Source organism: Pararge aegeria, chromosome 11 (assembly GCF_905163445.1).
Source record: "Pararge aegeria chromosome 11, ilParAegt1.1, whole genome shotgun sequence".
NCBI lineage: Eukaryota > Metazoa > Arthropoda > Insecta > Lepidoptera > Nymphalidae > Pararge > Pararge aegeria.
This window is the reverse complement of record NC_053190.1, coordinates 15,445,826-15,517,914: the sequence shown is the minus strand read 5'-3', so window position 1 is coordinate 15,517,914 and position 72,089 is coordinate 15,445,826. Positions and strand designations below refer to the sequence as shown.

The window sequence follows — 72,089 nt, the reverse complement described above, 5'->3', positions numbered from 1 at the left end:
ACTCGCCCAAAAAAAGCAACTTGATTTTTGGCATAGAGTTAGTCCTGGAACAAAATTGGTCGTTTATAGGAAAATTCGTATTTCCACCAATTATCGTCCTTTCTTCAAGTCGAAAAAAGCAACAAAACGAAATATTTACAGCGGATAACAAGGAGGGGCGAAGCTGGTTTTTAATATAACAAACGATCTCTTTGATTGATGGAATTTGAAATAGATTCTTTATATTTCTTTCTTTTAAATTATGTATTAAAATTTACTTATATATATTATGTTTGATATATATTAGGTATTATAAAAATTAAGTTTAATTTGCTATACTCCGCGAACAGCAGGAGAATCTGTATAATGTAATATATAATTTCTTCAATACTCCACACCAAACTGATCATCGGCAATGTACCCTCTACGCACGTTTCGCTCCGAAACCGGAGCATCCTCAGGAGATGTTGACTTTACAATGAATAATTGTAAGTCTATTGTAAAGTATGTATAGCAAATTAAGCTTAATTTTCATAATATATTATGGATTGCCGCAAAGTAACGCCTGCTTCTATCCAACATAATATATTACGTATATTTAAATTATCTATGTATTTGTATCTTTACATTTTTGTATTTATGTATATCTATCAACACTCTTGGAACTATTCCGTTCTCTTGCTGTAAGTCCTATCTACAAAGGTTGCCTGTAAGAGATTGCTTTCAGCAATAACAATCCTTTGCATGTCTACATTGTGTACTGTATACTGCTTACTGTTTCTTTTCCTGTATGTTATACGCGCAATAAAGTTTGTCTTCTTCTTCTTCAAACGCGAGAGTGCGTCTGTTTGTTTGTTTGATCGTTTGGTAAGTTTGATTCAACCAACCAACCTTAATGAAATTTGGCACGGAAATAGCTTATATCCAGGGCACGGAAATTTGATTATTGTCCTTTTGAGAACGTGATAATAAATTTTGTTCTGTGATATTTATAGACCGAGTCAAATGCTGAAGAAGTCGGGCAACAACTTGTTTTAACTAAATAAATGTATGGAATAAGTTTTCTTCGTCAACACTGTTAAAGAGATAGTGATAGACTTCTCCGGTGACGGCCAAAAGTGCCAATCTAGCTGATCGGAGTGGCAGTGTGAGCCAAAATTAACTTAAGCAGCATTCTGAACTGCTCGATACGAATTAAACTAGCCAATTTACAGATACAATGACAGCGCGCTGAGCTCTTTTTGCGAACGCAAATTCCACACTTGCTACTGAAAAAGTCCAACGCAAATTTGCTTGGAATTTCTTTTAAAGTTTAAAATTTATTCTAAACTCGTCATTATTTGTATCAGGTTTGATGGGCGTGGATACCTTAGAACGATGGCGTAGGAGGGCCTGTCTCTTACACTACTTCTTACTAATAATAAGTTTGACAATCCAGATGCACTTAGCAAATGCTCGTTAACTGTGCGAGTGCCTGGCAAAATGGTACGAACTTGCATTGGTTTTTTTTTACTTGATTCGTTACGATATATGCTCGAGATGCACACTCTCGTTCCTTAGTAATTTGATTGCTAAGCACCGAAAATTTATATATTTAATATAAGTTTAGCTAAGTTCATAAATTATATTCAGATAAATTAACCAATAAGATAAATAATAATTTAAGACTTCGCATACGTTTTGGCTAGCTGTTAGTTTACTAAGGATATAAATAAATAAATAAATAAAATAGCGGAAAATATTCACGTTAAAGTTTTAAAAGCCGACGTTGTACGTCAAGGTTTACAAAGAAGTAAGAGCGAGAGAGCGAAAAAAAGGCACAACAAAACAACCGAATTTTCTTAAATAAAAACTATGTAAGCTTTCAGTTGCTTGTCATTGTACCCTAACGTCTTGCGGAGGTCTCTAAATATATTTTATGTTTTCATTCCATTATGTTGCGGAGAGCTTTAGTCTTGGTTTACGCCTACAGAGGTCGCTGTAATGCCTTTACCCACTTAACCACTTACACTTGTTTCAGACATGAGTGTTTTTTTGTCAGCTGAAGCTTTGGGTCATTGTTTTCGAAGAAATTACAGGCAAAGAGAATAAAAATACAATTTCTGGACACAACTTGGGTCGATGAAACTTACTACATGTCAAAAGCCATGCACTTTATATTGCTGGAAACAATAAGATGCACAAAAAAGTGACGGTATGTTTTTTTCTTATAACATCACTTTTGGTTTAAAGACCTCGCTAGCTTAGTTGTGAGCACTATTGTACAGTTGGAAGGTCCAGGTTTCAGACCGGTTTCGGCTGTGGCTATAGTTACCATTCATCTGACACGCAAAGACGTGTCACCAAACGAGTTAGTTATGAGCTAACAGGAAAACTATATCAGGCGCTCAAATTATAGCGCACTCTCATTGTCACAAAATGCTCGTAAGGTACTTAATACATTCAAAGAATCCCTACTAATATTATAAACGTCACTGTAAGTTTGTTTGTTACGCTTTCACGCAAAAACTACTTAACCGATCCTCATGAAACATATTCTTGGAAGTGTTAGAAGTAATATAGGCTAATTTTTATTCCGACATTAAGCTGTTCCTTTGGGAGAGGGGATGAAAGTGTTTGACGATTTTACAATATAACTCCGACAAATTATAACCTAAACTGTGTAGATCTGATGATAGATAGATAGAGGACAGAACTCCTCAGCGAACAGCAGCAAACCCCTCATTTAAGGCGATACTGAATATTTTTTTAAAACTACAACTAAATTGAATGCCACATCAAAAACAAAATCAAACGTAGACGAAGTCGCGGGCAACAGCTAGTATAGTCTAAAAAAGAAATCTGAAATTATGTCTCGAAAATATTATACGCGAAACCCTTAAAATGCGAATTTCTTTGAGTAACGTCTGTGGTTCCTTATAAAAAAAAGGGGTTGTGAAACTGCTGATGTTTTTTTTTAATACTTTTTTCTATACACTTTTATTCGCAGCGGTTTGTTGGGTTTTAATCAGAAAACTTTTGGAAGTTGTCCAGCGACATTGGGTTGTAGGATTTTTAATCTGAATTCCCGCATGTTTTCATGCCATTCATCGACCCATGATTACAGTTCCTCCTTTCCGTCCCTCATTCGGATTTTTGTTCATTGAAACCTTTTTTTTTTTTGCGACAGACCGGATTTGGTTTTTAATTGACTGCACAAAAGCAGCAGGTCCTCGATTTACGTTTTTTTAAGTCTATCATTGATAAATCGGAATATATTTCAATGTTTTGTTCATCGTCAACTTCCTCAGCCTTTTAATTTAGGCACACGCCCACATTAGAGAATAGACTGTGGGTGGATCTTGTTTGCGGGCTTAACAAGATGCCCGAGGGAGTTGACAAAGCCAACTTCTAAACTTCGGACTTTTACTAAAAACTACTTTAACAGAAAAACTCAAGACTTAGAATTATTGGGCCAACTCGAGCATCGAATCCAGGACCTTGGATCCGATAGACAAATGAAGTAGTACAGTTTAGCTGAGATCATTTAAACCGGTGGGAGTAGTTTCTTGGTAAGAAATACCACTGAATGCTTAAACACGTCATGCAGTTATACATTAAGTTGAATATATAGAATGCAAATAAAAAGGAATTATTATGTTGACGATGAAATAAAAACACTAATAATATTCCACGATGTATTTATTTAGCCTCGTGAACATAATCTGAGCTGTGGAAACTTTATTGGTTTATGTAATAAAAAAATGAGGCATTACTCTTATGTGTGAACTGTACTGAACTGTTGGTTTTCCTTGAAATTTATTAATTAATTAAACAAATAAATAATATTAATCCTATTCTCTAAAACAGCAATTCTTTGTTTAAATGTATGAAATTTGTTACGAAAATATTTATTTATTTTTTTAAAACATACATAATAAATGAAATGTGTACCTGACACATGATATGTCTTGAGAGCAATGAGATGAGATTCTTGAACTCGAGACTATATATTTATGTATAGGCCATCTTCGGAAAATGCCACCTTACCAACAAAGACGAGTTGCCAAGCATTTCGCGTTCCGGTACGATGACTCGAGTTTAAAATTGGAACTCCGCAACCTAAATAAGCTTATTATTAGCAATCAGCGAAATAATAGCAAACAAAGAACTCTGCGTGCAAAGACGGTCTTATTGCTAAAGCAAGCTTTGGTGCTTACGAAAACGTTTGGTGAAAGGCTATGCTTATACGATAGAAATGAACAATAATACATAATACAATATACAAACAGACATGTTATATTTAAACAAATGGCTTTGTAAATAATTTTAAAAATATATCTTTAAACGTTTTTTTTGTTTTTTTATTAAACTCAAGTTAAAGCAATCTAACCTGTTGGAGGGTTATGATGCAGTCTTTGACCCAAACCACAAAGCTTCAATCGCTTAGCGGCACGTCTCAAATGTTAGGGTGTTAGCTAGCCGCGACCGAAGCCTCACACCAGACCAGACAAGAGAAAATGCGCAAATAAATTCCTAAATCTAATTCCGGGAACCGAACCCGGGACCTCCAAATTAAAACACAGCGCTCGCCACTGCGCCAATGAGTCAACAAAACATGAAAGAAAGAACTGATCAACAGACAACAAGTTATAGAATGGTTACTTTTTTACATGTATGACGTACTTACTATAGGTAAGCTACACGCTACTACGGTATTATAATATTAAACCATCGTCGTCCACGCCGGGAACTACGCTAGGATTCATTCCATACGGGTGTTTGATTATAAACTTTGATCGTTCAAATTTCAAAGGTATTTCCATATTGACGGTGCACGGCGACGTCGTGTCAAACCGTACACGTTAATAGGTCTACGTAATTGAAAATTGACCCGTCCCGGAGGCACGATTTAATAATAGATAAGGGTAAACAGAAACCCGCTGATGTGACTAGGGGGCTGTATATTATGGGTCTCCAATAGATGAAACGTTGAGATGGTGTCGATCAATCTGCATACTTAACAGAGCATATTAGATAGGTTTTTTTATTTTTACAAAACTAATAGTCCCGATGAACTTCGTATCGCCCAAGGAATGCCATCTATTGAGATTATTCAAAAGTGTTAAAATTTTACATATAAAATTACATTTGGGGTTTCCTAGTTTTCTTTTTTCTTAAACCATCATACTCGTAGTATTAAAGGAAGCAAAACTAGCAATAAGAATAAAAAATCTGTCTTATTCACTAAGAGCTGGAAACAAGCAAACGCATACAAAACAAACAAAGGCAATGCAATGCATTAACGACAATGCAGGAGCAGAAGCTTAAAACCAAACGATAAGACTGAATAGTCAGGTTTCAGTCCAAAATTTAAAAGTAGGCAGGCATAAATAATTTTAGAATTGCTAGTTGAAATGAAATGAAATTAAGTGAAGTGAAGTGAAGTGAAGTGAAGTGTAGTGAAGTGAAGTGAAGTGAAGTGAAGAAGGAGGAGGAGGAGAATGAATAGGAGTAGAAGGAGAAGGAGAAATATAATGAGAAGGTGAATGATAAGGAGAAGAAGAAGGAGAAGGAGAGATATGTATAGAGTATATAGGTATTCATAGAGTTCATATCGACTGGTAGTTTTACAGCAAAATATTTTTCCTGGGCACGCGCTCCTAGAATATAAACAGAATTACGACGTCACTCATAAAAGGATAATGAGGACATTGTTAACTTAAATGCGACGAGTGTGATTGTAACTTACGAAGATAAACAATAATGTGCGTTCTAACACCACACCAATATACTCGTAATATTATGGTGGATTAAATCCTAGTCGCAAGATTTGTTTGTTTTACCCTTTGTATAGTTTAACTGAGATGCGAATATCTGAGAAAATTGTGCTCATTTTACGTGTGCTGTGAATCAAATATAAATTTAATTATTTCTTGAAAACTGTTCATTAACTAAGTAAGAATTATCATCAACGTAAAACTCAATTAATATTAAATTATCAAATAATTAATTATTTACCCACTTCACAAAATGAATGTCGTTTGAAACAGTGATTAGAATTGTATGTCTGTAGTAAATAATAGCTGACCTAGTCTGTAGGCAAGAATGACCTTAAAGATTTTTTTTTATTTTTTTATTTTTTATTTGACTACAATCAATATACGCAATAATTAACAAAAACAGCATCGATGGAACCGAGAACCGTGGCTTAGGTGGCAAAGCATTCAGATCACGACTTTCGGACAACAGGCATCTCTGTTAAAATACCGCTGGTTCTGCAATTTTAATAAGCATTTAAAAAAATATTGTTTCTGTGATATTGCTTCCAAAATATCAATCCATACTAACATTATAAAGAGAAAAGTTTGAATTGTTTGTGAATGTATGAGCTTGTGAGTGCCGTAGGCTATATATTAACCGGAAAACTGAAAAAAATTGATCGTGGTATTCAGATTTGCAAAATAAGTTCGAGATAAAACGGTCGAACAAAAACGTTTCTTACGATCGATGCCTTAACGATGAGACGAGATATATATGATTGAGTTCTAAAGAAAAGTTGTAGAGCTTGATATAGCCTACATGAAAGTCTGCTATATTGACTATTTTGTAAGGTTGAAACATTCGCAGACGAAGTCGCGAGGGTCGGCAAGTATTTTATAAAGTGCTATTAAACATGTATAGTGCCTATAGCACTTTTTACTAACGTTATAAGAGTGAAAAGTAACTAAACCGTTTAGATTTCCAGTAACATTTTATTCTTGAAGTTAGATGTTCTTTTATAAGTAACATTTATCAAGTCGAGACGTGTACTAAGTTTACTGAAACTAGTTTAGTCAGAAACGGAATAAATATAAAATTTTCATAATATTTTACGTCTACCCGATTCTGTATGCCTAGCACCGTGAACCTTAACCCTAGTCAACTCGACAAGTTCTCTCATAAATAAAGTTGTCGAGAGCCCTCGTCTATACCCAGATACGACAAGACATCACCCGTACATACGATGTATCGCGAAACATGCAAATATTGCAATTACCACATCCATTGCGTGTAAGCTAGGCGTAAATTTAATCTTGCGCTTGTATAGACGGAAATGTAATGCAAATATATTTTAGGAATAATCATCTCGAACGGTATTTCGCTATGTAATGAAAGCAACATCTTCGACAAGTACATTTTGACAAACGGGACGTTCACTCGCGATTTGTTTCATTGTTATTCTTCAGGAAATTTATAGGGGATGCAGCAAACCATGACAACAGTGACTTTACGTAAATTGAGTTTAGCGCTTGTTATCTTTTATTCAACTTGTACCGGGGAGTTTTATGATAATACCCACGTTGTGCTGGCAACATTGCTGGCGGTTGTAAATGTTAAAGAGTGAATTTAAAATTGATACAATTTTTAACGAAAACGCATCCAATAATCTACTCTACATTAATTTATTTATTTATTTATTTATTTCATTAGATATACCAACGATACACTGTATGTATCATTAATCGTTTTACATTATAGTTTATTGTCCGAGTACAATTATCACTTACAGGTAGCCAACATTTACAACAAGTTAGTCCGGTTAAGAATAATTAAATTAAGCCAAAAGCAAATATAGTTAGAATAAAAGAATTAATATTAAACAAATGAATATAAATAAAAAAAAAAAATTGAAACAATTAAAAAAAAATTAAAAATTATTACTCTGAGTTATACTCTAATATATTGGAATACATTGTCTGAAGATAGCTCCTTATTAAACGAAAATAGAGTGAGAAAATCACAATGTGCTTGTTATTTTTTATTTAACTCTTACCAATGAGTTTTACTGTAACATAGTTATACTGTTACAAAGTTAACGAATATTGCTTTTACCATATTTGCGTGTTAAACAATCGAGCTGTATCATAAACCTTATTTATTGCAAATATAATTTATTTTATAAAATATTTGTTTTTTACAAATTTGTAGTACGAGTAGGTGCAGCAAATAATTTGAAGTACTTGAATGTTCGTACGTAGATACTCAAATTGAATTTAGCGCTTGTTATCTATTATTCAACATGTACTAGGGAATTTTATTTTAATACCACCGTTATGCTGGCAACATTAACTAGAGCTACGGTTGGTTTAAAATATTCAAGAGTAAATTTAAAATAGATATGATTTTTAACGACAATGCATTTAATATTCTACTCTACAATGGAAAACATTGTCTTATTAAAGGAATACTATGAAGCAACGATATTGAGTTAAGGATTTTTATCTTTTATTTTAACTTGTTCGAGGGGCTTTAATGAATACACCCACGTTGTACCTAATAACGTAATGGTTTGTGGTTTAAATAATTATAAATTGTAACTATTGCATCTAATAAGTGACTATATCGCCTGAAGATAAATTTTTTGTACGAGACATCATAGAAGTAAACGCTCGTAACTAGGGTAATAAGTATATTTAAAAGTCTAAGTTGTAGATTTTTGTGTGTAAATATCTTTGTATGTCACTGCATCCTAAAATCACAGAATTAAGAATATTCGGAAACCATGTACACGATTAATATAGAAGCATCAGAAACCACTCCACATTAGAATGGTTTCTCGAATAACGTTTCGCAGATGACAGTAATTATTATTTATTAAAAAAAACATAACATATTTTATAGGTTATTCGCACCCGTCAGCCTTGTCGACTTATTGACATATTACAGGGTATTTTGCAATTTTTCTAATCACATCACGTAGTTCGAAGAAGTAAGCAAATGAAATGCCATACACAGGCTGATCCTTATATATGAAATCACGTTATAAATATGTGGTTTAAATATGAGTTTTTCTTTCAGACCGTTGTAAGCGTTTACCATAAAATGGGAAAATAAGAAAAAAACAAGCAACATTCCGCAGGTGTAAACGTGCACTGGGCCTTTTTACTGGACATATTGCACTGCATACAAAAATAGCTGAATGATAATTCGGTATTTTCTTTATTCATTGCCTAATATATATACCAAAAAAACTAAAACACTAAAGATTCATTTCATATTATTTTGATTGAACGTAATTCATTACAAGTACTGGTAGGATTTGGCAGAGTTTTAACCATTTTTTCTCTTCAAAGTAAAACACTTGCAATTACTTAAAATTTTCATGACTTTGAAAATTTCCCTGTCGCAGTGGGCTTGGTTTATTTGAGAAATAAAAAATTCCCGTCAGGGGAATTAATCGTTTCTCAATTTTCTCTGGTAAGATGTAGTCGGAGGCTTCGGCCGTGGCTAGTTACCTCCAACCGCCAACAACGTGCCGCCAATTTGGCGTTCTGGTACAAACCGATGAACGCGTAGAAACCGATGAGGAGTATGGGTTTGACATAACTGCCTAAACTTCTGTTATCACTTACCACCAGGGAGATTGCAGACAAGGGCTTGTAGTGGAATAAAATAACAAAAAAAGTACGAGCAAAATCACAAAACACCAAGAGAATGACTTACCTAGCGCAACTGTGAGCGCTGTGAATTTAACTAGGAGTTACCGGTTTCGATTCCCGGAATTTATAATTTCTGAATTTTCTCTGGTCTGGTCTGGTGGCAGGCTTGGGCCGTGGCTGGTTACCATCCTACAGACAAAGACGTCCCGCTAAGCGATTTAGTGTTCCGATGCGTTGTCGCGAAGAAACCGATTCGAGGTATGACTACCATACTCTATAACAGGTAAGCCCGCTACCATCTTAGACTGCATCATAACTTACCACCAGGTAAGATTGCAGTGAAGGGCTGATAGTGGAATAAAAAAAAAAAAAAGAACTGTCAAACCGTGTATTTTATAAATAAAGACAATCTTCCGCATAAAACTCTAAGTAATGATGATTGGAAAAATATTAGAAGGTGGATGGCACGGTTTTATTGCCAGTCCGCGTAGTGCTTAGACGGTGGCTAATCGAGGGAGGTAATTCTGCCGGATGGCTGATTGGTTATCGATCCCAGGCACTGGCACCTGGCGGAATGGCACCCGAGGTATTTCTCAACGATCTTTATTGACTGTCTCGCTGTAATAAGAGTGTCGAGAAGAAAGTGTAACGCTCTTTGGGAAACAACAACGACAACGGAAAGTCAAATCAATAATCAATTTATTATGTTGTTTTTTTATATTCGCGTAGGTATAAAAAGCGACCAGAGTGTCTCAAACCTAGGGTTAACTTTTTAATTGACATCCTATAGAAGAAAACGGTACAAAAATGCATAAAGATGATTTTGAAGTAACCGGAATTGACTTTTCCACTACAACATTATGTAGATCTCACAGGCATGCGGGTTTCCTCACGATGCTTTCCTTCACCGTTGGAGCAAAGTAATATTTAATTATTTAAAAGGCACATAACTTAGTACAGTAAGAGGTGCGTACCGGGATTCCAACTCGGGCACCCGAATGTAAAGTCGAGCTTTTAACCAATGCGCTATCACCGCTTCGTTAATAAAGTTTAATTATTATTGGGTTAATTTGCAACGTGACATCACGCGAGTATCAAACCAGCTTTTGAAACGACTTGCAACGTTAGTTAAATATGACTAATAATTTAGCATCAGAGTTCGTGGAGAAGGAGTACTGATTTAAGTGCTCCTCTCTGTTTACATCCTTAAGCTCCAATCAGAAACGAGAAGATGCGTAGCGCTGCGTAGCAATGCTTACCGCCTTAAGACTTAAATCCCTACAAAATACAAACGGCCCACTTGATGAAGTGGAAAACCTTCGCCTGAAAACAAGACTTCGCAGGGCATGCAGGACAAGTTCTGCAACGTGCCACCCTGTGTCCATCAACCTGAGCCGTCGGTGTTTAGCCTCGTGTACCCGTAATAACAAAATCAACCCGCCGTTAAGCAGCTACATAGCATTGCAACAATGCTGCTTAGCGGCAGTTAGCATGAAGGTTCCCCGGACGAGCTCTGCCACAAATAGCTCTACTAAAAACCTCTCATACAACTAAATGATGTCCGGCTCCTAGAGTGGATAGTGATTTGAATATACTGATCTTTTCTAAAAAGATCACGACACATGTTTGATGTATATAACAAAAAATATTTATCGTCGTAGTATTATTTATATATTCTTCAGGGATTCCCATCATTTTCCTATATTACTTGTATGTATATTAGTTTAAAGTTTTCGCTACATAAAATAAACTACCAGGCTATCAGAAACACAAAGTGGCCATTAGCAAATGACTCGTAAAGCGTATCCACATAGTACAATGTGTTAACGCATGCGCGAACGTCTTTAGGCCAATCAGGCGTAAGGGCTGCACACAACTTTACGCATGGCCGCTGCGTCGTTCAGGCGAAACTGGGAGGCCGTTGCTATTTTTGTACTGAAGGGATACTGAAATAGGATTACCTAATTGGCACACTGTTCATCGATAATCAATAATATAAGCTATATTATTGTTTATCGATGCATGAATTTAATCAGTCGCAGATAAGAAGGCATGGGTCGTATTTACAACACATTACATTTTTTGTTAAAATAGCTGGATCTTAATTATTGTTCAATTTCAACGTGTAAATGTAACTTTACCTTTAAGTTATGTTTGTAAGTAAATTGTGAATTATTTATACCAAAATTGTTAACAATAATAAGATTTGTGTATAATTTTGTACTATTTTGTATTAATTCCCCGTGAAACTATATATATTTTTTGTAACTTGTGGTCGCCCATAGGTCGAAATTAAGCCATAAGTTTAATTATTATTATTGTTCTATTATCAAAGACTATACTTCTTTAAACTGAGTTTTCGCAAAGGCTACTGTCAATACCTGTTTTTTTTTATAAATAAATTACAATCAAAAATATATTTAAGCAAGAGTATATGCTTGCATGAATAGTTATTTGTCATAAACATGGTTACGATACTAATATATAATCAATGCATGATAGTGTATGTAATGTTTTTTATATTAATTGAATGTATGTTCTATACATAGTTAAAAAAAATATTACCATTCTCTATATAATCTATAATATCTATCTATCTATTTATCTATACTTATAATAAAACTGTAACTGGAAGATTTCTGTACATTTAATATATTCTGAAATTTTTGACTGGGGGATACTTTATAATCGATACTGAGTCCAAAACAGTCTGTATGTCTGTCTGTCTGTCTGTCTGTCTGTCTGTCCGGGCATCACTTGAAAACTACTGAACGGATTTAAATAAAATTTGGTATAGAGGTAGCTGATATCCCGGGTCAACATATAGGATACTTTTTATCCCGATCGCTATTTTTTCCCCATCTGCGTTTCAAAATCCGCGCAACGGAGTTTCATATTGACGTGGTTTTTTGGATAGGCATAATTGCCGTGTTTTTTTTAAGTCGACTTATTCGCGGACGAAGTCGCGCGGGTTGTTTGTTACTCAATCACGCAAAAACGGCTGAACGGATTTGGATGAAATTTGGCATGCATGTCAAAGGCTACATGGAAAAGAACATAGGTTACCTTTTATCCCGATTTCTTAAGTAGTTCCCGAGGGAGAACTTAAAATTCTCTACAAGCTAAGCCGACGGTAGACAGCTTTGAAAATTGGTATGCATGTCACCTATGATATGGAAAAGGACCTACTGGATGTCACTTATGATACTTTAAATACCGATCTCTCGAATAGTTCCCGTGGCAGGATTAAAAATTGTTAACGAACGAAACTTTATAAACAAGTCTGAAGTTCACACAGACGAAGACGCGGGCAGAAGCTAGGAACCTGTAAGTGTGGGAAGTTTCGTGTAATTTTCGTTAAATAGGGTACAAAGTTTTTGCTTCAAGTATTAAAATAAAGATTAATAAAAACCATATAATGATATTTAGATATTTTTTCCACTAGAATAATTTAATATTGAAACCTGTGTCTATGAAGTTTCTATATCACTACATAATTTCAGCTTTTTTATTTTATTTATTTATTTATTTCAAACAAACAAACACATAAAAAGTAATCCAAAGAATACAGAGTATACTAGGATTCCCTGTGTCGTGGAAATCACTTCCTTCCAGGTTGAATACAATAAAGGTAACTTAATAATAAAATAAAAATAAAAAATCAAAAACATACAAAAAAAGCAATTGGAGCAATAATGACAAAAAAAATGTTCTTTAATGTGTGCAATGTGTGTGCGTGTGTATGATTGTGTTGATGTGTGTGTATGACTGTGTTTGTGTGCGCATGCGTGTGCATGCGTGTGTCTCTCTGTGTGTTTATTGTATGTTATATTTATTCTAATATTGTGAGCATTTTTTCTGTTTCTCCGTAGTTTGATTCAATTAACCATTTATCAAGTGTCTTTTTACATTTATATCGTGACATTTTTACAATTTTTAGTATTCTGTTAACCTTCGTATAGAGGAATGGTCCAGCAAACAGGTAAAATCTACGTCCAAACTTCGTTCTCAAAAAAGGAAACTTCCACCGTTGAAGGCGTGAGCGCGTTATAACTGTTAAGGCTGCGGACTTATGAAATCGAAGTATAACGGATTTTATATATAACTGTCTAACACGCAAGAACCCACACTCTGAATAAAGGCTGTCAGTAGGATACCGAAAAGGTTTTTTGTACGCAGTTTTAAAGACGGCTCTTTGAGTACGTTCAAGTTTGAGTAAGTAGGTTTTACCAGCTGCACCCCACGCTGGTAGGCAGTAGTTCAGTAGTGATTGGCAGAGTGATTCATAGACAAGCTTTATTATTTCTGCATTAGCCACATTTTTAAGTCTTCCGAATATAAACATAAATTTTCGCAGCCTACCACTTAGTGCTTCAATTTGTTTGTCCCATCGCAACCCTTCATCTATTACAACACCGAGGTATTTTAAAATACTTACCTGTTCGAGCATGGGACATTTGCAGCTCTCACTTTTGTAGTCAGTACATGTATGGAATTTAATTTTTAATGTATCTATGGGATCAGTTCTACTCGATATTTTAAAACAGATAATTTACAGCCTGAAAAAGCTTTTCAATACAATTACGTTTACAAACAAAACATATCATGTTAAAACAAATATAAGGGTTTTTAAATACGATATATTCGAACTCTAACTCTAACTATAAGTATTCGCTTAGTTTTGAATAAATCTACACTAAAACTTAAAGACGTGAACAATCGCGCGGCATATGTTATCACAAGTATAAACTGTACTCTGAAAACTTTGAAATACACTGTATTGTAAACACCAAACAAAACCGATGTCGAAACCCGATAGAACGTTGTACATGTGACAATTCTATTACGGTAAATCCGTCGCGATATCCACGGGATCGAACACGTGCCCCGTAGACTGCAGCACATAATACATTTGTTACTCTCTCAAATCATATCCCCGACAATATCATTTCGTGAGTCGACGTACCATGAAATACGTCTTGAGTGACTCTGCACAAGATGCCGCCACTAAGGGTGCGAGGCGTATGCTACACTGCAAGCTATAATATTGTTATACTGAGCATTGTAATTTAACCTCTCAGTTTATTTTTTTTATAATTATAATTGACGGACCAAGTAGAATACTTATAATACTGAGTATAGGTTTTTACGAATGGTATGGAGCCATTTTAGTGTGGAGAGATTACACTAAGAGGCAGTGTAATTTTTTTTTTGTTTTTGTTTATAATTTTCAGACCAAGCGGATTTTCACATTTTGGTTTTTCACCTACCAAGTAAATGAAATGCCATCACCTATAAACAGAGTAATACTTCATGCCGACCTGTGTTCATCAATTTGAGGCGTAGCCTCATGTACCTTTAATTACATTGTTATTACATCGTGCGTGTATGTCGAAACAGTAAAGATTCAGCCCGTCCTGTTGTTGAAATATTTACATCTTCATCATTACCATGTCAACCAATAGACACCCAAGTCTAACGTAGGGAGTTCAAAATACCGCTGTCTTATGCAGCTTGGGTTCAGCGGCTCCTTGCGACTCGTTTGGTAACGTGACTTTTACATCACGAAAACTTTAAAGAAAATTTTCTTTTCCCTAACAAATGTATTCCCTATTTGGGAGGGTACAAACTCAACACTTGCGTGAATTCAGTAAGTGCTAAACCTCAAAGTCGCCTTTAATTAGACTGGAACTAAATATTGTACTTCTTATATTCTGATAGTTATAAAGTGTTTTAAAATTACATAAATTACATATTCTGATCGTTATCAGGGTTGCCTTCATGTTTATTTATTTTTAGGATCCCTCCACCATGTTTTTAATAGTTGTTTGTAGTTGTAGTTTTTAATTAACACAAACAAGCTTTCAACCAAAACTCATACGTCTTCGTTCTATTGCCGCAAAATAAAATTTGTTTTACATTTAGTTAAAGTAGCGTAGCGTTATCGCTGATGTGTGCGAAGTCAATCCTGTGGCCCAGCCACCAGGCGAATGGTTGGAAACCGTGGGGTTTTAGCCGGTACGACTCCAATATAACCTCCGTGCCATCTCGTGGTGCGGTGTTTTCGATAAGGAGTTCCTCACGAAAAAGAAAAGTGCAGCTTGTACTACTTTACCGCCCTAAGCCAACTCGTCCCCGTACGAGCTAAACTTTCCCGTTGTAATATTTTATCCCCACCCCATCTAAATCACGGGACTTCTTTTACAGTGATTTGATGATATTGCACTTTAACGAATACAGGAATTGGATGAAGGGGGAGAAAATAAAAACAAGATGGATGGCGACGTCTATGCGACCGTAGCGTCCGAATGAGACCTCTATAGACCTCGCTTTGTGTATGATATTGCACCCCACGTAATACGAGTACGTTTCATTTCATCAACTTATATAATAAAAATAGCCCAGTGGGTAGGACTAGCCCATTATTCCCAAGCCCTTTCTTAAGCCGTTAAGCCTTGTCTACAATCTCACCTGGTGGTAAGTGATGATGCAGTCTAAGATGGTAGCGGGCTAACTTGTTAGGGAGTATTTTAGTCATACCCCTAATCGGCTTATGCGCGACATCGCACCGGAACACTAAATCGCTTAGCGGCTCGTCTTTGTCGGTAGGTAACTAGCCACGGCCAAAGCCTCCCACGAGACCAGGCCAGAGAAAATTCTGAAATTATAAATTCCCAAATCGCACCTGCCGGGAATGGAACCGGGGACCTCCTACTTAAATTCATAGCGCTCACCGTTGCGCCACTGTGGTCGTCAAAATGTCAATATCCATGCAAAAATTCAGACGAATTCGTTCTTCAAAAATTGAACGAATTTGACTGAATTTTGGAATAAATATAGATTATACTGTAGTTAACCAGAAAATGCAGGATTCATGAAAAACCACAAAACTGCGTACGAAGCGGCGAGCAACAGTTGGTCGCCTATATAAACAAAGCAACAAACACTTCGCAGGGCATACATGGAACAGGTTCTCCAACTTGCTACCCTAGGTCGTAGGCATCTGAGGTGAAGGGTGCCCTTAATTACACCTGCCATAAGACAGCCACAGACAGACATCGCCATTCAGACAGGAACAAAGCATTGAAACAATTTTATAAATTTAAAATGCATATAAATTTTTTCGGAACCGACAGGAATTGAACCTGCGACTCTCGAGCAATAATTTATTAATTTACGGCTCTACTACAGTCGCTGCCGAAAATTAGTATATGCCTTTCACATCAGTCTTATAGCGACTGTAGCGAAAAAAAAAGAAATTATCAAGAAAGCATCATGCCATTAGTAGATACTACAATTAGCTCTGCCACGAATAGCTACTTAAACTATTCCCAAAGAGGTACCTATTAAATTACTTGTAGGTATACTGTCTTTGCAAGGCTATAACACGTGTGTAATATTTCTAAGTGAAATGGGTGTACCTAAGAACTTAATGTATGTACGTCACACACCCGACATGAATCGCTTTATATCACGAAGACGCTTTCAAGCTGATTAAAATATGATACTTAGGTATAGAGGGTGATTTTAGAAAATACCAACTTATTGTGTCTTGATAGGAACAAACCTTTTTTTTTTTTTTGGGATAAGTCAAAATGAGAGAATATAGAAATTGGTGGACCACTCCGCTTGTGTTGGAGCTCAGTTTCGCTCAGGCTGATCAGCCATGCGAATACTGATATTTCTGGCCAACGCTGATTTTTAATGGCCCCCTCGATTCCCACAATTGGAAATTTTTTGTGTGATGAACATGATTGTTTTTCAGTGTCTGGGTGTTTATCTGTATAAGTAATACGTATGTTCCTAGCATACCCTGCGAAGTGTTGCTCTGTTTATAGGCGATCAGCTGTAGCCCGCGACTTTGTACGTGATTCCCTAGGGTAGCTGGAAAAGATCTGTTATAGAGATAAGCTTTCCTTTGTACACTTCATGTATCTTATGTTCACAATCAGAATTTATGGTACATAAATAATAAAAAAATAAATAAATCGATCCCACGGCTTAGGACTCAGAAAGCAGGGTCGCTGCCCACTGCGCCAGTCGGGCGTCAAGCTTTGTACGGGATACGCTCGCATACGAACTTCTCGGTATGCCTACCTTAATTATTATGAAGCTGTACATTATAGTTCGTACTTACCTGTCAGTTACGCCTGTTAAAACCTTATACTCCTGCATCTCCATGTCTCCCATGTACTGCGAAAAATCTGGAACAATGGTAAAAACTAAATCACCAATCAGTTATCATTTATATTATTATAAAAAAAGGATATTATCTGCACTTTCAAAAACATTTCTGCTTTTGTATTTTATCTGGTTATTTAACATGAATTTTCAACAAGATTTTAAATTTTCTAATATGTTTTTTAATCATTTTTACTCTCATTATTATTAACACTTTATTGTATTGTATTAAAAGTACATTATTTTCAATTTATCTTATGTGTCAATCGCAATCAATTGATTGTAATCTTTGCACGCCAGCTAAAGGCAGTACACTGTGGCTTCGTAATTGATATTTAAATGGCATCTATATAAACATGTGTATTATGTAAATACAGATCTATTCTATTCTATTCAATCAGTCATAAAAAGCAAGAAAGAGAAAAAAAAAAAACAAAATTTTTGTAATATCATTCTCAGTCTTAATATTTATCACATTTATTTTTCTAGCACATGCATATTGTGGAACCAGCTCCCATCTGCTATGAAGTCGAGAATGAGCTAGACACCGATACTATACTTTAAGAACAATTTAGTTTTTTCAAAGTGATCGAATCATATAACTATTTATATCTTTAAGTTTTGCCTAGTGCAGATTCTAAGGTAGCGTAGTCGCTTCGATAGGATCTGCATCAATTCCATCGATTCGGTCATAGGCACATGATGCCTTACGCCTCAAATTGATGGACACCGGGCAGCATTTTGCAGGATCTGCACCTTGCATGCCCTGTGAAGTGTTGGTTTGTTTATAGGCGATAGTTTTGTAAAATCGGATGATATTTTTTTTTACTTCTGCTTATTGCTGTGCTGCGTACTACGTATTGCTGTACTGGTGTGATTGCTAGTCAACATAAATAGTTTGACTAGTATTTAACTGATTTTCTAATTTTACAATACTACCAAAATGCTACGTAAAAGTCTCATCACAGACCAACTAAGATTGCATAAGCGTCTGTAATCGATTTATTTCCTATTTTAAATCCCCCGCACAGCTTTTGCACTCTTCAAAAGGTAAAAGAATTCGTGTGCAATGATTTACGCTTCCTTTCTATTTCCCCTGTCACGTCGACTTTAAATGACAGATCTCGGGAGGACAGCAAAGATTTTAGGGTTCCAGGGGTAATTCCGTTTTTATTTTGTACGTATTTTGTAAGGGAATTTCCACTTTACATTTACGATTAAGTGCGCGCCGTGATGTGCATTTTGCGTAGATTGTTTTTTGTCTACGGCTGATTGATATGTAGATTTTACCCGATTACAAAAAGGGTGCCCTTTTTACCCAACCTTTAGGGTTAAAAATTTTCATACAAACTGGGTGAAACACAAGTAATTTCCAATTTACCTCGGTAAATATGACATTTCTTTACTAACTATGAAAAAATTGTATTTTTTTTGTATTGCAGCGACGTAGGCAATGTTTTATGCTTGGTTAAGCAGAAGACGAAATACACAGTACCTACAGGTAGTCTTCAATAGTTTTTAATGTAATGATATAAAATTTTTGCAATGCGTAATTAATACTCCAAGCACTAGCTGGCATTTTATTTAGCTGAGATGAACTATTTAACTATGTGACTTTGGTAACGATGCAATAATAAGGCCTTAATAGACCTTATCTTATAGTGGAAATAAAGGTTGATCGTTGATTTTTCGAAAAATTTAGTCATTGCAATGAGCAAACAATATAAATATCTGCTGTGAGTTTCTGAAGGAGATCACGACGCGCAGCGCCATGACTTGGAACTAGGTTGGTAAAAAGGCAAGTGGAAAACTATTTTCTAACGCCTTAAGAAATCATTATAAATTACATCTTCAAACAGAAAAAACTGTATCAGAATCGATTTATTTGTCTAGGAGCAACGTAGCTACACAGATACACAGACTATAGTTTTAAGATATAGACTATATATAGTTTTAATTGCCTCCTGCGTTGCGTTGGGGATGAAAATAACCAAAATGGTGCACTCTCACACGTCGCTTTTAGTTTTTGATGTAAAGTTCAAGGCAGTGTGTTAAACTCGACATAATATTTCCAAGACAAAAAAGACACGTTTATTATTATCTTTCCGTCAATCGGTGTTGAATTTAAGGAAAATACATTTTCTCACTTTACTTTATACTTTTGAATAATTCGGAAGAGTAAAATTAGCTAATAAAATGTCATAAAAATAATCTGATTAGAGCTTTGATAAATTTGATTAGGCCATTGAGCTCCAGCAATAAAAATTCTAATAAGGAATTCGAAAACGGTAAAATGTCTGCCATCTTTTTTTCATAACCGAAAATATTGCGACGATAAAAATTTATACGTCACGAAAATCTTGTTCGTTTTCTAATGGCTAGTTTAGACATCATGTCTTACGTCCAAACGTCGTGTCGAATAAATACGATGCGATGGCGTAGGTACTAATGATATCATGGCAAAATTGTTCATAATAATATTATGAAAATATAAAGACAATAAAAGAAAAAAATATTTTTTGATACGTATCGTAAGTTTTAAAAAAGGTATGTATAGGATTGTTGAATTAAAATAAAGTAAATCAAATGAATCAATCTGAAGAATTAAGGAAATATAAATAAACGAGAGCAAGTTAAATAGAAGAAGTTATTTGCTGCATAAAGATCCATTATATATGTAACCAATGGCGCAAAAGACCAGACGTACCTATGATGCATAAAAGCGATCAAACCTAGTTTTATTAATTGACAGTTGACTTGAAAGTGTAAAGAAGCCTTACTGAAATGAAAAAATAACGCAATCGCCTCGAGCATAATTGAAAAAGATGGCGTCATCTGTCTTTGGTGTTTCATAATTCTCAGGTAAACAGTATTTATCTCTTTCATTTATATTTAGGAGGGAGACTAGGGAGGGAGGAGGCGTTAATGAATGGGACAGATTTTGCATAATTAAAAAGGGGTGCTTCAGATTATTTATTTCGATGACTAATGGTAGCGCACCACTGAGTCTCAGTCTTGTCATTGTATTTATTTTAATTTGAAATTTGGAAAGACGGCTAGATTCAAGAAGAGTTATGAACCGGGAAATGGAAAATTGCCTTTTTATTAGGGTTTCGTAGTAAAACATAGTTAACTTACTTACTCTTTTAGTAAGCTAACTAACCTTCTAGTCCGTGCGTCTGGTAAGTAACAGGCATTTTATTCTTCCGCAGCCTATTAAAGTTCCACTGCTGGGTACATGACGTCTCTCATTGGCGAGATGGTTGTATGTATAGTCAGGACCCACAGTGCTGATCCAATGTGGTTTGGTGGACTTTAGTCACTATTGACAATAGTTAGTGTTAATAACCGAGAATGAAGGCTTAACAAGTTATCCGAGGCACGGGGGTTAGCACGGCAAAGTTTTTAACTCCGGGCTCAAGTACTGAAAATTCCAGTTGTGGGAAAAACTAAATAATTGTCGGCACGGTATAAGAACCCAGGACTCCGTGATCCGTGGTTAAACACGCTTACCAAAATCATAACCATTATTGGCAAATTCAATTTCTACCAACCGGCTGAGTAAGCTGGGTTCAGGAGCGGATTTCGCAATGTGTATCATATTCTCACAGTGAGAACAATAATCGAAAAGACGTCAGAATATCAGATACCCTTACGGGTTCCATTGCATTCAATGACTATAAGAAAGCTTTTTACAGTGTGGAATCTTGGGCGGTTATTCAGTCGTTGCCCCAATTGATACACAAATGTAATCAAAAACATCTACGACAATGCAGCAATGAAAGTAGTACTAACGGAAACTACTGATGGAATTTCTATAAACCAGGTGTTAGGCAAGGGGACTTAATCTACCCTCAGCTATGTGCTCTCGTTATAGAAGACATATTTATAAAACGTTCATGGGAACAGCGTGGTCTTGATATAGCGGGAGCAAGATTGAATAACCTGAAGTTCGCGGACGGCATATTTTTTCTTACAAACAACCATAAAGAAATTTCAAATTATGATTTAGGAACTAAACGACGTTTCCTCACAAGTTATTTTGGAAATAAATTTAGATAAAACCAAAAAAATTACTAACTTGGACGGAAACAAAATTAATATAACCTTTAAGAACACCACCATAGGTCAAGGGTAATTATATGCCAATCTGAGGCAGGAGATCGGTATGGGAAAAGAGAACCAAAGACGGCTACAAATGCGATAGAAGGGCAACGTTAAGAAGGTAGCTTGTTGGAATTTAATCCACTTAGCTCACTGCGCGAGAAGTGCAAGATTTTGAAGAAGGCGTTCACCAATATCGTTGAAAAAGGCCGGAGAAGAAGAAGTACTCGTGCCTTGAACTGTAATACGGAACCATTTGCACTCTTAACTTGTCTTACGTACGTACATTTGCATACACGTCTAACGTTATAGTCGTTTTGAATAGAAATACAATCTACTGTAACTCTATGAACTATTCAAAATAATTCAAGTATACTACTCCAATGATAAAGAATACTAATATTAATTTTTTACATTTAGAAATTAAAAAAGGAAATCAATTTAAGTACCTGTTCGAATATCTTTTTCTGGTGAATAAAACGACCATAATTGACGTGATTGATTATATATGGGCAGGGGGGTTAACTGGGAGGGTATGGGTATGTAGGGTAGGGTACCTAGAAGTTAAAGTAAATTTTATTAAAAGATGAACGACCAACTGTGCATCTTGGCATGTATAACTCCTTTAAGGCAAGAGAAAGTAATTATTATTCTTGGCAAGCACACACCTAGAAAACGTCATAGCTGACTATCACGCATAATTAACAATAAATGGCATGGTTATAAAAAAAATTGAAGCAATATGTAATCTCCCCTGGTGACGTTGTAGTGGTGGTGTGAAGTCTTAAGATGCAAGCGGGTCAACCTTTATGGTTTGTTAGTCATAATATAGCTTTCATGGTGGTACCGGAATGCTAATACGGCTTTGTTGGCAAGGTTGTAACTAGCCACGGCGGAAGCTTCCCACCAGAGCATACCAGAAAATAATTCAAAAATTATAAATTTCTGAATTGTCCCCTCTGAGAATTGAACACGGCTCTCTCCTCTTATAAGAGGTCCAGAGGAGAGAGGCGCCAGAAAGGTCGGCAAATCTCTAAACAACAATAAACAATTCATATTTATCTGGAAAATGAACCATTACGTTTATAAGATTGAAATAAAATAATTAGGTTTTAGAGATACATACCATAGGGGAATATACGAGTATATAATGTGCAACTTTGATGATCTTATGTTCTTAAAATGGAGAGTCAAAATTTCGAACAAATTAACCGAGATATCATATGAAATTGTGGTTCTTTAGTAGATTCTCAAAAAGGTTTCTTCAACAGGATAATTTATATAATATGATGTTACCCGCGTACTTCGCCCGCGTTTATTTCGGTTATTACGAATCCCGTGGGAACCGTATGTTTTTTTGGGATCGTCCTTTCAACTAGCTCTATGCCAAAATCAAGTTATTTAGTTGCATGGCTAGGACGTAAAGGAACGCAAACAAACAAACTTTCGCATTTATATTATTAAATAAGGACGTCTAAATAGTCATGAAATTACTTTAGCCGCATTTAAGAACTATTAATTCAAATTATTATTAGATAAAATTTGTAAATAAGTCACTACCTATTTAAAATAAATATTAGATACTCTTTTACATGATGACATTATGCTTGAGACATAGGTTTGACAAATTTTATTCTCGACACATATTTTAATAACAGCGGAAAGGGTTTCAGTTGTTATTTACAATGAAACTCTGTTCATTAAATTTTAAATATTTGTTAATTTATTATAATAATCCTGTGTGATTTAAATAATTGCACGCCAAATGACAGAATATGTTGAAGATCTGTTTTATTAAGACCTATTTTCCGTCCCTGCCGGACGGCCGTAGTGGCCGTAATGACCAGTAGTTATGCTTTACCTGGATACTATGACCACTAGTTGTCGTAGTAGGCTGCTAGTGCGCTAGGTCCCTGAGGAGGGCATGCCAATTTTGAAATAGTTTATTCGATTTCCAAATGATAGTTCACGCGATTACCAATTCAACCCGTTCACTGCTAGTTAGATGTCAATATTCATTTAGCGAGCGGGCACAGTGGCGCGTGATTTGCCGCTCACTGCCCGCCGAAGGGGCCCGTGATTCGAATAGCAAATCACACCGAATAACGCCAAGGGGTATATCAGACCGCTCGGGAAAACATTTTGCGATTAACAAATTTAATTCGCGTGAGGGTTAGAATTTGTAAGGTCGCTGTTGTAGTGTCTTACGATAGAAGCATTTGAATATTGGTGAATGCAGCCTATGCCGATTGCATCAGTTTTCAATTGCTGGATCAGTACGTGGTTGCTCTTGGTAATTGGTATCCCTTGTTCCCAACCAACGTTTAATGTAATTTTCCGTACTATTTACCTACTATTATAAAAGCCGAAGTTGCTAAGTGAAGGTATTTTTATAATATTTACTCAAATAGTAATAAAATAATATAAATTCTGCGAAAAATGACTATCACAAGCATTAATAACTTTCAAATAAATTTATATTCAGTCAAGTCCCGTGGGTGCTTACCATCATACTGACAAAATCCAGCCAAGCTATTTAGCGTTCCAGTACGATGCTGCATAGAAACGTTTCTGAGATGTCTCATACATATTACCAGTGGCGTGCATAGAGGGTATGCACACGGTATTTAGATGATATAAATCGAAGAAAATCTCCAGTCCGAGTTATAAAAAACTTAAGGATTAGCGTTGTAGGAGTTATTAAAAGCCTACCCTTAAGTATTTGTAACTCTTACTGGAGATTTTCTTCATTTTATATCATCTGCATACCCTGGGCATACCCTCTATGCACGCCACTGCATATTACGTACTCCTAGCAAGCTAGCCCCCTACTATCTCAGACTACAAGTGGGAGTAAAGTCACGGGATAAGTTGTACTGATAGAGAAACTGAAAGTATTATCTACGAGTATACTCAATTCTCAACCAAAGACCTGTTTTATCGTGCAAAACCTAAATCTCTAGGTTCGATTGGCGACGCACGGTACAGACGTAATGGCTACTTTGCCATCAATGTACAATTTATTAAAAGGCGGATTTCATTATGAATTTTTAGGGCGTGTGAAAGCACGAGTGGATATTTTAGGGGGCAAACTTTTCGGGGGAAATTCGAAAAGTTTAGCGAGTTTCCCCAGTTTTCCTTTTCTTAGCACCTTAGCACGTGCGAGGGACGGGAAAAGTTAAATCGACAAAAATAAACATAATCGTAAAATGTGACCTAAACCTTTTCGCAAGCTTGTACGAAAACTCGGTTTGGACTTTGCTCTCAATGTAAATATCGAAGCGTAAAACTTTATTGTGAAATGTTAGGTTAGCTAAGAATTTATTTAGGTATCACATGTGACTTTTTGTACTTAATTTCTGCTTTGAAAACATAACGTACATTCACATCATTACCTTAAACTATTAATGTGTCGTGTGATGGCAGCAGAATTCAGCTGATACCACATTTCCTCTTCCCACGGTTGTCGTACGAGACGACTAAGGGATATAACGGAGAACGGGCTGCAGTCCTCTGTGCTTCTGCTACTATTTACTTACTATATTATAAAAAGTTAAGCTTAATTTGCTTCGCGCGAAAAGCAGGATAATCTATATGGTGCTGTTTATAACTTCTTCAATCCTTATAATCCACACCAAACAGATCCTCGACAGTGAACACGTTTCGCTCCAAAACCGGAGCATCCTCAAGAGATGTTGCCTTTACAATTAATAATTGTTAAGTTCATTGTTATGTTCATATGTCTGTTTCGTTTGGAGTTTAAGGATAAGAAACTTCTTCAAGTAATAAATAGCAGCTTTCAGATTCTCCTACTTTTCGCTGAGTATAGCAAATTAAGCTTTATTTTCATAACATATCATGGAATTCCGCAAAGTAACTCCTGCTTCTATCCAATATATTTACTTACGATTTAAGATCACCAACACGGCTCATTAGCGTGGTGCTTAAAGCTTCACTAAATGCCATTTCCAACAGGAGAGAATTTAGTCCTGTTGACTGTTGTAGGCAATTGATTTATTGAGTAATGTCTTCTGGGTATAGGCCTCCGCTTTTATAATAACTTAAGAAGGTTTAACACAATAACTATTAAACACATAATAACTGGCAAACTAGACATAAAGTTATATTTTTACAAATATAGATCTACTAGCTTCTGCCTGCCTCGTCTGCGTGGACTTCAGAATTGGGCCTTAATTTTCTCTCGTTAACTATTTTGAAGCCTACCGAGAACTATTTGAGAGATCGGTATAGAAAGTACATGTCCTTTTTCATAACAAAGTTGACATGCATACAAAATTTCAAGGTGGTTAGCACAAGCTACGCTTACTTTGGGGCTAGATAGCGATGTGTCTATCGTTGTAGTATATTTATTTACTATTTATTTATTTTATTTAATCAATGAAGACTATACAGAAATTTGTTATAAGTTTATTTTTATTACACGCAATGTACCTATGACGAAAAACCTTGTCCTGTATAATACAAACATCAAAAAATATTCCATCAAGGGATTTTAGGATTACGATGACAAAAAAAAAGAGATTTTTCCCCGGCAAATCTTGCCTGTACCGACCCACCTTTCAAATCAAAATAGTCGCATTTTTCCCCGCGTCGATAAATATGAACCCATGCTTTAAGAAGCTTAAGAGCTGCTAGATGTTTATAATATAGCTTTTCGAAATAGAAACATATATAAAACACATGAATATCATACGGATAAATGAATGTCTTTGTAAAAAAGACAGACACCTACTATGTTTACGAAGATATTACTGTAACTCTACTTTACTAGAATTTATTTAATAACCTTTTTATTTTATAGTAATCATTGTTGGATCAAGTACTGGTTCACTTGATGTTAAGTCGAAAAGCAACGCGTATAAACAGATAAACACTGCACAGGGCATGCAAGGAACACATCGTGCAAAGTGTTGCCCTGAGGCGTAGATGTGAAGCTTAATGTGTAAGCAGCATTGCATCAATGCTGCTTACACATTAAGCTTATTAATATTTCTGCCGGTAAGCAGCATTGCATCAATGCTGCTTACCGGCAGAAATAAAAATAGTGGTAGTACTTCCCCGGACAAGGACTATCGTCAGGTATCGTCAGGTGGGAGGATTTGGCCTTGGCTATATACCACCCTACCGGCAAAGACGTGCCGCTAAGCGATTTAGTGTTAAATTTAAATTGATTAGGGGTATGACTACCATACTCCCTAACAGCACCATCTTAGACTGAATAATCACTTACTTACCAGGTGAGGTTGCAGTCAAGGGCTGTAGTGGAATAAAAAAAAAGGCTCCGACACAAAAAGCCTTACTACTACTTCACTGCTCTTTGCATGCCCTACAGAGTGTTGGCCTTTTTTTATAGGTGACTAGCGTACCCAGCCCGCTTCGCCGGGCTAGATTCTGCTTTATTTTATTTAAACAATAAACTTACATCATTTTTTTTTAGTCTCATAATATATTAAATCATTTATTTCTCCGTATTCATTCTCTTCTATTCTCTTCTCGAGCGGGGGAAGATAATTATCTACACCCATGTACACCCAACAATAGAATATCATCTTAGTAAATAAAAGCTGTATTTGACAGTTTCACAGTTCAAAAATAGGACTGCTCCGATCGTCACCAAACTGTACAAAATTACTTGCCAAGTCAATCCGGAGATTCCCTGAAATTTTCATTGAAATCGGTCCAGCCGTTTCGGAGCCTATAAGGAACTACCACACACTTTCTCTTATATATATATATATATATATATAAAGATAGATTGTTTTCCACTTATTATATTTAAAAAGAAAATAATCCCGGACCAATTTCGGCCACGGTGGCTAAACGACTGAGAGTGTTTTCCAACAACGCTGTAGATTTTATATGGCATAAGTGGATTGCTAACACAACTGCACTCTCTCTTCTCTTACTCTCATACTACGATGGGAGGGCAGTTTCGATACGACCGAAAAGAATTGATTGTCTCTTGTCTGGTCTGGTCGGAGGCTATGGCCGTTACCGACAAAGACGTGCAGCTAAGCGATTTAGTGTTTCGGTGCGATGTCGTGTAGAAACCTATTAGGGGGTCCAACCATAACAGGTTAGCCCGCTACCATCTTAGACTGCATTATCACTTACCGACTCGTGAGATTCAAGGGCTAACCTGTAGTGGAATACAAATATAACAAAAGGAGATAAGGCACCGAACCATCAGCTTAACGTGATCTCCGAGGCACGGGTGTGAACAGCCCCTAATTAGCAATCTCTGGGCTGGTACTAAGAATTTCTTGATAGACCCGAAACTATTCGTTGGCCCGACCCGGGGATCGAAACCAGGGCGTCGTGATCAGCAGACGAACATGCTCACCACTAGATCATCGAGGCAGTTTGATTAAGACGAAAAACCGAATATCCTTGTAGAGCGAATACCATTAATCCAAGAAGCAAGACGACTTTATTCGTTTACCCAATCAAAATACATCTAGGGATAGTCATATTTTATTATTTTATTTATTAAGTTATATAATATATATAACTTAATAAATAAAATACATATTTTATAAGTTTAATAAAAAAAAATATTATCCGTTTCGCCGGTTGGACTCTTTAGGGTCAGATAATCCCGATTCATGCTACCTACTTATTTATATCCCTTTAATATATCTGGAAATACAAACGCTTCATACAATGATATACTATAGTAACCAACGATGTATAGTAATTTGTTTCTTATAAATGATTTATTTATTATATCATTTATTATTATTAATTAGACCGACGAGAAGTCAATTATTGATTGATTGGTATGTTTTCTTTTTTTTTTGTATTCCTTTTTTTATTAGTGTAAAAGACTTACCTTTATTAGTGTAATTTACTTGACCTACAAATCAATAATAATAAAAACAGTGACTTCTCACAAAAGTTGCGCATGGTCAAGGTTAAGCCTCCAGGATAGCATTGATTGTGGACAGTTGCCACCGTTGAGGTTACAATATCAAAATATATTTAAAAAAACAACCTCATAAACCACTTGAAATCCTTTTATTCCTTTTAATCATCATCATCATATAAGCCCATTAGTGGCCCACTACACACGGGTCTCCTCCCACAATGAGAAGAGTTTAATGCCGTAGGTCTACCACGCTGGCCCAATGAGAACTGGAGGACTCCTTTGGTGGACTGGTGGACCTTTGAGAACATTACGGAGAATTTTCAGCTAAAATAAATAAATATACTAAGACAATACACACATCGCCACCTAGCCCCAAAGTAAGCGTAGCTTGTGTTATGGCTGCTAAGATGACTGATAAAGTGAAAAGTGATGAAGTGAAAAAGCAAGTGATATTTAATTGCTTAAAACTAAATACTTATAAAAGTTATGTGGTAGCTATGCTTGCATGGGCTCTTCAAATCTTTTAACACTATTCATTATATCGACCCATTTATCGGCCCACTACAGGGCACGGGTGTCCACATACCTTTGAATACATTATGGACAATTCTCAGGCATTCAGGTGTCCTCACGATGTTTTCCTTCACCGTCGACGCAAGTGATATTTTTGATTACTTTAAAACGCAACTTCGAAAAGTTAAGAGGTGGGATTCATACTCGGCAAACCGAAAGTGAAGTTGAGCACCTACCCACTGCGATATCAACGCTTCTGCTTCGCTCTTAAGTTAAATTAAATAGCCAGATAAAGCCAGATAAAGCTTTTTTTAAACCGACCCCAAATATAGGTCAAATAACAAGGTGCATGAATTGCATCCCAAATTGTCTGCAAAATGTTTTTAATTCAGTCTGAAGTGCGGTTTAATAAGACTCCATAGAGAATATCTAGGGTTTCTATATCAGCGAATCAAAGTAATATTATATAATGTACACATACCGAAGGACATGGTGAATTCTAGTAAAAAGGTTGACCAATCCTTTATCGGCGAATTCCAATATCGAACGTATAGAAACCGCTCCTTTAGGGAGTGAGCCTATTCATGCCTTGGTACAGGTGCACAGACAATGTTTAAATAAATTTTATTAAATTTACAAGAAACTATTTGCCGCACTGAAAATGGTGGATCTAGAAAACAATCAGGCAATTTCAAAAAATTATTACAATTTTTTTCAACGATATTTTTTTGTTAAAACATAACAATTTTTAAATAATGAAACCCAAGTCAAATAAATTAAAGAACAAGTAACTATTCTTCTTCTTAGTCGTTACAGTCTAGACAGACTGGTCGTGCTCGTCATCTGGATGTTGTGGCTCGCTTGACAATCCTTCGCCACTCTTCTCTTACGGTAGCCTTTCTTGCGTATTCATGTAGAGGAGCGTCGATTGTGGCCTTTAGTTGGTCCGTCCATCTCATCGGTTATCTACCGCGTACTCTGGTACCTTCTATTTTCCCTTGAACCACAAGACGCTCAATGGACACGTCGTTACGCCTGGACACGTGACCGAAGAAACTAAGAATTTGCGCTTGAACTGCAGAAGATAGACGCTGTTTGATGCTGTTTGATGATATCTAGGTAAGGTAATAAACACTATTATTCAAGTAAACAAATCGTTTATACAAAATAATGTGCAAGTAAATTATCAAAGACGGATTGATTAACTCCCCTTAGGCGTTCTTAGCTAGGGTACGCTGTCAATATGTTTCGCGATTGGGGTTGAGCACTATTGTTTGCGTTTTAGTACCTCGTATCCCTTCGGACATATAGGTACCTACGTTGCTTTGATGTTGCATGTTTGCTTTTTAGATTTATCTGATGCAATCTGTTATAACACAGTAACAGATTTTGTACTTGATGGCATTTGTGTTGCTACTAATACTCACTGCTAAGGAGTTAGATTACTATGTTTTACTAGCGTACCCAGCGAGCGGGCTAGATTTTTCTTTATTTTATTTAAACAATAAACTTACATCATTAAATTTTTATTTTAAGTCTCATAATATATTAAATCATTCATTTCTCTCCGTATTCATTCTCTTATATTCTCTTCTCGAGCGGGTGAAGATCATTACCTATACCCATGTACACCCAACAATAGAATATCATCATAGTAAATAAAAGCTGTATTTGACAGTTTGACAGTTCAAAAATAGAAGTGCTCCGTCACCAAACTTTACAGGATTACTCGCCAGGTCAACCCAGAGATTCCCTGAAAGTTTAATTGAAATCGGTCCAGCCGTTTCGGAGCACATACGGAACATACCCACACACTTTCTCTTTTACGAGTATATATAAGATAGATAGATATCATCACCGTCCCCAATATCATTATCAACCCATACCCGGCACTACAGGATGCGGGTCCACCACGCTGGCCGAGTGCGGATTGTTAGACTTCACACGCCTTTAATAAAGCTATGGAGAACTCTAAGACACAGGTCTCTTGACGATCTTTTTCTTCACGCCTAAAGCAAGTGATATTTTACTCGTAATCGCTTAAATTAATAAAAGCAAATAACTCCGAAAAGTTTTCTTTACACGTAGTATAACTAATACTACGTGTAAGGAAAACCGAAATAATACTTCACAGGCATCAGAGGTACGTTATGTACTGTCTGTGAGGCTTATGTGTGAAACCAAAAACCTAATCGTTTTTTAATAAGCCACTGCTACAGTTTTTACTGAAAGAACTCAGACACAGCCCTAACAGCAAATGCAAAATTAAAATCACGTGACTCCTGTCACTTTATAAGGTACGCGTCGCGTAGCGAAGGTACTATGCGCGTGTCGGTCATTTATCTTCAATAGGGTTGTCATAAGTAAACACTTAGAATGTTTTTAATTATTTTTTATGGAATAATAAATATGCTTCTTTTGATTTAATATTTTACAGGGTGATTTCTTATGAAATATACTTATGCATCATTCTACATTGCCGTGTGGTGACGGCAGATCAGATTACAGTTTTCACCACCCCTCTTCTTCCCGGGGGTTTCGTACGAGGCGACTAAGGGAATATAACGGAGAGCGGGCAGCAGCGTCCTCTATGCTACTACTACCAACTACTGCGATCACCTAACCGCCTGCCCAGCGCGGTGATTATAGGAAAATCCCCCCTTTGGGAGAGGCTTTTGGCCCAGCAGTGGACTGTAATAGGCTTTCGATGATGATGATGATGATCGTTCAACATTATTTCGTAGTTTGTTTACGCGTTGTTTATAGCACACTGCTACGCTATCACCGCTTCAATATTTTCTCGAGTACTTGTTTTTTTTGTGTCCTGTTTTAATAAAACTTCAACTAACACAAAACTTTAGTTAACAAGGCTAATCTGTGCATAATAGTGCCAAGAGTGGCTTAATTTCTGCGCTTAATAGTCTGGCTGATGCACAAAAAACAAGCTTGCTCGTACCATCGACAAATAAGGTAATAAACAGCGATGTAAAAATAAAACCATGGTATAAATATGCTATTATATGCTATCAGAGAATTTCGCTTGTGTTGCTTAATTGACTTGGTCTTCTTACTATCTAACATAAGATGAGGCATAAAGTATTGTGAAGTCATTAATGTGCAAATACTAGAAACGAAATTAATAAAAGGTGGTCAGAGTTCAAAACACTGTTTAGGGAAAATGATATATTGTCACTGTTCTCAGTGCGTCAGTCTTTATGTCCAAATTTCCAATTTGTTCCGAAGACTTAGTAAAATGTAACGCTAAAAGAAGATACGCTGCATAATAGATTGGGAGCAAACTAGAAATAGTCATCTAATAAACTGCCAGACCGCCCATGCCATTCGAAATTGATAAAACTTAACAATAATAGTATACCTTGGAACAGCAATTGGTTGTCACTGTATATTTTTTATGAATGTTTTATACGTTTGAAAGTATTGTTCACAGATAAAAGTTTTTTTTAATAATTTATTTATTCGAGACTTCTCTTGAGAATAAGAATTTCAACCCTATTCGATATCTGTACGAAAATTAATAACAATAATTATCTTATCTTTGAATTCTTTTATACTCAATTTTGTGTCCGAGCATACCTTTCGCCGAGAATTCTACCGTATATAATAATATGACCCGTGACACGGTGAAAACTAAAAAGGTCTACGTGGATTTCGGTATCGATATAAAAATAATTCGACGAAATATTTAAAGTCCCTACAAACGAAAAAGGGAAATCAACCCACTAGACGCTATTTATTATCTTTAAATAAAACCTTCATTTTATTTTAAGTTTTATATGATTATGTCCAATGACTGATACATACAACTAACGAGAGCACATCGATGCTCTTTTCCTATCTAGGTTAGAAGGGAATTTAATTTGTTTTAATTATTATCAATTTTACGCTTTGTCGAAGCTATGTGCACTTGTCATTGACGTGCATATCAGTCCATGTGTTTGTGTGTGTGCTATGTTTAAAAAACGTGTAATATGCATGTTGTTAGTGCTCTTAAATAAATAAATAATTTATCTAACAACTTTAAATCTTACTATATAATTCTTAAAAGTTTAGTCATCGAAACTTTGTGGCTGGAATCGTTTCTATGAAAAATTTACGTCGACTTTTCCAACAAAATTACAGCGAAAGTATTATGGAAGCATTTTTACAAAGTATATTTTAAATGTTTCGTAAAATGTCAACAATTTGAGTCAACCATTGAATATTTAAATGGAACGTAAAACTGCAATGGACTAGAGCTAGCAATGTCAAAACGTTACATAATTGTTGGGTATGTTAAATAAAAAAGGCATAGCGGGCCGTCATATTGATGTGTTTTTTACTATTATTTATTTTTCTTTCATTTGAAATAGGTAAGTTCCAAGCAGTGCGATGACCAATGGTTGATTCATTTTTCCGCTTGAAAATGAACATGAACAACAACTTTATAAATAATAAATAAATATACTACGACAATACATACATCGCCATATAGCCCCGAAATACGCATAGCTTGTGGTATGGGTACTAAGATAGCTGAATATTTTTATGAATATAATATACATAAATACTTGTTATATACAGATAAACACCCAGAACCTGAAAAACATGAATGTTCATCACAAAAATATATTTTCAGTGGTGGGAATCGAACCCACGCCCTTGGACGCAGAAAACAGGGTCGCTGCCCACTACGCCAACTGACTTTCGATATAATATTATTACGTCAAGCAAAAACTTTGGAGGAAAATAAGGCAGGCGGAGGAGTCTGAAATTTCCCACTCTTATAGTTTATATAGAGAAGGAATGATAGAATGTATGAATATACTTTTATTGCACACCACAAAAAGGACATAGAACAAAAAGAAAAGTATAACAAAACAACGTATACAACGGTTGGCGGCCTTATCGCTAAATAACGATTTCTTCCAGGCAACCAATGGCGAAGATAAAAAACAGTTACAGAAAATAGTTAGGTGGTGCATATATACATATACCCATAAAATACATATGAAAGGAATACATAGAGAAGGAGTGCAGAATACTAATCGTTTTTTTTTATTTTGCATAAATACATTAAATAAAAATAAAAAAAACATTAAACACGTTACCGCATATTTTAATCAAGCACGCAAATATACTCTTTATTTTTTTTGCAAAAATTAGGTAAATTAATTGTTGTCAGTGCCTTGGCTAAATCTGTGATAATAGAAGTATAGTCAATAGAACCTTAGCAATGATTAAACTTATTATTTAAATTAAGTACGGAATTTTGACCACTGCGGGACCTATACATATATTAAAGGCAAAAGTGACTGATTGACTGACTGATCTGTCAACGCACAGCTCTAACCACTTGACGGATCGGGCTGAAGTTTTGCACACAGATAGTAATTACAACGTAGGCTTAGGAAAGATTTCTGAAAATTCTTACCTTCAACTCGATTTTTCTTTCGGGGGGCGAGTTCAAATTCCAGCACGCACCTCTAACTTTTCTAAGTTATGTGCGTTTTAAGTAATTAAAGTATCACTACGCTTCAACGGTGAAGGAAAACATCACGAGGAAATCTGCATGCCTGAGAGTTCTACATAATGTTCTTAAAGGTGTCGACGTCGTGACCACTTCGAGTCGATTTTCGGTACTAGTACATGCCTAACGCTGATGTGTCGTTAAAACGTATATACATATCCTCATGTTGTCACTGGAAAAAAAGCTCTGTTGGAAAAATAGCTGGCGCTGGGAAAAAAAATGGCCAATAAGAAAAATCAATCTTTCCAAGGAAGGAAAACGAAAAAATCGCCCGTCAAACTCACGTCGCAGTAACAAAACAAGGTACAACCCTCTTACCAAGTCGAGCGTATTTTGCGTAACTCACTTACGACTATTCAATTTGGGCGGGTGTATTTTTGAATCAATTTCCCGGTCGACTTGTCGCATTTGGTTCGCGAGTGTTCGTGCGTGTAGTTTCATGACACCGCGGCGCGTCCGTTAAGGCGGATACAGCGAAAATATTAATTTCGCATCAGGAAAATGCGGGACGCGAGGAGGCGTCGGCAAAATGGAGCGAATCAACAGAGAATCGAGTGTGAAATTGATTTTAACATAACTCTCCACCCGACTACGGAAGGGTGGTGTGCTAAATAGTTATAGTATTATTTATTTTACCATATAGTTTATTTTATTTATTTTAGATATGTACTGTTTTTGTAATTATTAATATGTATATATTAAATTATTCTAGTTTTGCGCACCGCTATAAGGATTCATATTTGAGCCAATTCCTTATAATGGTTGCCTGGAAGAAATCACTATAAGTGATAAGGCCGCTTTTGTTACACAAATTTAAATGATTTGAATGACAATCAATCAAAAATATTATTTTTTGTGTGCAATAAAGTATTTTTGATTGATTGATTAAACAATGTACTTGTATGCCTAAATGTATATATTTAAATGTGTAATTTCTCCTATTGGGCCAGTTTTAATAAAAAAAACAATAATCAGGTAGTATTTATTACAAGAGGGCTATAGTTAGTTTGCGAAAAGTTCTTAATAAAACACTAATTTTGTTTACGTGAAAGAACAAGGTGAAATTAATAAAAAACAATTACGCACGATTACCAATCACTCCTTGAGGTTACTCATAGACAAACTAGAAACATCAAATAGTCGTTTGAGACTTTGTGCAACGTTTTAATTTTATACGGTAACAGCCCAACGGTATTTGAGCAACTTCTCAAACTCTTAAAGTATTTCCTATGGTGATATTGTTCTTTATAAATTTCTAGCCACCCTGTACATACCAACATTTTCTTGAATGGTGACATGTCAAGGTCTATTGAATATTGCGAAAATATTAATTTTGTATCAAGATAAATGTTGTATGTGATGAGGTTTTGATATAATAGGGTGAATCGAGTGCGAACTGCGCTGCGTATATAGACTATTGGAGTGTGAAATTGATTTTACATCACGCCTTATGTTTTTTGAGACAAATTATTTTATCACCATCATATCAACCGATAGACATCCACTGCTGAACGTCAAGCGGCTCGCTGTGTTGTGCCTGATGTCGACTGTCAACCTCTTTGATCAACCACCGCTGCTCTTACCAGTGCGGGTCGCCATTCCAGTACCTTGAGACCACATCAGTTCACATCAGTTCTCAGAGCTATGCGCGCAGCCAATTGTCACTTCAGCTTCACGACTCGTTAATCTATGTCGGTAACTTTGTTTTTTTAACAGATCTCTTTATTTCTAATTTGATAACGTAGAAATACTAAAGCCATAGCTCTCTCAATGCTGGGTGACTCGGAGCCTACTTATGAAGCCCATTATTAGAAACCTTGTTTCGGAACCATTCGGTTTGACGGCCGATTGGCGCAGTTTGCAGCGACCCTGCTTTCTGAGTCCAAGGCCGTGGGTTCGATTCCCACAACTGGAAAATGTTTGTGTGATGAGCATGAATGTTTTTCAGTGTCAGGGTATTCTAAGTATTTATGTATATTATTAATATGTGTATTCTAAGTATTTATGTATATTATTCATAAAAATATTCATCAGTCGTCTTAGTACCCATAACACAAGCTACGCTTACTTTGGGGCTAGATGGCGATGTGTGTATTGTCATAGTATATTTATTATTTATTTATTTATTGGTCATCACTGGCTAATGGCAACACGCACTGTTCGAATATTTAACGCTTATTGGATAAGACGAAAGCAATGATGACGATAAATATAGATATACAAATATAGCCTGAGTGTTTAAGGGGAATATTCTAATAACACAAAGATAACATTGAAAACAAATCACATGTATTGCTTCTAGTGCGATTTTATTGAATGTGTTATTAAAAATCAAGTACTAATTTTGAATTGAAAGTTACTTGGCTCCGGCACATTGCCAAAGAAAATGGCATTGCGAGCCTGTTTGAGACGATTGAAGATTGATGGTACAAATAAAAATACCAAGTTACTAATTGTGTCAGTGATAACTACCACGAAATCACATAAAAACTGCAGGACCAGAAGAAACACCGTTGCCGGCTTTTTGGTTAAGGAATTTGGTTCCACCCTCTGAACAACGAAATCGTCAATTTTTAGGGAACACGATACATGGAAAACTTGCAAGTGCGCGATAGAAATATCTTTTATTACGGATGGTAGACCAATACAAGGCATATACTGGTATATGGTATCGATGGAATTGTTTTTATTTCCATTGACCCTTAGACTCTACAGTTCCTGTAGAACCTAACCTTCTAGGTCAGTTTGGAATTGGCCTAAAGTCGGACGGCCTGCTTTTCAACAATAAAAAAGCTAGATCTGAGGTACAGTCAAGTTTTGTAAAGATGCAAACACAAAACAATAATAAGCACTATATTATACAAATAATAAACAGAGAAAACGTTAGAAAGATGGATACCTAAGTTACGTTCAAGTATTTCTATGTACGCTGTTCGGTATAGCAGCGTAAACTTTTGTGTTCAGGGTAGCCCATTGTCCCTTCAGGAAATTCCCTCCATGCCATGATTTATAACTGCAAGGTTCGGCAGACATTGGTCTTCGCTCTTTGGGTCGCAATGTGCCACTCGCAGAAGATCCATCGCTTTATTGTTAGCCCATTTACATAATAGATCCTCACGCAAAATTCGGTTCCTGTCTGTTAAATGGAACGCTAACAAGGTTACGGTGCTGTCTGTCTTATTTTTATTTATTTATATTACATAATAACGTATCTTGAGCTGATAATTTTGAGACAATAGCAAAAACATATAGCCGACGATAAATGAAATATATTGATATAAAATTATTAATGAATTTGAATTAACTACTTTTTAAGCACTTCAATAAATGTCATTATTTCAGTTCTAAACTTGTTTCTTTAATTTTTGGAAAAATAAAATCAAATTAATTAATTTAAAGTAGGTCAAAATTTCTGATATCTAAGTTGTTATAGCTAAACGTGAAGTGCTTATCACTATTAACATGAAAAGTACGTTAATTGTTAAGGAATTCTTCACCATCAGTTAAAAAAGAAAAAAGTTTTTTTTGTTTGTTTATCTTTGTCTCTCGGTCTGAACCTTGTGCATGCATCACAAAAACAAAACAAATCTATTATTTATTAGTTTTAAAGCTGATACTCCGGATAAATATGTAATGTAATTTTCAACGTGATTTTATTTACCATTTCTAAAGCAATTTTGATGAAAGGTTTATAGCGAAACGAATTGAAAATTTATTTATTAGTTGGTTATGTATACGATCAAGAGCCACAAGGGTAATCTTTTATGTAAATTCCGTCCCTTAGTTCGGGTGAACCCCCGACCCTTGTATTAACATGCGATTATGCAAAGACTAGGGAACGCCGCGGACGATTGTCTGCTGCCAGGATCGCTTTAATGATACAGCTCCATCTGCTTCTTCACGCGTTCATTAACAAAGTTATTCCGGAGTTATCAGCATTGATATGTTATTCTTATGGCCTTTGCAAACGCTGTCGAATTGAGACAGTATTGATTTAAATTATAGAACTGCAATGTGAGCTTTATAATATCTAGTGACATAAATGATTTGAATGAATCAATACACGCAAATCATGTCAGCCAAGTTCCAACCTAGTGTAACATTACACGAACATATTAGAGACACTTTTTCCCTCTTAATATCTCATAATTTATTTAACATAAACACATGAAATTTGGTTCATGTGAACTATTTTTCAACTGTACGAAACGAAATAGTATTTTTTGATAAATTTTGGTTTGATTATTGAAATTAAAGTCACAAAATTTCTCAATTATTCTGTCGACAACACCCCATTTTCTTCAAGTGGAACTTGGGTTTAAATTTTAACATAAATTATGTTTTTGATGGTTATACAGTGATGACCTATGCTTCTAAAACATGGTCGCTGACTATGGGCCTCATAAGAAGGCTCAGAGTCAATCAGCGGGCGATGGAGAGAGCTATGCTTGGAGTATCTCTGCGTGATCAAATCAGAAATGAGGAGATCCGTAGAAGAACCAGAGGTACCGCAATAGCTGAACGAATCGCAAAGCTGAAGTGGCAATGGGTGGGGCACATAACGGATGGACGTTGGGGTCCCAAGGTGCTGGAATGGCGGCCCCGCACTGGTAAGCGCAGAGTTGGTCGACCCTCAACGAGGTGGACAGAATACATTAAGCGCGTTGCGGGGAGCCGCTGGACGCAAGCGTCACAAAACCGTGGAATTTGGAACGCCCTTCAAAAGACCTATGTCCAGCAGTGGACGTCTATCGACCGATATGATAATAAATTTATAGAATCAAAAGAAACAAACAAATACTTTAACCATTTTATATTTTCGGCGAAATAAAATGATGTGTCAGATGTATTCCACGTAACCGTTGATTTATAATTGTTCACAGCAACATTTTACATACAGAGAATAAGCACTGTTTGGAATTAATAGGTGGGACATTAAAAAAATGTGAGGTATTTTCAATTTTGCGAGGTGAAACAAAGGACGATGCGTAATTAATGATCAGCACATCAAAATCCTTTAGATATAAAGCCTTTGCCCCATTTCCGAGGCTTTTATACACCGGAGCCGCTTTGTACGGCTGTAACGGCCGATGCATAGCTGACGTGCCATTCGGATGGTTGGCGAGTTTGCGACCAATCGATACGATATAGGGGCTACTTCGAGTACAGTTAGTATGAGTACCATACCTCGCAAGCGTCAACGACTTTGGAGTATCGGAACGAAAAAACGTTAAATTAAAACAGACCTAATGCTGCTAGTATTTAGTGCACTATAGGTTAAACGTAACATTTTTTGAATCACTCGCATACTAACACTTAGGTAATATGCCTTATACATTAACCCAATTCAATTAAATATTTCCGTGTAATTTTTTTACCGTGAGTCCAACCCTACTCTGTTTATATGCGACATGGGTATCGGAACACCTAATTCTATTGGCCAACCTACCGAAAATAAAATACATGGTTATTAGGTAGGTTGGCAACTAGCCCCTGTAGAAAACCCAAAAATTATATATAACTCGTATAGCAGGAGGAGGATTTTTTCCATTCTATGCCATTTTCCTGCCTTATGCATACCCTGGTAAGAAATTCAGTGCACGCTACTGCGCCGTTGTATTCGTCGTATTTCATACTGTATCCTTCTTTAATATTATAAATGTGAAAGTGTGGATGTTTGTTATTCAATCAAGCAAAAACGTATGAACGGATTTGGATGAAATTTGGCATGCATGTAGCCTTTAAAATGGAAAAGAACGTAGGCTACCCTTTATCCCGAATATTAAGTAGTTTTTTTTTACGAACGGACGGACAGCTTTGAAAATTGGTGTGCATTTCACCTATGCTCAAATAGTTCCCGTGGTAGGATTAAAAGCGAAATTTTAGACTGAATTCTGAAGACCACGCAGATATAGTCACGAGTAAAAAATAAAAATAAAACACCAGAAATGATATTAACTATTGTACGAAGCTCTGTTGACATAAAATGTTCACTACGACATGATCCCTGTGCCATTAAATCGTCGCCACTTTTGCTATGAATCTTGACACGGGCGTAACAGCCTGGGGCAGGGCAGTTTTTTGTGTCACTTTGTTGTGAACTCTTTGTAAGAAACGTTTACTACATGTATACCTAGACATTTTGTGTATATCTATACGTAAGACGTATTTTTTGATTTCCCCTTTAAAAGGTTATCGATGGATTCTTCTATTATGACAGTTAAAAAATTATGAGAGGGTTTTTTTTATCTGGTCATAAATGTTTAGAGCCAGTCAAACTGCATTGAGGCAAACTCTCAAACCATCTCTACTTTAAGAGAAACCCTGTTCTAAAATAAGACAATAGGGTGTGAACTATCTAAAAAATATTGCCTAATTCCATTTAACTACTATTGACTAGTGTCTATTAAATAAGACAGCAATAATTTTTATATTTTTGACTGAAGACTGTTATAATTTCTATATTTTATTTAATGTGTTTTCACCTATACTTGGAGGAAATATCAAATTATTAATTTTAAATGAATACAATTTTTTTACAGTTGCTCTAAGATTATTAAAAGGAGTTTAATATTTTTTACTGCGTTCATATCAGAACCATGCTTTAGTTCGCTCTCAACTCGCGATTGTCGGAGAAATGCAGGTTGAACTCCTGCCGGTACCGAAATTTTCTATGCATAAATAAAAAAAGTAAATTCAATTCTTATTTGTCAAATATTGGCCAGCGATTTTTTTTAATAAAAAAATAAATACTTGTTGCATTTATGTGTGTAAACAACATTGTTGCAAAGAACCGTATTACACAGAGCGTAAAGTTCATTATCACGCGTGACAACTTAATAGTAGGTTCGTTTAACGTGTTTGTACTGAATACGCATGAACAATATCATTACTTTTGTTTACGATTTCCGAGTAGAAAAGGTTCTAGGCCTCTGAAGTGGTACAAAAGCGAGTGCCCGTCACAACTGTATTGGTTTGCTCTGATAGAGCAGTTAATGAAACAGGTTTGAAAAATACGATTTAAATTGTGTTCTAGAACTATGTATACAAGAGAAAATTCAAGTCTATCTAAAGATAAAGTCATCAGGTGTTCTTACTAATATATCCCCCTACCACCATCGCCATATAACCCATTACCGGCCCACTACAGGGTACGGGTCTCCTCCCGCAATGAGAAGGGGTTAAGACCGTAGTCCAACACGCTGGCCCAGTGCCGATTAGTGGACTGTGTACTAAGGTAAATATACACACAAATATTACATTACGTGCACGCAAATTGAATAACAAACGTTTGTTTTATACACCGCATTAATACCACTCGTAAACGCGATTATCGAATAAAAGCGGTCTCAAACAAGCCATCAATTTCAATAAAATGATGATTGAGGACAAAAAAACCGTCATCCATCACCCGTGTCATTTTGACAGCGCTCCGGGGTGACCACACGCTCCGTACCCCGCATATTTGGAAGGCGTTATTAAAAAATACCCAACTTAGGGCGCGTGGCATTCAAGTCAGAACAATATTGAATTTTATTGTTTATGCGGTAATTGTTTTTTTTTTTTTGGGGTTTTAATTTTTTTTGGGGTTAAATTAAGAAAATCTCCAGTACGAGTTATAGATACTTAAGGGTAGACTTTTTATAACTCTTACAATGCATATCCATGTTTTTTAAAACTCGTACTGGAGATTTTGTTCATTTTATATCATCTGCATATCCTATGCATACCCTCTATGCACGCCACTGCATTACAGATAGATTAAATCACTAGCATTGTCAGGCATTATCTTGTAATGTACAAACCCATCTTATCTATATACCAATAAATAAAGCCTCCGGAACTAGCATGAAAAATATTTCAGATCCTACAGTGTGCATTTCACCAACCCTTCTCTCTGTATAATTGGGTCAATACAATTTCATAGCCAATTTTTGAGTAAGCTTAGAGACTAATATCATGCTCCAACATCCATTAATCGGCGCCTAAGTAAAGGAAGTCATGACGCTGACGGAGTTTTATTGTAAAAAGATTTTTAGCCTTGTCATTTATTTCTTTACAGATAGTAGCCTGAGACTGTCAGCGTAGATTAAGGTTGTAGGAAATCTCATAGGAACACTGACTTTCTGGATTAAAACAAATAAAAATATTTTAAGATAAAAAAAAACCAAGCCAAAAAGCCAAGTTGTGGAAACTTTATTGGTCTATGTGATACAAAAATACGGCATTACTTTTATGTATAATTATACGGTTTGTTTCCCTTGAAAAGCTAATAAATAAAAAAAAAAAAAAATAAATAAATAAAAAACAAACAATTAGACAGTTTGAACCGAATAATGGCGGTTAATAATTGCACCAAGTCATGGCATTCTTTTCTTTCCATACTAATATTATAAATGCGAAATTGTGTTTGTTTGTTTGCTTGTTCTTGCTTCACGTCCTAACTAAGCAACGAATTGACTCGATTTTTGGCATGGATTTGGTTGAAAGGACGGAGAGAAATATATAGGCTACTTATTGCCCTAGGAAAACAAACGAATACCACGGAATTTGTAAAACCGTCATAAACGCGGGCGAAGAATGCGGGCAATAGCTAGTCTACTATAAGCGGGCTTTCGTCTTAAAGCTAATCAGTTAATATGCAGCATGGGAAAGCTAAATCGCTAGGACGCTCGCTAGGTTTTAGTAGGAATAAGTACTGGTAAGTAAGCCAGTCAAGTATGTAAGGCCAACAACTCCCACCAGTTACACAGGCGTTCGTTCATAAAAAATAAGCAAAAACTTAAACAACAAGTCTGTTGTTCAACTTTGCACATGAAATGTGAGTGATTTTTTTTATTTGACTACAAGAAAGCCCTTGACGGAAATCTCACCTGGTGTTAAGTAATGTTGCAGTCTGAGATGGTATCGAGCTAACCTGTTAGGGAGTATGACAGTTATATTAAACCCATATCCTTAATCGGCCTAATATGCTATGCGGTATGCCTGACATATTATCATGATAAAAGCATGAAGGAAAACAGTCAACAAGTAGTTGCTAGCTAGAGTGACTAGCTAGCAACTACTACTAGCACTAATACTAGCACTCTAGTATGTCTTATTATTGAAAGGAAATCCAAGTGGTCCAATTCAAAGTCAAAGTCAAATATTTCCTTATTCAAAGTGGGCCACAGATGGCTCTTTTACGCGTACATTACATAAAAAGCTGGTAGTGCCGTGCCAGCTAGCTCCAATCTCTCATAACAATGGCTAACTTTGGTGCTTTGATTATGAAACATCACAAGGGCTGGCCTAATTGACAGTTCTGCGAGTAATCGAGTTAGATGGCACTTTGCGAGATTAGAATTGCCGCATTTCCGAAATACGGAATCACGAATTACGAAACTAGTCTCCAACTTTTTGGCGCATGTTGTCTTTCTAGTATGTTGTATGTTAAGGTACCTTGTTTAGGTAACAGATGAATTATTTTAGTATACAGCTGAAAGGAGAGATATTATTATATTATTTAATATAATAGAGAGAGATATTATTATTATTATATACTTAACCGATCATCCGATCATTCCATATAGCATGTATCCTCTATTCCACTTGATAGGCGAAGTAAATTATACCCACTTTGTACGAACGCTCTCACTGGCGCAGTTGTTAGTATCGTATAAGTCGGAAGGCTCGAGTTCGTTCTCCGGCGTTGACAATATAGGATTTTTTTCGGAATTTTCTCTGGTCTAGTCTAATTCTGCCATTAGACTAGACCAAAGAAAGCTCCCTCGCCAAGAAGAGAAGGGTTGGTAACAACTGTATCTGATCTGCAACGGCAAGTTTGATTGGATAGCTACTAAAACTTTTTTCCTCCTAATTCAAAGTTAAAGCTTTTTTTTTTTTTTTTAATTTATTTATTTGTGAACTTGATATTTATCAAAAAATCTAAATACAAAGTCAAAGTCAAAAATATCTTTATTCAAGTAGGCCCGTAGGTGGCACTTTTGATGTGTACATTACCTGAGAAATGTGTCACGGTAGCGAGATGTTGGCGATAGCCATATTCGTAAACTTAAAGCTAAAGCTACGATGGTTCCACAAACGTTCTGGTCTAAGAAGAAGCCAACAACCAACTTAGCCGGGTGTTTTTTTTTCTTCACACTATCTCTGATTGTTATCTAAAATTATTAGAAGAGCAACCTGGGTTAGGATTTTTATTTCTGAGTAATTTAATTAATAACTCATTAATATTACCATTTTATAAGTCACGAGTACATCGTTATTCGATATAACCGCGTGGCTTTATTAATTATTAGTAACGATAATTTGCGCCGCAAAGCAAAGGTTGTTGGTTCGCGTGGAAACCATAGCCGTGCTAAAGGGGTGAAACCGTACCGGTGCATCGACTAACGCTCGACGGCCCGATGTAATTGGAGCAAATTCGTAGACGAGATAAAGCATGAATAGAGATGTTCTTAATTTAAATTACGTTCCCTCTTTTATATAAGCGTTAAGCTTTTGCTGAAAATAATGGACGCTTGAAACAAAAAATCTTTAAAAATATAAACTTATTAAGCCACTTAACTTCTACATGAAAGGGTAAGGAAAGAAAACAAATTTAATTGCTTCAGGAGATAGGCCTTATTTTTATTGCACTTTTGAGATATACGCCTCCCGAATCTCTAACAGAACCACACTCTTCCAACCAACTTCTCGAACACCAAGATGCCTGTGCCTATATTGCAGGAGGAGTGGTATCAAAAATGTATGTAAAAATCATTGAGTTGAGTCCATACAGAATCCTCATTCATCAGAGTCCCAAAAACCCACGCACTTTTCACTTTACACCCGCGGTATTTTGCTAGCTTTCAAACATTTTCCCATTTAATGGTGTACGTTTACGACAGCTAAATGGTATGAAGTGACCGAGTTTGGTTGAGAAACCATTCTTAAGTGGAGTGGTTTTTGATGCTTCAATATTCGTTGTGTACATGGTTGATTATTCTTAATTCTGTGTTAAAAATGTATTACTATTCGAGTAAGATAACAAAAAGTTGTATTTGAAATAGATAGAACAACGCCACAGAAGTCATAAAATGCAAATGAAATACCTACATGTTCTTAGGATTATCTTAGAGTAATGCAAACGTGACCCAAGAAAGAACACCGGTCAAAACTGGTATAATATTTTAATCTTATTAACGCTTAAAGAGTCTGTCTGTTAATTTATTTGTTTGTAACCTACATTGTAGTATTATGCATTTATTTGTTTGTAACCTAGTTTTAGAAGCTCGGTATCATTTTCCGAGTTCGAATCCCAGCACGCAACTCTAACTTTTCTAATTCGAGGAATTACAATATCACTTACTTCGACGTTGAAGGAAAACATCGTGAGAAAACCTGCATGCCTGAGAAATCTACATAATGTTCTCACAGGGTGTGGAGTCGACCAATCCGCACTGGGCCAGCGTAGTGGACTACGACCTTATCCCCCTTTCTTAGCCCATTAGTGGGCCGGTAATGGGTTGATATGATGATGTTCCTACCCGTTAAACTATATTTAAGAAGTTGATTGACCACGAAAATCTCAGTTTCAAATCTTTACTGTTGTTGTTCGAATGTAAATGTATGTAATAATGTAAAGCTACAGAGAAAGCAAAGCAATAGATATAGTGCAATCACTTGCAGTAATAAACAGTTAACGTTTCGCTTGCAAACAATGAGCGACCTCGATAAAGCCCGAGGCAACCAAAATGAGTCAAGTCTTTGAGTATCGAAATGAGGAACTGAATCTTGGGTTATCTGTGTTGATTGCTGTTTGAGGTTGTTGTTCTAATACATCGCCTTCATTGAACTAAACATTGCCCTACAACATTATTGCAAAGAGTTTAAAATCGTTTCAATAACTAACACAAAAGTTAGCAATGTTCATATTAAAATGTGTTGTGGCTGTATATATAATAACTAGCTGACTCGCGCAACTTCGTCTGCACCAAATTATATTAATTACAGGTTTTAATGTCTTAAAAAAACCTACAAACTAATTGCTGCGCCATCTGCGAGGTCTAGTTTTATTTTCAAACTATATTCATCCATACATCCATCCTCACAAACTTTCGTATTATTAGTAGGTTTCGTACTATATGCCTTGCGACTTGCTGTTATCTGTGAAGAATTATGTCCTTTATCTCCGACAATAGTTATCATTACTTCATAAAAATTAAACAATACATGCTTGATTGTATACACTTTCAAATAAAAAACTATTCCAATCAGTTCAAATTTAACGGAGCTATGAAGTAAAATTGATAAAAAATTTCATACCATTTCCCGTAGGAAACTTACAGTTTATCGGGATTAATAGTATCCTATATGTTGACCCGGAATATCAGCTATCACTATACCAAATGATGCCCGGACAGACAGACAGACAGACAAAAATTAAATAAAAATCTGTTTTTTACTCAGTATCGACTATAAAGCAACCCCCGGTCAAAATTTTCAAAAAATAATAAATGTTCAGAAATCTTCCAGTTACAGTTTTATTACAAGTTTATCTATATCTACTTATAACAAAACTGTAACTCACTATCGCATTTATAATATTAGTGTAGAATTGTGATATAATATTAAATGTTATAAATGCGAGTGTGCGTTTGTTTGTCCATCAAAAACAGAGCAACCGATTGATGTGAATTTTTGCAAAGAGATAGCTTATGAGCCTTAGAGTGGCATGGGCTTTTTATCCCGGAAATTATTATCGATGTCCTTTGATGTAAAGTGGTGATAGCGGCTAGGACTTCAGTCTCATATTCGGGGGCCCGAGTACGAATACAAACACGTGTTAAGAAATATAGGGATTGATGAACAGGTATTCAGATATTAACTTCAATACTAACAAATGTTTAGAATGGCATCATAGATAAAGTGCTGTAAATCCTTATTTCCTAACACACGCAACACTAACTTTTCTAAGTCATGTCATATGCTTCAACGGTGAAGGAAAACATCGTAAGGAAACCTGCATACCGGAGTGTTCTCTATTATGTTTTCGAAGGCGTGTGAAGTCCCTCAATCCGCACTGGAACTACAAGCTAAATCCAGGCGGGGAAGACCTTGCAGTGGGCTCGTAATGGAATGATATAATGACGATTATGATGAGACAATCGTTGTAGTGAATTTTTTTGCACCACGCAGTCTGCTCAAAAAGAACCTCTATCTATTTTCAATTTAAATACAATTTATGAAGAGAATGCTGTCATACGGGAAGAAAAAATGTGTAAAAATCCATTGTTAACGTAGTAAGTGGGAGAAAAAAGGCTAAGGGAAAAAATCACAAAACTACATTGCTAGAAAGAACGTCAAAACTACTCAGTAGCGCTCAGCGACTACGCCAAAAGATTTCTAAGAGAGAGAGAGATTCCCCAACAAAGTTAAATGAAAACTGCCTCGCCCCGGGCGCCTCACACGACCGTGTCAAGATTCATCTTGGAGTGGAAAGGATTAGAGGCACGTGAGCCTTGTACCATTTTATTTGGATGTACTCCAACAGATTTGGGGAGTATAATCTATTTTTATATTGGACTAGCGGTAAAACGTTTTAGAATTCCATTGTAATATATGAAACCCTTGAAATTTTAAGCATTTTATATTTATACTAGCTGTTGCTCGCGACTTTGTCTGCGTTTGATTTTGTTTTTTGATGGGGCTTTAAATTTAGTTGTAGGTCTAAATAAAATAAAGTATTTAGTATCACTAAGCCGCATTAAATGAGGGGTTTACTGCTGTCCGCTGAGGAGTTCTGTTCTCTATCTCCAACCAGCTCTATGGTACAAAAATAATTATTTAAATCGGTTATAATTTGTCAGAGTTATAGTGTAAAATCGTCAAACACTCATCCCCTCTCACAAAGGAACCAAGCTTAATGTCGGAAAGCGTAACAAACAAACTTACATTGACATTTATAATATTAGTAGGGATAGGGATAGGGAAGAATTTATTACAAGTTAGCCTGCCATCTCAGGTGGTCAGTCAATGTAAATTAAGATGGTACTCGGTATAATGGCAGATATATTTACCATACCCTAATCGGTTTCTACGTCTATGTTGGTAGGGTGGAAACTAGCCCAGGCCGAAGCCTCTGACAAAACCAGACCAGAGAAAATTCGGAATGATAAAAATATAAAACTTTTATTTTAAATTATCTTACTATAAATACTAGCGTACGTACTCCTCTACGTCTTATTAGGTACTTTCTCTGCATGCCACTTTTGATACGTAAAGTTGTTCCATACAATACTTACATCATTTTCATACTAAGCCCCACATAGGGCTTGTTGATAGCAAGAATAAGCTACACGGAGTAACAGTTTTTTTTCTAAATCTAACCGGGAGTTCAGAGGATTAGCGCGTTTTTACACATTTCATTTTATCCATATTTGACGGAGATGGAGTTGGAAGTGGAGATGGAGCTATAATAAATTATTAAATATGTGTTCTTCCATTTCAATCGTCTGTCTTAATACCAATGAAGTTTCAAAAAGTTATGAATTTGGCTATGAATTAAAATTGTACTCAAATTCAAATTCAAAAATATTTTATTCGTGTAGACCTTATTACAGGCACTTAGGAAGCGTTCATACATTTTACATGTTACAATAATGTTAGTGATGGTGATAACTGCATTCGTTAACTTAAAACTAAAGGAGGGTTCCAAAAGCGCCCTGGTCTAAGAAGAGCCCACAACAAACTTAGCCAGGTTTTTTTTGTTATTACAATCTCACAGTCTAGTTAATGTTGAGCTATGAAGTTAGAGTTAGAGTTACCGGTAGTACGATAAGCTCGTTAAAGCCACTAACCAAACAAAAATCCTTCTCAGCTTTATTACTAGGATATTTTGAATATTTTCAAACTTAAAATACAATTTATAACCCACTTAAAGGTTGCCAACGTACGAAAAGAGATTCAAATATAGAAATTCAAAAAAAGAAAAAAAAAAGAAGATAAAATTATTTTTCAACAAACAAGTCACCTTATTAACAATTGCAGCAAAGCCATTCTATTTTATTCCATTAAAACGACAAACTTTTTCTGAAATCGAAGACATGAAAATTATTTCTGTCCAAAGTTTTCACCCACAAAGCAATCTATTCAACTTCGTCGATTCCCCGGAGTTTACTTTTAAATATCGATTGTCACACTCCCGCCACAGTTGCACGGCGTGGGACGCGATTTGCTGTCAAACTAACAGATCGTTTATTTAACTTTACGCAAATCCGACGGAATTGAACTTTTAGAATACATTTTGAAAGGCCATACCTTTTTTTGCGCGTGGAAAACACATTTTTTTAACATCGAATCGCGAAGCAGCGTAAAATTCTACCCCGAAAGGCAGGAGTTAGGCGACATTTTTTTTTGTATTAAAAATTGTAGAAAATTTAGTGGCGCATGCATTTTTAGAAATTAACCGTAACAGTGATGATTAAGTTGTCAGTCCTAAATCGTCGTTCTTATTAATAACCCAATACAGGTAATCTCTCAGAATGAGAAGAGCTATGATCGCAGTCAAACTATTACTATACTACCGGACGTTACTGTAAATCTTACATTTATAACTGACTCCTCTCCTCTCTATTGTAGGTAGGTAGTAGTACTAAAACGGTACAATTTTATTATACATGTTGTATTTGAATAAGATCCGTAGAAGAACCAGAGTTACCGACATAGCTCAGCGAGTTGCAAAGCTGAAGTGCAAATGGGCGGGGCACATAGCTCGGAGAACTGATGGACGTTGGGGTTCCAAGGTGTCGGAATGGCGACCCCGCACAGGTAAACGCAGTGTTGGTCGTCCCCCAACGAGGTGGACAGACGACATCAAACGAGTCGCTGGGAGCCGCTGGAAACAAGCGGCCCAGGACCGTGGATTTTGGAACTCTCTACAAAAGACCTATGTCCAGCAGTGGACTTCAATCGGTTGAACTGATGATGATGATGATGATGATTTGAACACTATTGTTTTAAGTTTAAATGTTTGGATGACCTTAATTTTACTAGAACATTATATTTTCAACGTCCATGCAAATTAATGAGAATCAGCTGCTATTGAATTTCAAAATGCAGTTATTCAAAGGGCGGGATGAAAAAAAAACCTTCAAAACCCAGGTGACCTGACCGCTTGCTTGCTCTTATTAAAAAAAAAAAAGCAAATGGGAGTTCTTAACTTGGTCTATGAATAAAAATGACTGTATTGTTTTGATACAAGCTCCTCCAAAATTCACCTTGTGTTCCAGGATTTAAAGTCGTCAACTTAATTACTAATCTCTACAGGTTAAATGTAGGTTGCGGTTTTCTGTAAATCCATATTTTGTTTAAAACACAAGAATCTCCATACAAATTCGTACTTTAGTACAAATACGCAATAAAATAGGTACCTTCGTTCTATAATCCTGTAAAGTCAATAAACTCACGCCGGTTGGGAAAACTTTCCCCGTATTTCTTTTTAAACTCCAACAAACGTGGGAAACTTTCTCTGTTCTTCTTATGATATTAGCGAGGGCTTAACGCAAATACTATTTGAATAAAGCCTTAGAAACGTACATCTGCGAACTAGGAAACCCTTTTCTCTTTTTTTCAGTCTGGCAGTCATTGATATAAATAAAAATTCTATTCAGAAAATCGAGATAAAATGTACAAAACTACTACAGAGTAAAAATATATGTAACTGCATATTCTTTAAGTACGGAATAGATATTTTTTATCATTAAAATTTTTATAGAACCGTAAATAATTTTGAATTTAAGATTTTATGTAATTTTTTTATATTTATTCAACATGTTCATTCTAATTCCTATGCTTGTACATTTTATTTGGAAATAATAAATCAAATCAATAATATACGTTTCTTAATGTCTTCAAATAAGAGTACGAATCTAGCTGAATATCTTTGTATTTTTATATCTACGCAGTAAGGAAAGAAATTTACCGAAATCTTTCGGGGAATATTTGATTCAGTTTTTAAGCCGCTTACGTTAAGCCAGATGTGGTTGAGTTTTTTCGTCCACTGGAAGTACATACATACTATCTGGAATATAACTGTTTTTACAATGTTGGTAAATCCAAAATAATGTTTAGAGGATTTTCTTAATTAAACCTAGAAATTGCATATAAAGTTACTATCATTGACTAAATATCTAGCTAAAACTAATGGCTACTGCAAATGAGCTATGATCAAACGGAAGATTCGGATCATATATATACGTATCTATAATATAAACACACACAAACACACACACACAGCACACACATATAAAATTCACTTAATCTAGTGTAACATTTGTATAATTAGTGTACTATAACTCTCAGGTGGGCGGTGGTGGTTGTACATGTAGCACAGTTTTTACTATTGCAGTAGTTAAGTAGTCAAGTGTCATTGTAACTGTTCCAAATAAAGATTTATTATTATTTATTTCCCCGCGAAAATCAGGAGAATCCACTCGTTCCTTGTACTCCCCTACGCACGTTTCTTTAAAAACCGTAAGTTGTATAGGTAATTGTTTCTTAACAATAGTATATATTGTGAAGACGACATTTTTTTTTTTGTAATCAGGAGGGGAAAATGCTCATGGACAGCCCTATGGATAGTCTCGGACTTCTACCGACTAAAAAACCCTCCTGCACTACCACAAGCCTACCACTAACGTCGGTGTCCTTTTACCTTCCCTCTCTTTCGTCCCTTCCCTTTACTTTTATTATCTCTTCCATGTATTTTTTTATACATTCCCATTTCTCTGATACCTCTAGCATTGTGAAGGTTAGGTTTTCTGTCTTTATTTCACTTCCCATTTCCTTCTTCACATTCTCCCTTTCTTTTTTAAATCGTGGGCAGTTAAACAGGGTATGTTCTGCATCATCACATGGGTGTTCACAATACATGCAATCACTACTTACTCTATTCTTTATGCGTGCTATATATTACATAAAAACCAAATAACCTGTAAAGCACTGTGTCATCCGAAACGTTATGACATTGCAGAGCATGTTCAAGTTGACATCTGCTGAGGATGGTTCGGTTTCATTAGGTGGTACATTGCCGAAGATCTGTTTGGTGTGTAAATTATGGTAAGTAAATAAGTAAATTACAATATACAGATTATCCAGCTTTCCGCGGAATGTAGCAAATTAAAAAGCAAGTTTAATTTTCGTAATAAATACGCGTTGATTTTAAAAACCATCTTCTTCATAAAATCAGTTAAACGTAAACTCTAGGCAAGAACAGGGCACTGAAAATTAGATACGTCTAAACAAGTCAAACTTTACAAAGCAACTACAAAACAAAAGGACTCCCAAAACTCACTCCTTAAGCCAAACGTTCGCGAAATAACAATTAACGGGTTCAAATAGACTCGCGATAAGAACCCGGCACGCCTTTATTCCCTGGCCCGAAAGCGATAAAACTCATTGTTACGAGTATTATACTCACTTATGTGCGCCAGCTTGCCGTCTGTTCAGCACCTGCAATGAATACGGTTTAATCTTTAATTGTGCCAATCGTGCGGGATATTCTGTTCTCTTACACAAATGTGCTTTATGTAACCGTTATAGCACCTCCGTAGATGCTATAAAGAGAACCAGGACGGAATTACAATTGCAGTCCTTGTTTTTTTTTCTCCTTATGCAATCATTCTCAACCTATTAATGTCCCAAAATTATGATTATTTTTGTCTGGTGGGAGTCTTTGGTCGTGGCTAGTTACCACCCTACCGACAAAGACGTGCCGCTAAACGATTTAGTGTTCCGGTGCAATGTCTCGTCGAAACCAATTAGGGGTATGGTATGGTACCATAATCCCTAATAGGTTGGACCGCCTAGACTGCATCATTACTATCGAAAGGCTCAGGTATGAGATTCACTTAAAACTTAGATACTTAATGATATTGCAATTAAAATTTCCAGGATTTAACGGTTAGATAGATATAAAAAAAATATTGTTTAATATACAACGAAAACAAAATGAAATTCTTAAAAAAAAAAACAATAATTATTTTCAGATGTTAGTTAATCGTGCCAATCGTCGTCGGATATTCTAATGCACAGAAGTACTTAAGTTTAGTTAAATTAAAATGATGATAAAGATTATTTGGATTACGCATTATATAGTGTGTTTAACACAACTATTGATAGTAGGGGAGAGAGGGGCTAGTTGTAACATTTTTTCCTACTGCGTGACTTTAAGAGTAATCTATTCAATTACCTAATAATTATCTGAATAATAGTTTTAAGGTATTGTTTATAAATGTCACAAGAGCTGATACATTTCATTATAAACGGAATGCCTTCTGATGTACCTATGTTACCCGTGTTATCTTTTACAATAAAGTGTCTAACAGGCTTAATATAACGCTATCGCTATAATATAAGAGAAGATAGAACACATGAGGCGAATACCGATAAGTTCACTTAGATCTAAACTGCAGATAGTTATTAGTGTCAAATTGTAATAATAATTAAAACATTAAGAATTAAAACAATAAGAATTGTGCTGTATTTTGGGTTTATTGCTATTGTAAAGCAGTTTTTTTTTATTTATTTGTGCTCAAGTACAGGACGCAATGGGAAACGAGTGTTTTGACATTACGTCACTGTCATCATTATCATTTATGAAAAGGGATTGGTGGACTACACACGCTTTTGAAAACATTATGGAGATATCTCAGACATGCAAGTTTCCGCACGATGTTTTCCTTCACCGTTAAAGCAAGTGTTGATTGTGTACAATGAACATAACTTAGAAAAGTTAGAGGTGCGTAAGTTTAAGTTTAATTTAATTTATTATTTTTAAGACATCAATATTAATTATTTTAATCAGCTTTAATTCATTTTTGTTTTGTTTCCTAATAATTGATTAAGTTAAATTATTCATTGTAACTTAGCTTTAAATATTTATACTTTTAAAGGTTTATATTAACAGGCGTGCTCGGATTCGAACTCAGTCCTCCGAAAGTATAGACGGAGTCGTAACCACTAGGCTATCACCGCTTCACATATTATGTACGAAAAAATAAAGATATTTCTTTTCTTTACAAATTATTAATAGATATTCATGTAATTTGGACATCATGCTAATATTATAAATGCGAGTGTGTGTTGGTTTGTCCATCCTTTGCGCTCTAAATGAGAAATCAATTAACTTGATTCATTGCAAAGAGTTATTCGAAAAAACGGAAAGTAATATTATATGCTACTTTTTTCGTACTTTTTCCACGGGATTTGTAAGGAAATCGTAATAAACGCGGACAAAGAACGCGGGATACAGCAAGTGATGTTATAAATGAAACAAGTTAGTAATTATTTTGCTTATTTGCAAATGTCTAATGAAGCGTTCACGTCACTGCCAAGATGAACCCCTAATCGCGATCAAGGAAAGTGATGACAGATGCTCCGTAAATCAAATAATGAGTGAACCGCGAGGCGTTTCACCCCTGTTAACGAGAAAAGTTCAGCTTTATTCAATGTTTCTATCATTTTCGGGTGTAGTCTGTGAATGGCGGACTTAATTTTGGCAACAGAGAATATTGTTAATTTTACGTACTGGCGTGGAAATACGCGAAGAGGTAAATAATATAGAGACTGAAAATATACTGATGTGTATTAAATTTACCTCGTATTTCGGATTGCTTTAATAAGTGTGTGATTAAGTAATAATGACTTAGACATTTTTCATGACAGTTACATTGAATTTAGACGAAAAGTTATAGATATTTGTTCTACTAATTAACCTGACTTACATTTTAGTTAGTTAAGTTTAAGTTTAATTTTATTTATTATTTTTAAGACATCAATATTAATTATTTTAATCCGATTTAATTCATTTTTGTTTTGTTTCCTAATAATTGATTATGTTAAATTATTCATTGTAACTTAGCTTTAAATATTTATACTTTTAAAGGTTTATAATAACAGACTAATAATTAATTGTAAATAATTTATAGGAATGACTTTTACATTTTCATTCATTCATTAAAATTTAATGAATGAATGAATTGTAATGTGAATGATTGTTCAACTATTTACAGGTGATAACCTGTAAATAGTTGAACATTTACTATGTGACTCATTCAAAAAAAAGAGTAAGTTTTAAAAGTGGCTTTTTAACAGAGTTTTAGGTTTGTCTAATATAGTTACAATAATGGCATTTTATATACATTGCAAACATGTATGTGTTGATATCATCATCATCATCACCATATTAACCCATAACAGGCTTATTACAAGGCCGGGTCTCCTCCCACAATGAGAACGGTTAATTGGCAGTGCGGATTGGCGAAATCCACACGCCTTTGAGAATACTATGGGAAACTCTTCAGGTATGCTGGTCACGTCATGAGGTTTTCCTTCACTGTTAAAGGAAGTGAAATTTAATTGCCTTTAAAATTAGAGGTAGTATCGAATTTGTGTTGATATAAAATCACGTAAATATAGTTAAGTAAATACGTGATTACGTGCTTACACAGCTTCCTTACTTGATAAACACTTTTTGCATGGAGTTATTTTGGCCCAGTTATGTGTGCCAAAATTAATACTTTCTTATTCTACGTTTTATGACTCTAATATAACTAACAGTTATAACAGTGCTAATTATTATAACTAAAAAGTAATAGGGAAAAAAGCTTACTTTACGGTTTACTAAACAGGGAAAGTGCGTGCGGATACCTTCCTGGCCAAGCGAGTTAGTGTCCGAATTTCCCTTGTTTATGTAAAGTTTCAGAAGTGTAGAACTGCTCGCAACCGCTATGTACTCGTATATCGATGCATTTTAAACAATATGCTAAGAAGTGACGGCAACGCGTCGACGCATCCGTAACATACGCCTGGAACCTTGCCAGGACTGGTCATTCATCATTAAACGACCAATAGCGTTTTAGTGGAGCAGAATAAAGCCAAAGATAAGTTTAGGCGTTGTATGCGTCGGTTCCATGTCGTTTGCAATGCAGCTATTATTATGAAATATTAATGTTGAATAAGTTAACCTTTAGCATTTACTATACGCGCTTTGCGTATAGTTTGATTTAGTTGAAACCATTAGTTTTCCTGTAACAAAAAGTACCCATTTCTATCATACATGTTTTCTTATTCTACAAGTGTTATATTATAGGCATTTAACAAACGCAGCAGTTTTTTTATAAATCTATTATGTAATTGTCTCCATCATTGTCTTTAAAACTATAACTTTCATTTAAATCTTAAACAACTTTTAAAAATTTTAATTTCATAAAAAATAAAACCCACGTAATTTATTTAAAAAATCCGCTCCGCTTATGACTGAGCGTGACCATAAATTGGTCTCAGCACAATGATTGCCGCGCGCTAGTGTCAGCGATTCGGCTCTCGTTAGAGCAATCGAGGACTCCAAATTAAACCCCCCCCTCTACCGCTACGTCGTCCACGACGGAATGATTTGTGACATTTGACGTGTTCTAACGATTCCGTCGGATAAGCGGGAATTATTGAAATCCGGGATCAGATTCCGTGTCCACAATTTGTTCAAACGAATTAGACATTTATTTGTTCCCGGTAATAAATTATATTAAGCTACAATCTGTTATAGTCCAGGAGACACCGAAGCATCCTCAGGAGATGTTGACTTTTATGAACAACTGTTAAAACTCAACAGTTGTTCATTGTGTGGAGTATAAAGATTGAAGAAATTATAAATTACACCACACAGATTCTCCCGCTTTTCGCGGAGTATAGCAAATTATATTTCATTATATTTTACAAAGTAACCGCTGCTTCTATACATGTTTTGAACTATTTTAATAATCTAATTGCATGTAGTATGAAAATCTGTAGAAGAACAAGAATTACTGACATACGCTCAACGAGACGTGAAGTTGAAATGGCATTGAAGATGTAAATTTCGTAAGAGGTAACTTTTAAATTTCTTCTATGGAGAAAATTGTCCTGATTTGTGTAAAGAAGACTGCAATCATTACGTCAGAATAAAAATTATTGTGGTGCAGAATAAGATGCATTTTGATGAAATACCAGCGCACGTGATGCTGGAGTGTACGAGCGTGGCAGACCAACGCGTCTAAACACAGGTAGACGCGTTGGTCTCCGGTCATATTCCGGGAGATCCATCGCAACCTGGGTGGCATGCTAGAATTCTGGAACAATGCCCAACAAGCGACGTGAAAGGCCAGGAGCAAAAATAAAAAGAAGAAGATCTATTTTGACTACATATTATGTACATTATTATGAGCTGAAGTTCTTAAAATCTAATTTAACAACACTCAGCACCTTAATAAGATGCACAAGATATTTAATACCAAAGAAGGCTTTTTTCTTTAGAAATGGTTTAAGTTAAGAAAGTATAAAATGTGCAAACTACCCCCTCGTCTTATTAAAAGTCCAGTAGCTAAGTATGAAGTTTCCTTTATCTTTAAAAGTTTTCTAAGTGTTTAATAAAAAACTATTTTACTAGTTCCTTTGTTCAATTTTGGATTTTTAGTTGAACAATATACAGAATAATATGAAGATAATACCTGTTATAATATAACGAATCTTCCTTTTGAAATAGAATAAAACTCTTGCTGTGCTTTAAAAAAGTAAAAGCCAGTATCTATCGACAAGAGGCGTAGGAGTTTAGCCTCATGTGCCTGTAACTACACCGGCAAGAGCTTCCGCCCCAAACACATCAATACTGCTTGGAAGCAGGAATAAACGTAGCAGTAGTTCTCCGGTCGAGCTCTGTCACAAAAAGCTCTAAAACTTCGCTAACGAGTTCTGTATGTAAGGGCAGTGGGCCCCCTCTTATTGGGCTGCTTCCCAGATCTAAAATAGACTATCATAAATTCAAATTCAAATTCAAATTCAAAAATACAAATGCCCTTGAATGAATTTGCAATTTTGTGTAGCCTAGTAAACTGCAAATATAAATTTGTAATAACATGTTTTATTGTTTAGGTTTGAAAATTAAGGCGTAGTAATAATGTATATGCATATACCTACCACAATTTACCTAACCAACGTACGGCGACACTGACGCGTCGCCAGTAATAAACGAGTATTCGCGTGCAACGGTCTTTCATTTACTTCACGTGCACTTTATATATGCACAAAAGCTCTGCCTACCCTAAAATTTTGGTATAACTCATAAATGCGAAGGATTTTTCCATTTTATGGCATCTTCATACCCTGGTCAAAAACCCACTGTGCACACCACTGTCTACATACGGATCTACATTTTAAAATGCAGAATAATTGCAGTTGTTTTATAAACGAGTATGTTTATAAAAGAACTGCAATTAGGTGGACTAATACAAAATTACACTTAAATAAGTAAATAGCTATTTAAGTTAAAAGAGCAACTACTGAGTTTCTTGCCGGCTCTTCTCGGTAGAATCTGCTTTCCGAACCAGTGGTAGAGTCACACAAACATGCATACTTGACGTTTCAAAAGTGCTTATAAAGTAGGCCTACTTGAAATAAATGAATTTGAATTTGAGTTATTTAGTCTCAAGCAAGCAAATAATTTGAATAATCAAATGCGGAATCTATTCTTAGTATCAAGTGCTCATTATTATTCAATGTGCTGTGAACTAAAGCTTGTGATTCACTGGCCTTAATAAAAAATACTTGCAATTTCTATTTGAAAAAATAACAACAAAATGTGTACAGTTTATCAAGCTTGCACGGCGCGTATTGCAATATAATGATGTTATTTTCTATTCTATGAAATTAAGTAACAAAACATAAAAATCACATTTAAAATTTTTAGATAATTTTGCTACATATATTGCGAATATAAAAAACCGCAACTGGTATATCGTGAATCATAAATAGGTATTATAGAAAGGATATAGATACCTTAATAGTAAGGTATTTTTTTACATTTTTATACAAAAAAAAAACATTTTGACGGCCTATATTATCTTTTTTCTGTGTATTATATTAATAACAATATTCATCAGCTGTCTTAGTACCCATAACACAAGCTACGCTTACTTTGGGACTAGATGGCGAAGTGTGTATTGTCGTAATATATTTATTTATTTATTATTTATTTATTTATCATCATCATATCAACCCATTTTCCGCCCACTACATGGCACGAGTCCCCTCTCCCAATGAAAATGGGTTAAGACCGTAGTCCACCACGCTGGCTCAGTGCGGATTGACGGACTCCACATACCTTTGGAGAACAATCATCATATCAACACATTACCGGCCAACAACATGGCACGAGTCTCCTCTCCCAATTACTGTAACCTAATAAGAGAGGGTTAAGACCATAGTCCACCACGCTAGCGGTGGACTATAGCTCAGTGCGGATTGATGGACACCACATACCTTTGTGAATAGAGAACATCATGGAGAACTCTCAGGCAAGCAAGTTTTCTCACAATGTTGTCAGTTATCGTTGAAGCAAGTGATACTTGAATTGCTTAAAATGCACTTTTCTTAGCAAACAGATGCGAGGATTCGAACTCGGCCCCCCGAAACTGTAGCCAAAATCCGTTAAGACTCCGACTTTATGGACTCCGCATACCTTTGTGAACAGAGAACATTATGGAGAACTCTCAGGCAAGCAAGTTTTCTCACGATGTTTTCCGTTATCGTTTGAGCATGAAGTGATATTTGAATTGCTTAAAACGCACATAACTTAGAAAAGTTACAGGTAAGTGCTGGCATTCGAACTAGGCATCTCGAAAGTGAAGTCAATATCCTACCCACTAGGCTATGACCGCTTCAATATCTGTCAGGAGTGGTTGTGACTGTATACTGATCGGGCATAACAACACGCAAAATCAAAAGATGTACGCGGTCTAAATAGCAGAGGAGCGCAAGTAGCTAATATTTAAGCATAGCTAAGACATGCATTACGTACAATATACACAAAACATCAAAACACAAAAAATCTTAAATTAAAGCAGCTTTGACAATAGTGAAACATCCAGGCGTAAATTGCCTTTATAACCACCGTTCGCGTACCACGCTCTAGTGGAGACGGGGCCTAACAGTCGTGCAGTAGTAGAGTTGTAATTACGACTGTTCGCATTGAAACAACCACTCGTCAAAGTAAAGAGAGATTGTTACGGAGGCTTTTGAAGAGATAGCGGTCGAGAATAATGGGTAACCCTTCGCAAACGCGAGTCAACATTCATTGCCGACTGAAAAAAACTTGTATAGTCTATGGAAGTACTCCGTAGACACAGGGCTGGGGGTTCTGTGTGCCCCAAGTCTACTTTACTATTGTGTCTGCGTAGTCGATCAATGGTATTATTGCACTAATAACTTTGACATATAATTTTGAAAACCTCCCTGACGCAGTGGTGAGTGCTGTGGTCTTATAAGTAGGAGGTCTAGGTTTGATCCCCAGCAGAGTCAATATGAGATTTCTGAATTTTTTTTTGAATTTTCTCTGGTCTGATCTAGTGGAAGACTGAGTCCTCTGTGACACTGTTTTTCAACGTTTTCTTAATTACTAAAGGTCGTGTATGGATTCAAGTTCCTTCGTACACTTTTTTAGTACAGCCTTCCATCCTATTCTATCCTCGGCCTTTTTGATAGCATCTGTGATAGGGAGACCTGTGAGCGACTTTACCTGGTCAGACCAGCGACGGGCTGATCGGCCATGTGGTATTTTACCCTCCACCTTACCTATCTATACAAGCTTATCCAGATTACTGGGCAGGCGTGAGGCAATGTGGGCAAAGTAGCTAAGAATATTTTTGTAGCACAATGTGGAGAGCCTGATGTTAATACGTAGCTGTTCCGGGATCGATATGTATGTTCTCTTAGCGGCGGTAGTATACTTCTTCAACGATCGCTCGAACTGTCCATGCCTCAGAACCATAGAGAAAGATTCTCTGTGATACAACTACTGTAAAAAAGAACTACGTTGCAATCTTACACCGGCATGGCAAAGTCCATGCTGAGTGCCGTCAAGCGATTTAACAATCTATCTATGTGTATACGAAGCCCGGCAGATGTATCAAATCACAGAAGTGGGTCTGTCCATTCCCAATTAGTATTCCATTCCCAAATTGTATCTACAGAATATTGGATAGATATTGGATACAAGCAGTCGTTACTTTGCGGATATCCGCAAATAATATATTATGAAAATTAAGCTTAATTTTCTATACTCCGCAAACAGCAGGAGAATCTGTATGGTGTCATTTATAATTTCTTCAATCCTTACAATCCACACCAAAAAGATCTTCGGCAATGTACCCTCTACGGACGTTTCGCTCCGAAACCGGAGCATCTTTAAGAGATGTTGACTTTACAATGAATAATTGTTAAGAACACGAATTGTTAAGAAGAAGAATTGGAACGAGGATTAAAGAAATTATAAATTACACCAAACAGATTCTCCTGCTGTTCGCGGAGTATAGCAAATGAAGCTTAATTTTCATAATGTATCTAAAGAACGAATTACGAAATCAATAATTATAAGCATATAAAATATTACACCCCTCTTCTTCCCGCGGGTGTCGTACGAGGCGACTAACGGAATGTAACGGAGAGCGGACAGCAGCGTCCTCTGTTCTACTACTACTATTTACTGCTTATGGGCAACCCTGCAATTGAATTCAAATTCAAATTCAAAATTTCTTTATTCATGTATGCCCATCACAGGCACTTATGAAGCGTTCACACATATATGTTTACATAATTGTAAGGGGACGGTGATAACTTCGTTCGCCAACTTAAACCTAAATCTACGAGGGTTCCAAACGCGCCCTGGTCTAAGAAGAGCCCGCAACAAACTTACACGGGTAATTTTGTTTTGTTTCTCCATCTCACAGTAAATTAATATTAAGCTATGAAGTTAGAGCAATTAACACCCAAGCTTTTTATCAAAGTCAAAGTCAAAGTCAAAAATATCTTTATTCAAGTAGGCCCATAGGTGGCACTTTTGATGCGTACATAAGAATTACACGGTAGTGAGATGATGGCGATAACCACATTCGTAAACTTAAAACTAAAGCTACGAAGGTTCCAAACGCGTACCCTTTATTTGCACACCACAAGAATAACACAAGAAAAAAAGGAAACATGAAAATAGAAGTAGAATAGAAAAGGCGGCCTTATCGCTTAGTAGCGATCTCTGCCAGGCAACCTTAGAATTAGAAAAAGAGGAGAACTAACTGCAGGTGGTACAAAATATAAAATAAATACATACGAATAACTTAATACTAATACAGAAATTAATATACACAAATGCATCTAACATATAATAAATATTAAAAAATCTATTAATAAACCATACCTATACCATATAATAAATACTTAGATAAAAGTAAATAAATGCTATTAAATATTGACAGCTTGCGTTCAGTTGGACAATAATATATTGTGCAACAAGTGCGACAACGTCGCACTAGTCGCACATACTATTTTGAATTACAAATGCGGCGATATATGTGGGCACAAACCGGGGTCCAGGGGCGTCAACCTCAATTCAGTTTTAATATGTCGATTGTGTTTTTTTTGTTATAATTTTTTTTTATTTTAGCAATTTTATCTAAATTTGCGTGTACCAAGAATAATTTACGTGCGACAAGTAAACTTGTCGCACTCAAATAACAGTTTTATTTATGAAAAATCTCACGCGTAATTTTAAAATGGGCAAACGGTTCTTTTTTAACCGCAACAGCGAGCGTCAAGATACTACTTTCCCCGCATGAGTAATACAAATAATAACACTTTACGGCTTTTTAAATATCGCCAGTGAATTTGACTGCCGTATGTTCATAGGAAGTGTATATCACAATTCGATGGCTTTTACGGTAAATGAATTTTTATAAAATCATCAATGTGTAATAATGTCATCTGAAGATTTGCGATCAGATCAAACATTAACTTCGAGCGTTAGTGAACTTGTTTTTTTAGAGAGTAAACCTAACTTTGCAAAGAAGGTCGTCAAACTTTAAGTCTTCAGCGCACACAAAATTTCATTAAAATATGCACGTAATAACAGTATCCTCTTAATATTCCAAATTAAACTGCAAAGTTAGAAACGCCAAGCTGTCTCTTTTCGGAGGGGATGCTGCAAAAGATAAGAGGATTAAAAGTGCGATGAGGGAAGCGTGCATGCGCTGTGCACAGCAAAGAATGTACGCATATGCATATTTTATGTCCATCAAAGCTGGTTGTAACAGCTCCATAAAGGATTCAGAGTGAGAAAATTAAAAATCTTTTCCAGTTTGAATTTTTAAAACTTAACTTACCAACGCAGTATCCGTCTAATTAATAAATTCATATGAGCGAATAAGTACAATAAAAGTTTCTGCATGTACCTACTGTCCAAATACAGCTTTATGGTAAATGCATTTGTAGATATAATATAAGAGAAACTAAATATACAAAATTATTCAAAAGGAAAAAAACAATCTAATTCTATATTATGTATTTTAAATACTTACAAAGAGAGGACAATATTAAAGCACTAAACAAACAAAATCTAACAAACCAAGTATTTTTAGTACATTATATTTGAAATTGCAAATAACCTATCCGTCTGTTGGTTGTAGCTAATCAACAAAACTAAAAAATTTGAACACTTACGGGACCGAAAAAGACGAGCAATTTAGCGTTCCGGTACGATTCCTTAGAAACAGATCAGGAGTTTGGTTCTATTATAACTGTCATAAAACATACCCCAAAGAGGTCAGCCCGTTAACCTCTTTGACTGCATCATCACTTACCACCAAGTGAGACTGCGGTCAAGGGCTTGCAACTTGTATTGGAATAAAAAAAATGCGTCAGGAGTTTAGATACATCTTTGGGAATGATAACCGAGCGGCATAATTTAATTTAGTATCTAAATATGATATGATAAGACTCTTAGCTAACGGGGTAAAACCGCGAGGAATAACTAGTTAGATATAATTACGAAGAAGCAATTCCACATTCAGCGTAACAGCGAATGCGCTGTAATAATAACTTCCACAATGTGTAGTTGCTAAGCCAACAGAACTGCGGACTCCGACCGAGTTCCGGACACACTGGGAAGTTATGTTTTCTGCGAGTCTACAATTATAATATAATTGGCACCTTCCAACTAATCCATAGTATTATTTCTACGTAGGTACAATAATATAAGATCATGATATCCTATTATTCTATCTAAAGGATTGCAATTTGTTGAAGTTATACTTCTTTTGGCGCGTTAGGGAAAATAATGAGAGTAAATTATTACGATGCGCGCGCATCGCAATAATTTTTTGCGCACACCGTCACAAAAAACCGACACCCTTAAGTTAACTATAAGGTATGACAGTTTACACTTTGAATTGTCAAAGTTTGCGGATTCAATTGTACAAAAATCTCAAATTTTAATGTTGAGTGGAAGTTGGAACTTAGTTGTCCGATAACGAGTAACATTAGTGTTCCAAATAAAATTTTGTTTAATACGTCCATTTCTTTAATTATGTGGAAATATTTTTTTGTGATATTTAAATAAACCTTATTTAACTAGATAGTGCGTTATAATAAACTTTCAAGGTATGAAATATTTTTCTGCAAACGTAGAATAAGGCAAAAGTTAAAATTTTTGAAAAGATTTTTATTTTACTACGCCGAAGTATAACTTCTAATGCGTGTACATAATACACACACGTTTTTCTTTTTTTACTGACAACCCTAACTGCCCTAACCCTTTCAGTCTGGTGGGAGGCTTTGGCCGTGGCAAGTTACCACCCAAAGACGTGCCGCTAAGCAATTTAGTGTTCCGTTGCAATGAGATGTAGTAACCGATAAGGGGGTATGACTACCATACTCTCCCTAACAGGTAAGCCCGCTACCAACCTAGACTGCATCGTAACTTACTATCAGGTGAGATTGCAGTCAAAGGCTAAACTATAGTGGAATAAAAAAAATAACATTAATACGTAATAAAAAAAATGTTGCGAACACATACAAGCCATCAAATAAATACATGGGCAGCTGTCTGATTTGTTTTTTTTTTTTAATATGAATGCGAAAGTTTGTCTGTTTACTTTACGCCCTAACTAACCAACCAACAACTTGATTTTTGGCATAGTGTTAGTTGACAGAACTGAAAGTAACATAGGCTACTTTTTATTCCAAGGAATCCAACGATTCCAACCACAATTGATTGAACGGATGCATTTACACGTTTTAATTATTATTTTAAAAATAAAGAGAGAACAATATTAATGCACTAAACAAACAAAATCTGACTAGCCAAGTATTTTTAGTAGCTTATATTTGAAGTTGGGCAGTTTGTCTTTCCATTGACTTATACTTTACCATAAAATACTTGTATGAACTGTTTAATCGAAGAGTGGCGACCAAGATTAGTTCTACAAAATCGATGAGTGAAAAGTGAAACAGGATAGCGCGGTGTTCGGATGGGAACTCTGAAAGAGATTTGGCCCAACTACTCTCAGTTATTCAATGTACCGTTTTCAAGCTTGTGCAAAAAGAACATCAAAAAGTCATAAATTTTTCGTCTATCTGATATTAATTAATAAATATACTACGACAATACACACATCGCCATCTAGCCCCAAAGTAAGCGTAGCTTGTGTTATGGGTACTAAGATAACTGATGAATTTTTTTTTGTGAATATACATAAATACTTAGATATTGATTTTAATTTAAAAGTGTTGAGTTGTCGGTGGTCTTCTTGAGCTTATATGTCATCGTTTTCATTGAAGTTTAGTAATCAACGGCGAGTCCTCACCAATCGGGACTTGAACAAAATGAAGCATAAAATATGTGCGGTTAATCGTTTTTTTTTCTGGTGGAAATAAAAAAAATATTGAATGACCGACAGAAAAGCCCATGAAAGCTTTGTCGGGATAAAAAGTAATTATCCTATGTTCCAGTAACTTAAAATTGGCAAGACTGGCTATTCACCACTCCATTGTAATCAACTCTATGGTGAAATAATTGAAATAAACGTACCCTTCACAAAAATATTCAATCACCAAAGTAGGAATAACACTGATACTAAAAAAACAAGAGTCACGGAACTCCTCACAGAAATTAATTCGAAATCACCACTAAAAATTTCAGTCACATCAAATAAAATAAATTGAAATCAAAAAAGACTACATAAATATATAAAAACACACAACACAAAGATAAAACGAAAATTTTAGTCACATTTCCTTGCCATTTATTTAACAACTAATCGTAGGTTATTGACAGACGTGTCAATACATCAGAAAGATTATTGAAACATCACTAAAAAGTTTTTATGCATCCGATAAAAGTTTAAATTACATTTTTAATTATCATTTTTGGTTTGCAAAAAAAGGGACATTTTATTGTTACAGCAATTTTATTTGATCGCATAGTTTAGGAGAATAAATTTGAATGAAAAATTAATATTACGTACGGGACGGGTTTATGAGTAAGGTATCCGCGTGACAATTGTAACGTCGCGTTGTGACCTTCTGTTAACGCAGGTAAAACTGCGGGATATTAGGTCTACCGGAAAGTTCTGTCCGTTTTAGAATGAAACAAAGAAATACATTTTTATGAAGCTAGAGCAATTCACACCCAAGCTTTTTCAGACCCATAATTCATAAATAAATATCGAACCACTAGACTAATGAGGCTGTCAAATTATTTTGTATACACTAAACATTCGCCTGATTTATCTACCTTGTAAAGGACTGCAAAAATAAACAATAAAGAAATGTTAAGCGATTCCCGCATCCCTAATATCTGAAGCGTATGACAAAATTTACAAGACCCCTTATAAAAATGCAAAATCGCCTCCCAGGAAGTTTTGTAATCGTATTTTATCAAGTCAAATCTTCATTGTGGAGCTTTATTTGACCTGATTGCATCATAAATTGTTCATGAATAAATAATATCGAGAGAGCGAGCTCTTAAGGAGAAGATTACGTGCGAGCTTAAGATTACAGCCACAATATCACAACTGTTTAGGGCGGAAAAAAATGACAGGTTGCAGGTTTCATTCCATCCTTTAGGCCCAACAAATTTGCTGGCTGACCAGTGATATTACATAATAATCAAGCACGGCACCCTTACGGCGAGAAAAACGCAGCGGCATCCGACCATTAGCGGCGTTAATTTTTGCGACTAAAGAGCGACGAATTACGAGACTCTTGCTCGAATATCATGCTTATGTCTGCCGCTAAGCAGAACAGTTTCAATGCTTTGTTCCGGTCTGACAGACGTGGTTGCCGGTGTAATAACAGGTGCATAAAGCTTAACACCTACGCGTTAGGTTGATAGACTTATGGTAACACACTAATAACAATAATAATGTAAAAAAACGCGCGCTTTTTGTGATTACGTATTCACGTAATCTTGAGTGACGCTTGAACGTTGACGCTGCGGTTGGACCTGGCCTTTAGGGATATATTATGTTCATTTATTTCTCATGGTTATAGGTACAATAATCGTGATAGATGGTTTTTTTTTTAATTTCAACAAGTAGATACTCGTTACTTATTCAAACTTTAGGCTTAGTACAAAATACTTAAATGTCCGAGTAAATCTTATAGGGATCGCATTAAAGCTTAAATTGCCTACATTCAGTTAGCTAGGGCTTTTGAGGGAACGTTTGTGAAACACTAAAACGAGTGACATTAGGTCCATTTTACTTTGAGTACACGTAGTTTGATACGCGTAAGCGACTCTCGACTCGACTCGAGTTAAAAATAAAAAAGGTCATCAGAGATTTAAAAAAGATGACATAAATCAATCTTTTTGGAGAAATAATTTATCTATCTATCTGTGCGAGACTGCAGTTTTATTGTGAAAAATTCTCACTCAATTCTCATTCTCATTTGATTTTAAGAATGCTTTGGCGCAGCATAGCTTATAACTACAAAAATACATCACAAGAAGAAAAACATTAATCCCACCCTTAATTCGGCAATCTTTTAAATCACTCCACGATTTTAATATACTTCCCAAATAAATTGATACCTAAGAAAAAATATTAGCTTGCCATCGATATCGCGAGAACGTGACCGAAATCCAGAACACCGGAATGAGTTCCGTGTTTCGATTTGAGATTTGTTATCGGTCTTAAAGTAAATAAATATTATGTTTATCTTGAGGGTGTTTTTGCTAACCGAAACTACTTTCGCTTTCATGTATGACTTATAGAGCTAAAAGAACTATTGGTAAGATTTTTATTTCATGTTTTTTGATTAAACTCGAGCTTTACCACTCTCACTACCTCACTATCTCATCAACCCACCACCCACTAGAGGGTTCAGGTCTCGTCCCATAATGACAAGAGGTTAAGGCCTTAGTCCACTGCCCAGTACTGATTGGTGGACTCCAAACACTTCTGAGAACAATATGGTGAACTCTTAGGTATGCAGGTTTCCTCACTATTTCCTTCACCGTTAAAGCAATTGATATTTTGAATTACTAAGAACGCACAAAACTTAGAAAAGTTAAAGGTGCGTGTTAGGATTCGAACTCGGCCCCCCGAAAGTGAAGTGGAGCTCCTACCCACTGAGCTATCACCGCTTCCAACTAACTAGGTAGGTCCTATTTCAAGAAAAAGGCTAACCATTGAGTAACAACTCGGATAAGCAGCGGTCGGGAAGCTTTGTAACTTGTTTCATTGAAAACCGAGCAGTGTCTGAAGTCCAGTACTTTAATAGTTGTAAATGGTGAATTTCGACTTCCAAAACATAGTATCTAATTAAATGCCTCATATTATAAATTACTTGATGGTACGTTTATAAGGTAAATTCTGATTCCCTTCTAAATGGAAGGATTTCAAACTACGCAAGCTAATGATACCATAATGACTATGACGGTACAAAAAATACACATTCTGCTATTGTAATAATATCATGCGATACGTCAATAATAAAAGATAACCTAAAGGTAAAGATACACGTATGAATAACTTTTAAATAACATTTTTTTTTTCAACTACAAGTTAGTATATGACTGAAATATCACCTGGTGGAAAGTAACGGAAGTGGCCTACCACCAGACATAATTAAATTGAATTAAAAACAATATTTGGTTAAAAGTTACAGTAAAATATTTTTATTCTGTATCACACCACGCTGGCCAAGTGCAGATTGGTAAATTACACAAGCCATTGAGATTATTATGGAGAAATAAGTAAACCTGGCGAATTCTCAGGCTTAGGTTGACCTGAGAATTTTCCAGGTTTACAAACGATCATTGTGATTAAAAATAAATAAAATAAAAAAATAAATAAATATACTACGACAATACACACATCGCCATCTAGCCCCAAAGTAAGCGTAGCTTGTGTTATGGGTACTAAGATGCCTGATGAATATTTTTATGAATAATATACATAAATACTTAGAAAATACATATAAACACCCAGACACTGAAAACCATTCATGCTCATCACACAAACACTTTTCAGTAGTAGGAATCGAACCCACGGCCTTGGGCTCAGAAAGCAGGGTCGCTGCAAACTGCGCCAATCGGCCGTCAAAATTGGCAAAGTTTAAGGGATTAATTTTAAATGAAAGGTTTTTATAACTCCTAAAGGTGTTTTTCGCGTATTCGCGTATTCGTGTATCCTATATACCACAGCCGATTGATAAAACATTTTTAAAAAAGCTGCATCACTATTTTTACCCTCAGCTGTACTTAACATTATAAAGCTGGATGAGTTTGCGATGTCTGGAACTCGCAGAACAATCAGACAAAAAAATACTAGCATAAGAAAAAAGGTTAGAATGGCTGCAGGGTACAAAACGTTGTTTTGGCCATTTTCACTAAACTTAGGGAACAGTTAAATCGTATGCCTAATAATGAAGGTGATGCCTACAGAAAAAAAAGTTTCACCAATTCATAAATGATGAATAACGACGCTTTACGCTGAAAAATATTATAATACAAACACAAAATACTTACAACTTGTGAAAATCGATTGGTGAAATATAAATGTATGCCGAGGAATCTTATTTGATAACGCGTTGTTTACTTAGGCATTGGTTTTTTTTTGTCGTTAGTGAAAACAGGCATTAGTATAATAGTTAAAAATTAACTTAAAAGAGACCTTCTTAAACAAAGTCACTCATATAATCGAAGTGTATAACCACCCTTACATCACCCCAACCGATCGGTCAATACTTGCTTTGTGTCCACCCTGTATCCAAGTAACTGGTCGCTACCTCATTAACTATTGATTGTCTGATATCGATCTTAAGGTGGACTTCCAAAAGGGTAGCTATACCGTTACCTGTGACGCGTTAGTGACGCGTAATAGTCAAGAATGCTACGAACTTCTAAAAACAATAGAGAAGAAATGAACAATAAAGAATCATTATTTGTTCTGAACAAACTTTAAAACCTGTGGGGTCATAATATAAAAAAAAATATTTTTAACCTATTATTTATAAAAATAATCATCAGTCATCTTAGTACCCATAATACAAGCTGCTTATGGGGTTAGATGGCAATGTTCGCTTCTAGATACAGTCTTGAAGTAATTCCGTCATAATCTGAATGCTTCAAAGCCTAACCAACTTTAACTTTCTTTCAAATAAATAATGGAGATAGAAGCTGACATACCTATTTATTTATGGGAAAAGTTTTGTTAGACTTAACCAAGGGATTTCTGAAATGTAAGGAATCGATATCGAAGTTAACGGTGAGTTGTAATATTTTTTAATATAATGCCAATAATCGGCAGGTAATTTTATAATTTTTATTAGTGTTTTTACCTACACTGTCGGTTCCGAAAATTTTTATATGCATTTTAAATTTATAAAATCGGCAGGTAATGAAATAAGTTGAATTTGTGATTGGGCCAGCCAAACCTTATTTTTTCGGTTGAAAATCCTTTTAGATACTGCTGCTCAAGAAGAAGGCGTTGCGGTAAAGTTGGAATTTTACCAACTAAACTTCCACGGTGTTCCATGTTTTCGGAAGGTGACTGAGCCACGGTAACGCTTGCGCACACGACCGCAGCTCATTCGGCGTTATCTGCCCTTGTAGACCCTTCTCCGTGAGACCTGGAAGTCTCTCTACTCGATCAGTGGCGTGCTAACCTAACTTAGTTGCCATTTGAAGTTTTATTACGGTCTGAAATCGAACTTACGATTAGGTTTGAAAATAAATCTCTTTAGGTTCTATTGAGAAAAAAGGATGCAAAACGAATTTATTTAAATAAGTTTAAAAAAAAAACTTATGCTTATTTAATAACAATATGAATTAATGTTTGACTACAGTAGAACTCCAGTTATCCGAATTAATGGGGACCGGGACCCATTCGGATAATCAAATATTCGGATAATCGGATTTTTTAAAAAAAATTGCCATTGGAGAGAATAAAAGCTACGTTTTGATATTGCACTATTTTTTTATTGAATTAAATGAAAGAAACATGAAATTTTCACATGTTTTAAATATAAATAATATGTACTTATGTACAAGTTTAGAAATAAAAATCATTGTTTTTTAAACATCTCCGTCAATGTAAGCTGTTTTGCGGTTTTCAACCGTTTTCGGGCAGCCGTTCGTTTCTTCAACCGT

The 72,089-nt window shown here is 35.6% G+C and overlaps 1 long non-coding RNA gene across 1 annotated transcript; it reads right to left on the bottom strand.

Moving 5' to 3' along the window:
• Positions 1–17,526: 17,526 nt before the first annotated feature.
• LOC120627619 lies at positions 17,527–66,610 on the bottom strand. Its single transcript, XR_005658935.1, has 3 exons — positions 66,522–66,610; positions 53,055–53,086; positions 17,527–17,584 (listed from the first exon to the last, which is right to left on the bottom strand). It is a non-coding gene; the product is annotated as an uncharacterized LOC120627619 (long non-coding RNA).
• Positions 66,611–72,089: the final 5,479 nt, after the last annotated feature.